Source organism: Aptenodytes patagonicus, chromosome 9, assembly GCF_965638725.1.
Source record: "Aptenodytes patagonicus chromosome 9, bAptPat1.pri.cur, whole genome shotgun sequence".
NCBI classification, from domain to species: Eukaryota; Metazoa; Chordata; class Aves; order Sphenisciformes; family Spheniscidae; genus Aptenodytes; species Aptenodytes patagonicus.
The window spans coordinates 24200858-24266398 of record NC_134957.1 but is presented as its reverse complement, the minus strand read 5'-3'; the positions used below and the strand labels follow the sequence as shown (position 1 = coordinate 24266398).

At 57.0% G+C, this 65541-nt stretch overlaps 3 protein-coding genes across 10 annotated transcripts; 1 reads left to right on the top strand and 2 right to left on the bottom strand.

Moving 5' to 3' along the window:
* Nucleotides 1-8097: 8097 nt before the first annotated feature.
* LOC143164654 (tumor necrosis factor ligand superfamily member 10-like) lies at nucleotides 8098-14939 on the bottom strand. The gene is made up of 5 exons (XM_076347530.1): nucleotides 14686-14939; nucleotides 11033-11179; nucleotides 10676-10712; nucleotides 10032-10139; nucleotides 8098-9760 (listed from the first exon to the last, which is right to left on the bottom strand). The coding sequence occupies exons 1-5, from the start codon at nucleotides 14920-14922 to the stop codon at nucleotides 9318-9320; spliced, it is 972 nt and encodes a 323-aa protein (XP_076203645.1). The 5' UTR covers nucleotides 14923-14939; the 3' UTR covers nucleotides 8098-9317.
* On the top strand, nucleotides 12928-39263 carry LOC143164655 (transmembrane and immunoglobulin domain-containing protein 1-like). 2 transcript variants are annotated; one of them, XM_076347532.1, is made up of 7 exons: nucleotides 12928-13181; nucleotides 16542-16690; nucleotides 34092-34421; nucleotides 34550-34819; nucleotides 35015-35074; nucleotides 36134-36185; nucleotides 37325-39263. In XM_076347532.1, exons 2-7 carry the CDS (start codon nucleotides 16576-16578, stop codon nucleotides 37326-37328), a joined length of 831 nt encoding a protein of 276 aa, XP_076203647.1. In that variant the 5' UTR covers nucleotides 12928-13181; nucleotides 16542-16575; the 3' UTR covers nucleotides 37329-39263. The 2 variants fall into 2 exon arrangements, with proteins under 2 accessions (XP_076203647.1, XP_076203648.1); XM_076347533.1 differs by lacking the exons at nucleotides 12928-13181; nucleotides 16542-16690 and adding an exon at nucleotides 33052-33196.
* A 6716-nt stretch (nucleotides 39264-45979) lies between these two features.
* On the bottom strand, nucleotides 45980-64705 carry LOC143164652 (uncharacterized). Of its 7 annotated transcripts, XM_076347524.1 has the most exons (12): nucleotides 64556-64567; nucleotides 63175-63389; nucleotides 57719-57850; nucleotides 56004-56345; nucleotides 52645-52914; nucleotides 52314-52430; nucleotides 51085-51186; nucleotides 50153-50275; nucleotides 49817-49912; nucleotides 49351-49443; nucleotides 48038-48114; nucleotides 45980-46960 (listed from the first exon to the last, which is right to left on the bottom strand). In XM_076347524.1, exons 3-12 carry the CDS (start codon nucleotides 57750-57752, stop codon nucleotides 46916-46918), a joined length of 1299 nt encoding a protein of 432 aa, XP_076203639.1. In that variant the 5' UTR covers nucleotides 57753-57850; nucleotides 63175-63389; nucleotides 64556-64567; the 3' UTR covers nucleotides 45980-46915. The 7 variants fall into 7 exon arrangements, with proteins under 7 accessions (XP_076203639.1, XP_076203640.1, XP_076203638.1 ...); XM_076347525.1 differs by lacking the exon at nucleotides 63175-63389 and having other exon boundaries at nucleotides 64556-64705; XM_076347523.1 differs by lacking the exon at nucleotides 64556-64567 and having other exon boundaries at nucleotides 63175-63559.
* Nucleotides 64706-65541: the final 836 nt, after the last annotated feature.

Below are 65541 nucleotides of genomic sequence, written 5' to 3'. Positions count from 1 at the left end.
GCTTGGTGGCGGGAGGTGATGGGTTGTCCGTGTGAGGCTGCTGCCGCTGCCCGTGATAAACCTGTTCTGTGGGGGAGTGGGGACTCCTGGCTAGAGCTGGCTGGAATTTTGGTCAGTCTTGAGCTCTCTCAAATATAAACAAATTCCTCATCTCTACTTGGAGCAGAAGCCAGCTTATTTATTTTTCCAAAGCCATCCAACAGCGAGTACCTGCTGCCACTGCTTTAACCTGGCAGTGAGGTGGTGATGTCTTGAGTTCTTGCATAGCTTAAAGCTGAATCAAACCAAGGTGTTACCAATGGATCAGATACCTTCTGCTTAGAAAAGAAATGCCTTGACTTTGCCTGTGGTGGTTTTGTACAGCAGGAGGTGGTTGCTGAGTTGAAACCAAGACCGCGGCGTGCCCGTGAGTCGCTCACAACTCGAAATGCTCAGCTTTGTGCCTTGGACGTGGCTGTCAGCAGGCTTTGTGTGCTGGCAGCAGAAGCTTTGCCTACAAATGCTTTTTTTGCCCTCTTTGGAGGGGCTTGTCCCCCTCTTGCCGGCTGGATGCTCTGTGAGTCTGGGTCTGAGTCCAGGGAAGAAGCCGCCTTCGTCCACTTCCCTGGGGGCTCCCTCCAGGGGATGTCTGCACTGGAAGAGGCCAGGATGCCCGTCCCGTACGTGCAGGCTTCTCTTCCCTGTGGCATGTTTGGGACACCAGAAAGGCACAGCTTTTTTCCACTTTTCTGCTTACCTTACAATACACAGGAGGGCTCTAGCTTGAAAAATACGGTCCCTGCTTCAATTAGATCTGCAATACACGAGAGCCCGTTGCTCTCCTTCTTGTGGGAAGGCTGCAGTAGCCCGGTGCCAAGGTAAGGGCAAGAGGTGCCGAAAGGGAAACCCGTGAGCATCGCAGCTGGCTGGTAGGTTATCCCAGATGCTCTGGGGGAAGCGGCAGGGCAGGGAGCACGCCGCCGGAGGGGGACCGCAGCCGCTCTGCCGTCTGGAGGTGGGAGCACTGGAAACACAGGGGAGCTCGGGGCAGGAAACACCTGCCCAGCCGCGCAGGGGCTACAGCAGCAGGCGTAGCCTGCTTGCTCCCAGCTCCGCGGCAGCCATCGGCGTGCCTATCACGTGGCTTTTTTTTTTTTTTTTTTGGCATGGGAGAGGTGTCCTCGGGAGGCTGGCCTGAGAAAATCCTGCACAGGAAGGTGAGAGTGTGGGACAACACAGCCCCTGGCTTTGCGGGAAAGCCTGGCAGAGCTGGGCTTTAGAGAGGCTCAGTCCTTGGTGCGGGTGGGATTTTGAGTCCTCGCGATGCCAAACGGAACATGGTGATGATGGGCAAGTAAAAGAGAAACGTTGCAATGGTACAAGACCTTTCTTTGCCTCTTGCTTGAGCAGATCTCTCCACTCTTGCTTCTTTTTAATGTGGAAACTGATCGCTTTCCTGCGAATGGAGATGCACGCTTTAACGGCTGGAGGTCTGGTACATGTGGGCAAGGTGGAAATAGGAGCTTGGAGCGTGACTTTGTAGCTGCTCTGCCTGTCTGCGAAAACCTGCTGATCCCATTAGCCAACATAAATGGTGTCTGTGTAAGGAAAATACTCGTTTCGGCTCCAGACCTGTTTCTAAGCTGTAGTTCTCTGTGTAGGGAAACTTCCAGCAAAATTACCTGATCGTTGTTATTGCATTAGCTACAGCAGTGACGCTCCGTGCCCAGAACGTGAGGCTCGTGAGGGGACTATGCTGGTATAGATGTATAGCTCTATACTGGGATTGGTGCCCTCCCTTTCCCAGTGAGATGTGGGTTATAGAAGCTCCTGGTTGTTCGCTGTCTGCTTTTATTGAATTCCTTTAATTCCTACAAAAATAAGTTCAACTCTTTCATCAAAAATTCTGTGCAGGGGAGAGACCGTACTCGGGTTTTTTAACTTGAGCATTTTCTCTGTTGGCCCTAATCAACGGCGCTGGCTGGGCAGGGGTTCCCCTGCCCAGGGCAGTTTGAGCTGCTGCTGCGGCGAAGTGTTTTGCCCCATCCAGTTCTTGCTTTTCCACTGCTTTACCTTTGGAGCGACTCCAGGAGGAGCCCTGGGGTTTCTCTTCAGCAAACAGCTGGTTATACAAGTCAGAGCTGGAGACAACCCATAGACTTGATAAATAACACCAAACCGGTGATCTCCTTAGCTAAGCAAGACACGTTGCTTGCAGCACTGGGTTGAACAACCAGAGAGAAGGCTGGGTTGATGCTCTTGTAAATGCCTTTTTCATCTGTTGCTAAAACCTCCTAACTCCAGGGGTGAGGCTCTGTGCGATGGCCGTAGGGCACCCTCCTCTTCACCCTCACCCAGAAAAGGAAGGGACTTGGCAGGGGGGTGTTAGGATATCACGTTTATGAAGTACATTACTAGGGACCCTTCTGGGGAGAGGTTTGGGTGCCTGCTCTAGCTGTCGGCCGCCTTAAGGGCAGGATGTGATTTGGGGTAGGTTTGCACTTCCCCCAGCCTAGTGCTGGGGTTTGAATGGGACGCAAAATGCACGAGGTAGTTTATTATGGAGGTACGGGGCCAGCGGGCTCTCACCTACGCTCTGCTGCTCGCCTCGTCTTCTCTGCCTGTCCATGGAGCAGCTCCTATCCTCTGAACTTAATGAAGTGCAGTGGATTAGGGAGCCCGATGCCGTCCCTTTCCACCCTGCCAGGTTCCCAGCTGGACTAAGGCAGCGGATACGGGGGTGTCCGTGAGGGGTGGGCTCCTGCGGGGGTCAGGACTTGCTTTAGCAGCTTTGTCCGGATGCCCAGGGACGGGCAGGAGACGAGCGAAGGGCCGGGCTCCTCCTGCCTGCCCCGTGCTGCAGGCAGTAGGTAAGTGGAATTATTTTTTCCTGGTATCTCCAGCTTGTCTCACTTGGGGAAATAACGGGGAAAACTGCGTGTCCTTCGTGCACAAGATCCGTAAGTCTGGATCAAGCTGGCTCAGCTGTTTTCTTGTGTACAGCTCACTCGTCCCAAGGGCAGAGCCGGGGAGTTGTCAGTGCTGGCAGGGGAGCCTGGGACCGTGCCAGGGAGCGGTGGTGATGTGTCTGCGAGTGAAAAAGGAGGAATGGCCGAGCTGCCGGCATTGGCTTCGCTGCTGCAGCAGCCCTGAGGTCTGTTGCTCAGAATCCAAGGTCTGAGCAGCAAAAGGCAATTCACTCTGGAAGGGGAGAGAAATCACATTCAAATCGCCTCCCTCTGGGGCCTCGGTGGGACCTCGGCACCAGTCCCCGTGGGGCTGCAACCGTTTGGGGAAGGCGTTGGGAGCAGCACGGCTCCGGGAGACCGGGCATGGACGGGATGGATGAAAACGGGCTCCTGCCTGCAGCAGCGCGGGGTTCCCTCTGCTCACTCACATTGTAAGAGCATTAACGTTTTCCTGTCTGTTTAACGAGCATCCTGCCTCCTTACAGCTATTTGAATCCTTGCTGAAGGAAAGAGATTTGCTGTTTTGTTTTCCTCTTTTTCAGGCTTGATTAATGCCTGGGGGAGAGCGGTGGCTGGGTGAGATGTCCCGAGGTGCCCCCAGGGCAGATGCGCATCGGGGCAGAGTGGTGGGTGCCAGTGGCATCCACGCACGCGTGGCAGTGGGGTCACAGCCCTGGGCTCGCTTTCTTTGTACGCTTTATTTACAATGTCCCAAGAAGTGATTTCCTGGGGTGTTGACGTGTTTTTCAGTGTGGATTTCCTCCTTCCCACTGCAAACTTGTTCTGGGCTTGGAACTTGAAAGTAAAACAAGATCTTGTTTGGAATGGAACAAAAGACTTGGAGGTAGCGATGAACTGGTTAACAACAACAGAAGGGGAAAAAAAAAAAGATATTTCGGCCCCAGAATTTATTTTGAGACAAAGGGCAGCACAGTTAGTGCTGTAAACGCCCTTGGCTGGCTGGCGCGTTCGTCTGCGCTGAATTGAAAGCAGAGCTTCGCGGCGGCGAAGATAAGACGGTCCTTTGGCAGCGACTACAAGGAAGCAGTATGTGTCCGGATCAAATCAACACGATGAAGCCATGAGAAATAAGGTCAACCTGAAAATGTTATTAGAGCTGCAGTCCCGTCGTCCCCCCCCCCCCCCCCCGCCACCCCCCAGTCTCTTTTAAAGCAGGAGGAAAGGGCAGGGGAGGTTTCTGAGCTGTCACCTGGCAGGGATGAGGCGCCCGAGGGGGCTGGAGGGCGGGAGCAGCTTTCAGTTTCGGGTGACTTTTATTTTTTTTTTCTTTTTTTCCTGTGTGGTTCTGAGCTTGACGGACATCGTGGTGGCAGAGGCCAGGAAAGGCACCCCTGAAGCGCGCGGGCTGATGTGCGCTGCCTTTGGCACAGGAAAGGCACACTGCTTTTTCGCTGCGGGAGTCGTTTTGTAACCGGCCTGCTGGCACCGAGGTTTAGCACCGATCCTGTTCCCTGAAACCACACGTTCCCGCGGGCAGGCAGGTAGGCAGCCCGGCACCCGCCTTCCCTGGCATCGCCCCCGCTCTGCCCTCGCGGCTGCAGGAAGAAATCACGGCAGGGCAAAGCAACCCTGCCACGGGCAGCCAGACGAGTAATGCAACAGGCGGTATTATTTTATACACCACTAGGTGCCAAATGTTCCGTGTGCGTTTATACACACACACACAGAGACTTTTTGGTGTAAAATCCATGATAGCGAGTGGCTCAAGGTCTTTGCCTGGCGGTGTCTGTGCCACCAGAAATCCCCCCTGAGACACGTGAGGCTGAGCCACGGGCTCCTCCAGTGTGCTCTTACCTGCGGGTCTTGGAGCCTTTTATAAAGACCGACATCCGTTGGCATCTCGTACAAGTGGGGAAACTGAGGCACAGAGGTTTCATGAGTGACCAGGTCTTGTGGTGAAGAAATTGAGTAGTGCCTGCCTGCACTCTCGGTTCTTGCCCAACTCACTCTGCTTTCTCCATCCCCGGCAACTGTAGAAAACGAAGGTGGTGAGGGCTAGCAGGTTATGGTTGTGACTTCAAACCCCCTTGATTAAAGATTCTCCCATCCTCTTCACACCTCTGGGCTGTTTTGCAGGTATTCCTGAAAAAAAATCTTTGCATAGTGTTGTGTCAATGAGCTCTCAGCTTGGAGATGGGCACGAGCTGGGTTCTTCTTCCAGTCACTCCCTAAAATGAAACGCTCGATTTCTGAGGACGTTGCACATGTGGCCATTGGGTTCATCTTGTCCAGTCTTCAGGACTTTCCATTAATGTCAAACTTAGAAAACCCAGGATCTGCTTTTGTACAAGCAAGCAGTGAGGCAGCCTTGCCTGGTGCTGGAAGCATCAGTGTGACTGGGAATGAAGCCAGAGAGTCTCTGCAGGGGCTGGGGTGGGATGTGCCAGAGCAGGAGGTTCTCCCGTGCCTATCTGCATGGGTGCAATAAGGTTTTGGCTCCAACGGCGCTTGCTGCTTGTTGTTAAATTTCAAACTAGTTTGGGAAACTGGAAACTGTCTTCTAGTTTGGCGCATGTCAAACGTACATTGAATTCCCGGGATTGTTCTGCTTTTCTCAGCCTCTCGGGTTTTTTGCGTTAAGTCCCCTCTAAGCTCACACCAGGGCTGGGAAGGGTGAGGTTGCTCTGAAAGCGGGGATGTCACAGCGGGGAGAGATGAAGAGTCAGGACCCGGTGACTCTCCTGGAGCAGCCTGTGCCTCTCAAACCTGCCCGCGTCCGGGATGCGCAGCCCGGGGCCAGGGGAGCCCCTCACCAGATGCTGGCATGCTGGGTTTGTTCCCTACGACAGCTCCACCTGGCACCGGCAAGCTTTTGCCTTCCCTTTCTGTTAGTGCCGTCCGCAGGAGCCTGCTCTCCCCCAAGGTGCCCACGGGCCGTTCACCCCGCGGCTCCAGGGGCGGCTTGGCAGCAGCTGCGGGGCTGGGGGATGCCTGCAAGCCCCTCTCCCCACTGCTGGCCACTGTGAAGAGCCCAGAGCGGGGGACCTGGAAAAGCTGCACGGCTGGGACCTCGAGAACACCCTCCCAGGACAGGGTCAGCCCACACCCCACCCTCCCAACTCTTCCCCCCACCCCAGTCTGTCCCGGTTCTCGTTGCCTAATGCCGCTCGGCTCTCGCAGACTTGGCGAGGCTGCCGTTTGGCCTGATGCTCGTGGAGCTCGTCTTCTCCAAAAACATCCGCCCACAAGTCTTCTCCCTTCCAGGAAAGCGGAGCAACCCATCGCCCTGTTGGCGCTGAGCCCGGCTCTCTCAGCTCACGCAAGGGGCTGCTTTACCTGCAGTGCCGCCGGCTCCTGCTTGCTGCATGGCAAACAGCAACCTCCTACCCGCTCCACCAGGCCGGGGGGCTGCTTTAAACTCTATTTCCGAGAAAAACTTTGAACCACCTGCTGCGTTTCCTGCAGCCCTGGGTTGCCTCATGCAACCCTGAGCTCCCACAGCTCCTGCCAAAGGCAGCTCAGGGGCCGGGGATGCGGCAGCTGGGATGAGCTCAGTGCTTCTGGGGGGGGAGGTTTCAGGCCAGTAAGGATTTTAAGAGCCCTGGGAGCCCGATTCCTGCTGTTGGTCACCAAGGTGGTTGAGAAAGCAGGAGGAGGAATGAGAGGTGGAAGAAAAAGGGACCATTTCAAAGGTGGTTTTGGAAAGGAGGTGTTTGCGGGGCTGGCGCGTGGCGGGGCCCGGCATGTTTGGGGGTCTTTGCTAAGCGGTATCACGGGGGACCCAGCTGTGCTGTGCGCTTTCGGGTTTTGTTTGCGTTGGGCAAGAGCACAATGCGCTGGTCAGGGCTGAGCGCGCTGCAGAGCCAAGGCTCGCCTCGCCTCCCCCCGTGGGGCTGGGGGACCTCGGCCAGGGAGGGGGTGGCTGGGGGGGGAGCAGGACCCTGCAGCCCTGCCTGGAGTGGGGAGCAGCCGCGTTACCCCTTTTGCAGACGGCAGGACAGTGCTCTCGGCGCTCTCTGGCTGGGAGGCTTTGGATGAGCTGGGAAAGCTGCCCGTGCATTTGGGGCTGGTCCAGGCGCTTGTGTGCAGGGTGACGGGGCCACACCGTACCCCTGGGGGGGCTTTTTGTATCGGCCTCGCTGGAGCAGGAGCCTGCAGGAGCTGGAGGCTGGTGAGTGGCAATGGCCAAAGTCTGTGGGTGGGGGGATGTGGGAGCCACCTGGCTCAGCCTGGCACCAGCTCCCAGCCCCAGCCAAGGACGCAAAGAGAGGGGGCTCAGGCCTGGAAAGCTGTGGGATGGATAGCGGGAGCAAGGAGCAGCCCCTGCCTGGCCACGGCGTGATGGGGAACAAGCCCATCTTGGCACCCCAGGGTTTGGCTGTGCCTTGGGCTGGGCTTGGCAATCCCAAAGTGGAGAGAGGAGGACCAGCACCGGGATCCCCCCAGGCAGCTGGGCAGCATGTAGCCCCCGAGAGCTGATGGGAGCAGGGGAGGAAGAGGAGCAGGGCTGGGCTCAGGTCCCGGGAGGGGCTCTGCCGGAGCTGGTGGTGGAGCTGCCCCTGGTCCCAGGGGAGATGACGGCACTGGACTCAGAAGTGGGAGCACATCTGCCTGGGAATGCCCCAGGTGTCCGTGGGGGAGAGGTGGTGGCAGAGCCCTTCGAGGTACTACAGATGCAAGATGAGGCAGGACCTGGTTATTGCCTGCAGCCTTTGCTGGGCTCTGTCTGCAGCTCTCAGGGCCAGAGCTCCTGGGAACCACGTGAGCCCGTTCCCCCAGGCTGCCTGGCACCCGGCAGCTCTGGCACTGCACTCGGGCTGCTCCGCTGCCGCCGGCGGCATCCCAGCATCACCGGGCTGGCACGGCAGGAACTCTGCTCAGGCAAGCGTGGAAGCACAGGGGGAAGCTGGAGGGAGGCTGAAGGCAGCCGGGGAGAAGCTGCCCCTCTGCTCTGCCCCGTTGCAGCCAGCCTCTGTGCTGGGCTGGGGCAGGGACAGGGAAAGAGGGGGGCAGATAAGGCTGAGCTGCAGCGAGTGAGGCTGCCCAGGACCCAGGGGTGCTGCAGTGTGTCAGCTGAGTGTGGGAACCGGCCCAGACCTCAAAATGTCTGGTTTGCACAGCACTGCAGCTGCTCAGAGGCCCAGGGCACGCTGCCTGCGGTGCCTGATGCAAAGAGGTGCAAGACCAGTGCTGGAGTACAGGCTTTATTTAAACCAGCACTGAGAGCCCCCCTGGCAGCCGTGCCGGCGGGGGGTGTGGTGTGTGCTTGCATCCTTCGTGGGAGCCTGTGCTGCCATCCTGTCCATACACACCAACAGTCTTAATATGATACAGAGGGTATACAGGTAATTACAAAAGGGGGCTGCATCCACCCCAGTGTCTGTGGGCCGAGCCACAGGGTCCTGTGCTGCTACCGCCAGGGCTCACCCATGAGTTGAAATCCTGCAGGTTAACGATTGCTGGGGCCAAAGATGTGAGCAAGCGGGTGGCTGCGCTGGCCCAACAGGGCTAGGAGGACCAAAAACCCCAAGGAAGGAGATGCTTGGTCAGAAGCGAAGGGGAGGTGTGATGGCAAGCTCCTGGGCCGGATGGTCCTGTGCAGCTCGGCTTGGGCAAAATGCACCTCCCTGCCACGTGCCCGGGTGCGGTTGCTTGGGCTGGTGATTACTCCAGCTTCATGGTCCTGCTCTTTGACCCGCCCTGAAACCGATTGCTGTAATCGCTCCAGTTTCTAATTAGCCTGAACTGAAACTCCTTCACTCCTTTCCAGAAGCTGATGCTGGACCCGCCTCATACTTGCAGGCTGTCCCCGGGGGTGCCAGCCCTGCGCCTGTGCTCGCCGTGCCGCTGCTCTCTGCTAACCCCGGCTTCTGTCCCAGTGCCTCCAGCTCGGGGTCCCCGAGCACCCACAGCCTGGCCGGGTCTGCCCCTGCCAGACGTGGGGTCAGACTTGCAGAGGGTCATCCTGCCATGGGGACGCTTTGTCTTGCGGTTGCAGATGTGACCCCGGTGCCTCTCCTGCAGCAGGGAGCCGTTTGGTGCCACCCGCTCCATTTGCTCAGACAGGAGGCAGGGAGGTGATGTGCCACCAGGGCTGGGACGTCCCCCCCTCGTGCATGTCTCCCGTGGGTCCTCAGAGACCCTTCCTTGCTTGTGGGCTTCCTCCTGGCTGGACGGTGGGGCCCCGTGTGGCACCGAGCACGGGGGGGTCCCTGCGGGCAGCCACCCCCTGTGCCCTCCTCCAGCTTGTCCCTCGCCACAAGGCACGCAGGGAAGGACCCTGCAGCAGGCCCCCCCCCCTGCCCCCGGCCATTTGGCTGTTGTCCTGTTCAAATAGCTGCTGCCCCGGGGCCATGCGGGAGAGTCGAGGGGCCGGAGCAGCGGGAAGGTGGGAGGCGGAGGCGGCTGTCACAGGTCGAGCCGGAAGGCCCCGAAGTAGCTGGCTGCTGCATCGTTGTAGTCGATGGCCAAGGAGGAGACGGAGACAAAGAGCTCATCGCCGGCCTTCAGCTCAAACAGTCCCCCCTGGTAGAGAGCATGGAGCCCGTAGTCCGCCTCGGGCGCCCAGCACTTGGTGCCGACCCCTTTGAGCAGGAGGATGGGCTGGCTGTAGGAGGTCTTCCAGTTGATGCACTGCACGAGCTGGGGGACGGAGACTCGGGCGCTGGCCCCGTCGCTGGGGTAGCGGAAGTAGATTTGGGAGTAGACGTAGTACTTGCCCCCCTGGTTGACCCGCAGCCGGCCATCCCGGTAGGTGATGTTCTGCAGGTGCGAGTGGATGGTGCTGTCTTCCCAGCGGGCGATGGCGTGGCGGCAGGACTGGGAGAGGTTCCCGAAGCGCTTGGAGTTTCCTGGGGAGAAGGAAGGGTTACCGAGGGGAGCGAGATGCTCTGGGGAGCGCCCGTCAGGGTCAGGAGAAAGGGAGGGGGTGGCTCCAACTCTCTCCCACAGTCATCCAGCTTGAAGGGGTGAAGGAGGTGGTCTTGGACTGGACAGGAGAATCATCTCCCCATCTGCCACCACATGCATCCTCCCATCCTGGTCCCCTGCCATTTGGGTGAGATCTTTCCCCCGTTCCCATCTCAGAAACCCCCCGGTGCCCAGCGGGGCTCCCGGACTCACCATCCTGGGCCAGGCTCTGTGGGCGGAGGGTGAGATGTGCCGAGGGCTTGCCGGCTGTTTTGGGAGGAACCTGCCCCTCCGAGCTGTTGAAGTAGCTCCGCCGGGCCTCTGTGAGAAGAGGGACACACGGCTGTAGAGGACAGAGAGCGTGGGGATGCCCAGCCCCGTGCCAACAGAGCAGGTCCTTACTGAGCAAGCAGAGCAAGCGGGTCAGGGAAATGTCCCACTGACCCGTCGAAGAGGGAGGTTATTTGGGGATGGAAATGTCTAGTCAATCATTATCTAACATTTTTGCGCTGTCCCCTGTGGCCCTGGTTCCCCGGACTCCAGACAGACATACATGGCTGTCCCTCCAACCCATTCCCCGGGGACGTATGCCCTTCACCTGCCCAGTGGGACAGTCCTTGCTCTCCCCTCTCCTGCCCCAGCTCGCAGCACCGTGCCCGGTGGAGTTTGCCCCGGGAGCAACTGAGCCCCCCCAGCCTGCTGGCATCCCCAGCCGCACGCCAAGCCGCGTGCACGCGGACCGTGGCTCCGTCTGTCCGGCTGCAACCCGGCCCCGGCAAACAGGTTGTCGCAGCTTTGCAATGCCGGCAAGCGGCACCCCGGCCGCTACCCCCGCTGCTGGGCCAGGAGGGACTCACCCTTCACCGCGCTCCTGCGGATAACGTTCTCCGCCACCTGGACCATCAGAGAAGAGAAACAGTCCCACGGTTAAAGGTGAACCGGGCGTTCCCCGCACCCCAGCTCCTCTTGTCTCTTCCAAGCCTTCGTGACCTTGTCTTTCACGCTATGGCTCCGGGCTCCACCAGCTCCTCGCTGCAGAGGGCCTGGCGTCCAGCCCCACTCCTCCGCCCCCCTCTTAAACCATCCTTGCAATTACCCTCTGCCAACCCTCCGGTGAGACGGATGGGGAAACTGAGGCAGGGAAGCAGACAGGAGCTCTCCCATCGGCTGTCCCATCCTCCCCCGGTGCCCAAAGCTGGCGGGTCCAGGCTCACCGTGGCCACATAGGCTTTGATGGTGTTGGCCAGCTTGAGGCAGGACTGGTTGCTGATCAGCTCCTCCAGGCTGGAGCCCTCCTGCTGCTGATTGATAACCTGCAGACACCGCAGCTCCTCCGCGCTCCCCGGCGCCTGGGCTTTGAGCTGGAACAGAAACACCCGGACATCCCTGCGTCAAAGCGGGCAGGCAGGGGCGGCGTGCGCGGTTCGGCTGGAGGGAGCAGCAGGGATGCCCAGCGGGGTGCGTGCACGGGGGCAGCCGCCTTCGGCCCGGCTCCTCCAGCGTCAGGGTGCTCACAGCCACACCACGGGGTGGAGAATAACCCTGAGCTGCCCTGATCCCAGAGCTGGTGGTGGGACAGGGTGGTACCGCCCGGATGCAAACACCGACTTGTGTCTCCTGTGCTGGGATGGAGTTAGGTGGCAGGAGGCTGGGTGAATCTCAAGTTCTGCCAAAAATGTTTTTGTGAATTGGACAGGTTAAACCTCATCCTGTCCTCCTATGACCACTGGCAGAAGCGAGTCTTGCTCATCCCAGCTCTTCGGGAAACATGACAGCCCCTTTCACTGAGTTCCAGCGCCGAGCATGAGGAGGAGGCGAGACTCAAGGACTCTCGCAAGCTGCAGAGCACCAGGTAAAGAAAAGGAACCCAAATTTCCCATTCTCCATCTCCTTCACCTCTTCCTCTCCTGCCCTGGGGGAACGAGGCTTCTCAAGCAGTAAAACCCAGCCTTAGCTTTGAACAAGATGTTCACAGCTTCTGGGGAAGTGGTTGCCCTGCGAGGCTTGGCTCCGTACGGCGCACAGAGGCAAGAGCTGCAGCTGCAGGCCAGACGTGCCCAGGCAGCCTGGTCCACGCTCTCCGTGCTTTCCCACTGCTGAGATAAACTGGGGTTGCAAAACAAGCTCTCACGCAGCTCTGCCCTTCCAGCTGCCGAGCTGTGCTGGTCAGAGATGGGACCCCAAGCACTTGCAGTGCTGCGTCAGCCCAGGCAGATCCCAGACACTTTCTAGCCTGTGCTGGCTTGTGGTTTGGGCTGGGAAGCCTTCCCTCCACGTGACGCAGGCGGCTGCATGGCAAGCTGCGCCTTCCCAGGCTGTCCTGGGGCTGACCCGGCTCAGCTCTGGCCGTGGCGTTGCAGTGGGGGACAGGCATGGCTGGCTATAGGGTCTCACCACACTGTGCTGCTGTCCAGGGCGTGGGGAAACCAAGGCACAGATGGGATGGCTGCCCTGAAATCAGTGTGCCAGGAGCTGGGAATGAACACTGGCACCTTGACCGTCCTTCCTTTATCACCTGGGTCATTCCCAGATCCCAGGACAGAACCCAGGAGTCCTCCGGCTTGGCCACATCGTCACCTGAGGCTTGGCCACCTTCAGCACCCTGCACTTCCCCCAAGTCCCTGCTTGCTCCAAGCCCCCACCAGACTCCTGCCTGCCCGCCCGCCTCCCTTGGCCGCAGTTTTGGGTACTCACTTTGCCTAGTACCAGGATGCGCTCACGTCTGGGATCAATACAGACTCTAGTATCAGCAGAAAGACTGTGTGAGGTCAGATAAAAAGGGTTGGGGTTTTTTTTTTGCACTATTGGGCCAACCGTCTGTCCTAGCACTGGCTGGCTGGACCTGCCAGGAGCACGGTGGCTGGCAGATGGGCTGCAGCGGTGAGCTGGGAGGGACCGACATGGTGGCTCGCAAGGCTGGATGGCTGGAGAAAGGCGAGCACAGCCCTAGTAGTGCTTTCCCCAGTCTGGGTTTAGCCAGCCAGGCTGCAGTCTTGCAAAGACCTGCCTGCCTGAGTGGGTGGATGCACGGTGCCCGCCGAGGCAGCAAATCCCTAAGTGCTGGGGCTGTTCACATGAAACTCCACAACACGAGTGCGTGCTTGGGCAGGGCCAGTGCGTGCAGCTCCTCCGCTGCCAGGAGCACTAATTACGGCGCGTGCCCGCATAGCTGGGGTCAGCCCTCCTCTGACCGGTCCCGGTAAGGTGGTGGCACACTCCCAGCAGTAGGATGGGGACTGCAGCCATGCGCCTCGTCTCTCCGGGTCCTAACAACCGCCTGGCACCAACTGACAGCGCTAATTGCCTTGATTAAAGCTTGCTGCGATAGGCTGCATTTACCACCAGCACCTCTCTCCTCGCAAGGTAACCTCTCCGCCTGCCTTCTCCGTTTCCCTTCCTGGGGACCTTGTGCTGGGTGGGGTGTTTATATTAAGGAAAAAGTGGGAAAGTTTTGTAAAACTGGAGGCACGGGAAGTACCCCACGTGAGGGGGTGAGGGCAGGCTGGCCGTGCCGAGTGATTCAGTGTCCCCGGAGGTGCTGAGCTCCGACTACCTACCCCCAGCACAGATCCCATGCAGGGATCCAGTGACTAGCCTCTGAAATTAGCCCAAAGAGGTCAATTTAAGTGGCTTTCTCCTCCCTTCAGCTCCCTTCCCCTGTGGCTCTGTCTGCATGCACGCCCCTCCCCTCGCCAGTGCCTTTCATGTAAATCCCTCACAGCCGGCGCCACATGGGATCCAGGGGTGGAAACAAAGCCCAAAGCAGGGCTGAAGTCTGCTCCAAAGGATGCTCCACTGGGCACGAGACAGGCCGTTCCCCCTGCATCCATGGGCTGGGCTTTTTCCCTTTTTTCCACGCCTCTGTTGTGGTTCTGTGCAATGCTCGGCACTGCGGGACCCTTTTCTCGATGGGCCCTCCATCATCGGGGATGATGGGTACCATCAGTGGAGCTGCCTGGCAGTCCTGAATTTCCCTCTCCCCATCGCAAAGATCTCTCCTGTTTGGTGTTTTCCCCTCCTTGACCTTCCCGCTGCTCTGGGATTGCTGTGGGCCTGAATCATCGGCTGGGGGGGGCCGGAGGGGGGGGTCTGTTAGCAGGATCAGGCCTGTCATGTCTGAGTTTGGGAATGGCATGAGAGACACTGCGGGTAGGTGGGAATGGCTGGATCCCAGCACGGTTATTTGGTGTGATTAAGCCGAAGCAAGCACGCAAGAGCTGCTGGTATGGGGGGGGGGGGTTCCCAGCCAGGCCACTTCCAGCATCTCACAAAGGGGGCGAGGAGGATTTGGCGGTCCCGGAGCGTGGGTGGGATGGGAATGGAGGGGACGGCGGGGGGGCGAATGGGTCCTGGAGCCCAGGGCAGCTCCCCCCTGTCCCCATCTGGAGCTGCAAACTCAGATGGGACGCCGGGGCAGGGACCCCCTCCCAGCGTGGACCCTCAGCTCCGGACGGAGCCCAGGACAAAGGCTCCTTCTCTCCGCATCTGGATCCGCGGCTCTGGGCGGAGCCGGGGGCAGTGTCCATCCCCCACCCCACATCTGGATCCGCGGTTCCCAGGGGAGCCGGGGGCAGCGTCCACCCCCCCCACCCCCTCCCCCCGCCTCCGCATCTGGATCCGCAGCTCCGGGCGGAGCTCGGGGCAGTGCCCCCCCCCCCCCAGCCTCCACATCTGGATCCGCGGCGGGGCAGCGCCGGTAGCTGCCGTCCCCGGCGAGCAGAGGCGCGGGGCGGGGAGCGGGCAGACCCCGTCGGGTCTCCCGGGGGCGCAGCACCCCCGCCGGTCCCGGCCCCCCCGGGGCCCCGCCCGCACCGGAGCGGCTCGGGGGGAGGGGGGCGCAGGACAAAGCCCCCGCCGGCGGGCTCACCTTGGAGATGGCCATGGTGAAGTAGACGAAGAGGCCGGTGGTGGAGGCGATCTGCAGGGCGAGGATGGCCATGACGGCCACGCTGCCCCACAGCGGCCCGCACGGCCGCCGCCGCCGCCCCCCCCGCGCCCCGCCGGGGCCGCCGCCGGGGCCGGGGCCCTCCGCCAGCATAGGGGCCTCCGAGCCGCCGCTGTCGGAGCGCAGGTACTGCCCGGCGCTCGGCTGGTGCGGGGCCATCGCCCGGCCCGCCCCGGCTGCCGCTGCCCCGCGCCCGCCGCGCTCCGACGGGGCCGCGGCGGCGGCGGCGGCGGGAGGGACCGGCCGAGGGGCGGGGTCGAGGGGCGGGGTCGAGGGGCGGGGCCTGCCCCGTAGCCCCCTGCCGGCGCGGGGTCCGGGGCTCGGGGACCGAGGGTGGCCCCGGGGACCGAGGGTGGCCGCGGGGCTGGGGGACGCAGCGTGGCCTCGGGGGCAGGGTGCGGCCGCAGGTGCCCCATCGGCAGCGGGGGACAGGCGGTGGGACCGCGGGGACCGCGGGGACCACGGGGACAGGGTTGCGTGTCCTCAGGGAGCCCCAGAGCGACGCTTCACGCCACCGTCCCAGGGCAGCGTGAGCGCTGGCGGGGTGGCCCCACGGGGCTGGGGACACCCGGCTCCAGGCAGCGAGAGACGCCCCCCCCCCCGTGCTGCCCGGGCTGAGAACAGAAGGTCTCAGGGGTGGGGGGACGTGATGTGACACGGGTTTAGGTGATGGGCCCTCACGTCCCTATGGGGCGCTGGGCCAGCAGGTCTGGCCAGGGCTCAGCTGCCCCCCCCCCCGAGAAGCTCAGGCAGGTAAAGGTTTGCAGAAACGGGGTCGATTGCTGCTGAGCATCTCCCAGAGGCCTTGCCCAGCGGGGGAGCGTGCCCACTCTGCCCACCGGTGAGAGCCCACCCCGGGCTGGGAGCTGCAGCGCTGGGCTGGGAGCAGGGCAGGCTCCGTGCACGCTGATACTTGGCCGCTGAGCCCCAGTGTTCTGTCCTGCGGGTGGGTAGAGTTCCCAGTCGCTCTCAGATAGAAATGTTGAGTTGTTTGGAAGGCAAACAGAAAGGCTGGAGAAATGGCTGTTACCCGACGACTGCAGTAGCTGCTCTGTGGTCAGGTGGGTCTGTGGCTTTTAGTGCTTTTACCTCTGAAACGAAAGTGAGATCTTGATAAAACACATGAGCACTTCAGTCCTCCCAGAACCGCTCCCTCTTCTCTAAGGATGGGGTGTGGGAAAGGTGGGCTGGCCTCGGCCCAAACCCACAGGCAGCTCTGGTAACCCCCAGCCTTGTGCTGGGGGTGATTTAGGATTGATGGCGAAATAGGGACCTGACTGTGAGCGGGAGAATTTGGACCCAGGCGAGACCCGTGATGGAGGTAGCTGCCCTGTGGGACTTCAGACCCTGCAGCCGTCCCTAGGCTGGCACACAGGCCAGTGCTGCAGCCACAGTTATTCATAGGGACGTGCCAAGAGACGTGGCCGTGAAGCCGGAACTGCTCTGAGTCCACCAGGGCTGACCTCCCTGTGTGCCACGGGGGTCCCCAGCTAGTGCTGCTCTCTCCCTCGGTGAGAGCTGTGAAGCAAAGCCCTGCCAGGCTGAGATTTGAACCTTGAGGGGCTTAAAACTGTCTGTGATACTTCAGTAATAACATCGGTTCAGGATTTGGCCCTTAAGCCTGGACTTTCTGGGCTGGGTCTTGCAGGGCGTGTGTCATCTAAGGACCCCCCCACCTGGGGAACAGGGAGAGCTGGTGGGAAGAGGCGGCTCGCCAGCGGCTCGCTTCTCCAGTGCTCTCACACAATGCTTTCTTTTTTTTTTTCCCTTTAAAAAAGGAACTTGTCCCGTTTCACATCCTGCCTGCCAGGAATGGCACTGTCTCTTCCACTGAATCCTCTTGCCTCCCCCTGGCTTCGTGCAGACCAGTTTCCTGCAGGGAGCCCCAGCGGACACAGGAGATGCAGGAGAAGGCAGCTGTGCACAGGTACCACCTAATTAAAGGGGAAAGAGCAGGTCCAGTTTCTCTTTTCAATGATTTGTGGGGCTGGGGGGAAGCAGCAACTCCCCTCTCAGGTCCCTAATTGCCTTGGGCTTGGGTGGGAGCACAGGAATTGTCCTTTCCTTTAGCTGCCAGGGCAGGAGCTTGAAGAAAAACCTCTCAAGCATCTTTCCAGTCCTACTTTTCTGCTTACGTGTTCTTGTCCCCCCTTACAGACGGTGTCGTGGTCCATGCAGCACTGCCAAACTCTTCCCCATGTTTGGAGAGTGAGTGCCCACCCTCCCGCAGGTCAGGAGGAGGATGGTGAGGCAGCATGAGGCTGTTTGGGGTTCCCTCACCAGGAGATGGAGGAGATGGCCCTTGTCGGAGGACATTCAGGGCTGAGAGCAGGCCCCCTGCCCATCCCCAAATGCAGCCACCACTTGGGGTGTGGGGAGGTGAGTGGGTGGCCCAGTTGTCCAAGCTGGTCATGCGTGGGGCAGAGCATGGCAAAGGCTCAAGCAGGTCCTGCCTTTTCTTCTGCCTGATTTAGAGCAATCCTGCCTGCGAAGCAGGGTCGTGGTCCCCATGCACTGGGAGTGACCCCTGGTCCCCCTTCTTTCTCCTTTCCCGATCACCCCTGGGCTCTATCTGGTCGTGGCAGCAGCCACTCTTGGAGGCCCATGGGTGTCCCTGGCCTGTGCTGGTGGCCATTCCTGGCAGTGAGTGTTGTCTCTGCAGAGGCTCGCACCCAACACGCAGGTGCTGCACCCTGGCACGGGGCTGCTGAGCACCCGGACAGGGGAGCTGGAGGTTGAAAGTGGCTTTTGCGTAGGAAAAGTTGTCCAGAAAGGGCCAGCAGTGCTGCAGCAGCGATGCGGGGGAGCCCCTTGCCCAGCCACTCGCCCTGCCCTCCCCACCCCACGTTTCGCCTAGAGCAGACGCTAGTTTCAGGAGTGATGGCTGCCTGTCCTCGCCCCCGGGCAGGGCTCCCTGCAGGGTCAGTATCGGCTCTCTCCTTGCTCCTCGGGCTGACGTTTGTGCACGTGTCCTTCCTCCCGACCCTTGCTCTCTGGACCCGTCACTGCAGCCTGGCTGGGTTGGCATCGCATGTACCCCAGGAGGAGTTTTGAGTGGGTCTCCTCCACAAGCCTCCCTCCACCTTGCTTTGCCACGAGGTGAGCGTGGGGACACTTCATCTCAGCACTTTGGTATCCCCAAGCCCAATTTTATCCTCAGGCAGGCACAAATGTGCAGTAGTCCCCGCAGCACTGGCCAGGCATGTCGGGCTCCTCCAGGCTGCTGCTCTGCCCAGCACGCAGAGGAGCCGCGTGACCAGCTATGACCTCCCAAACATGGGAAAGTGGGTGACTAGTCACCTTATCTGCTTTTATTGCTTTTGTGAAAGACTTCGCCAAGCCTTGAATAATGCAGGCTCCATACAAATGTCTTCAGGTCACTGATCTAATCACACTCGCTGCACGAGTGTCTCCAGTGGACTGTGATGTCCCAAGGGAGAGGATGGGGGGGATTGCATGTGGAGGAGGCTGGTGGTTTCCTTGGCATCTTCTGGGCAGCCAAAAGGTTTTTCCTCTTGCTCTTTTAGCTGAAAGGCAGCACTGATGCTGTTTGGGGGCTGCGGCTCCCCCTGTTCCCCACCTCCTGTTGACCTGCACCGGAGCCTGGTCAGAGCAAAGCTGCAGACAAGAGACGTGGAGGTGGATGCTGAAGGGCTGAGGACTGATTTATTACCAACCATCCCAGCCAAAGCCTTTCAGCTTGGGCTGCTCGTTGATCTTAGTGCCCATTCACATCTCCACCACCCTTTGCTGTCCTCCGCTCTTTCTGCGGGGAGGGGCTGCTGAGCTCCTGGTTGACTTGTCTTGCAGGGACCTGGGCGGGGAAAACGCTGCCCCTTCCACCTCCATGCTGTGTCAGTCAGGATGCTCCTGAGACAAGGGGATCTCCCAGCCAAAAGCATCTGCCAAGTCCATGAGCGGTTTTTCCCTGCTCTCTGCCAGCTCGGTGCATGACCCAGTGCCCAGAGCCCGTGAGAGGCAGGCGCTGCTCTGCTCAGCACTAGTGCAGGCATCATCCCTGCCCTGGCAAGTAGCTGTTGCCCCAGGTGAGATGCCTTCGTTGGAGCTGGGGAAGGGCACTGAGCTAGGAGAGAGATGACTATTCGTTTCTAAAAAATCCAATGGAAAAATGAACCCTCCTGCTTGTTGTTCTCATTAAAAAGGCTCAGGACTTTCAAAGCCGGGTGGAGGGGGAAGAGCTAGAACAGGCGCATCTGTGGCACAAACTACTTGCAAAACCTTGCCCTGGTCTCAGGCAGCAATTCCGCCTGCTTCTGGTGTTGAAGGGCTGCATGCACTGGGGGCTTGCAGGGACCCCCCGTGCAAGGGGCAGTGTTTGCCTGTCAGAGCAGCCAGCCAGGCAGGGTGGAGAGAGGGCAGAGATGGCCAAGCTCCTGCTTTTGGTGGAGGTGAGCTTGAAGAGCCAGATGCATTTACAATTTGGGGCGTGGATGTACGTGCAGAAGCAACCTGGGTACCGCTCATCCGTGTGCTGCGATCCTGGGCCATGCGCTGCTCCGTCGGATGGGGCAAGGGCACATGTGGGCTCTGCTGATGAGCAGAGGGAAGCCTGGAGCTACAAGAACTTGGTATCTTGGGGCTGCTCTCCGTGCCTTGGAGGTAGGAGGTCTGCAGAGCAGCCAAGCCTGTGAGCGAGGGCAGGACCAGAACTGGAACTGTGCAAAGAAAATTGGGTGGGAGCCAGATAAAAAAATGCCTCCTGATACTGGCTGAGGAGTTGTTTTTCACTTTTAATGTTTCCTGGTCTGTGCACTAGGAGAGCCGGGTCAGCTGAGCCTGGAAATTTGTTTTCCCAGCACTCAGTGGTGCAGAGCAAGTGCAGGAGAGCAGGAGAAGGTGTTTTGCTGGGGTCTCGCTGGTGTTGTCAGCGAGGTGCTGGGGTGGGGTAAACCAGACAGAGGGTACCTGCACGGAGATGCGAGTCGTGTGTCTGGGGTTTTCCAGTCTGTCCCTTGGATTCGCTTCGGCTTTGCTTCAGGCAGGATGGTTGAACGTCCAATTTAGTCATGTTATTTTCCCATGGTTTACGGGGTGATAGTGCGTGCGGGATGTGTTGGGTTAGCCTGGACTGGACCCCTCTTGAGCTGGGTTAGTGACAGGGCATTCCTCCCTGGTTTGCATCTTCTGGAGCAGAGCTTCAGTGCAAGGTCTCAGCTTCCTGAGGCTGTTCCTTTAAGGCAAACCACAGCCTGGCGTCGTTTGCTCGAGCAGCTGATGATTTCTAACATGTGTTGGCTACAAGATCTTCAGTGAGGAAACAGCAGCCCCCCGGGATGTGAAATCATTGCGTGCAGATCAGCAAGGCCTTTGCTAAGCTCCCTGGTATGCTCTCTCAAACATTTGTCTTTCGATTTGAACTGATCAATTCCTGTGCCGAGATTTTTTTTGGGGAAAAACCTCTTCCCCATCACACCGTATTTCCAAGGCTCAATGGGAAGGTCAGTGCTTCCAGCCGAGGCACTGGATCAGCTCACCTTCCTGACCAGGTCTGCCCCGACCACGTGGAGAACCCACTGGGACCTCTGTGCCGGGCTCAGTTCTGCCCTCGCCACAGGGAGCACCCTCTCCTGGGGTGGCAGGGACCAACCCTCCTCCTTTGGCCTCCTCTTCCGTGCCCAGCAAAGCCAGGGCTGTTCACCCCATCCATGGGACAGCGCAACATTGCACCTTGTAGCTGTGGCAGGAACCTGGGAAACAGGAGACTGCCGATGATGTGCCTTGGCCCCCTGCCCCTCTGTGCCTCAGTTTCCCCCCGTCCAGCATAGGCTCTCAGAGGACCTTGCTTCCTGCGTGGTTTTCCAAGTGCTTGAGATCACTGGCAGGAAGATGTCCAGCTCGGACAATGCCCTGGTGTTTGTTCATCCCAGAGAATGCCGCAAATGCTCTGCTGCAGCGAAGTGCCCTGAGTGAGTGTGTTTGGTCAGAGGGAGGAAAGGCTGGTTTGGAAGCAGATGAGAGATGCTATGAGAAAAGACTTAAATAGCAGGAGGGCTCCCAGAGCCCTTATTATGTAGAAAGGCGGGAGATGTGAGGGCCAGCTCACCCCCTCTCAGGGTGATACCACGTTCCCTGGGTGATGCTCTGACCCGTGGGTGGAGATCAGGGAGCTGATGCCTGCACACTGTGGATCTGGCCACTGACACGGGGCTGTGGGGTACGTTTGGCTGTGAATTGGGTCAAGCTTTACAGTGGATGTGTGCTGGGACCTCTCCTCACCCACCTGTATGGTGCTTTGGGGTATCCAGCTGCAGTGGCAGCACAGGGTCCCCATCACCATCAGCCAGCACCTCTGGGGGAGATGCCAACGCAGGGTCCTGGGGAAAAGAAGAGCCTTTGAAAAACTGAACTGGAGATGGATCTATGGGGGCCGGGATGGAGACATGGGAGGGAGCAGGGTGGGCAACCTTGTTGGCTGGGGCATCTCTACAAGGCCACCACAGAGGGGACACTCTGATGAGTGCATCTTGAGATGCGGTGCTCAAGTGGCTTGGTGCAGCATGGCTGAGTACTGACCTTGGTGCAGGTCTTACTAGGGTGGTTTTCCAGCTGGGGCCGTGCCAGGTCATCAGTGCTTCTCCCTGCCTGTGGAAACCAAAGTGTGGCACGGTTTGGAACCGAGAGGGGTGTTGGGAGGCCCAGAGTGCCAAGGAATGGATGCCAACAGCAAAATGCCCAGTGTTGGGACGCTGGTCCCAGCTCCTGCAGCCAGTTTTAAGCTTTTCAAGAGTCAGTGTTATCCCTTGCCACACATTTCCGAGCAGAAAGTCACCATCCCTGCATCAGGCATGGGCAGAAAACCCCTGGAGATGCCTGTGGCAGCCCTGCTGCTGCCCGGAGCAAAGAGGGATGATTAAAGCCAGGTCTTTTATGTCCTCCCCTGCCCCGAATACCAGTGATTTTACAGCACATTTAACTTGTGGTGAAATGTGGAGGGACGCGTCTGCCGCGGGGTGGTCCGCTGGGAGGTACACTTGGTCTTCCCAAGAGCCAGCAAGTAGCTGGGCTGCTGCTGAGGGTGGTGGGCTGGGAGAAGGGTCTGCTGGGTCTGAGGGGAGAGAGAGGTAGGAGGAGGACGCATTTGGGTTTGCCCTCTGGCGATGTGGCTGTTGCCTCATGACGGGCAGGCTGGGGAGACACAGCCCATGGGCAGGATGCGGGCGCCTGCGGTGCTGGAGGTCGGAGCGGGTCACGAGGGATGTTGCAGAGATGCCAGGCCGGGTGAGAGACCAACGTGGCGGCCACTTTCGGAGGAAATAAAGCCTCAATTCAGAATGGGAAGAACTGAAGTTATTTCAGCCCAGGGTTTGTGGTGCCCCTTTGCCCTCCCCGGGGGGGACCTCGAGGTGAGGAGTGTGGGACCACATGGTGCTGGTCGGTCCTGCGGTGGGGTCCCCCCCTGGCAGCCTGACTTGGGGGCAAGGATGTGCCAGCGGGACCAGGACGGGGCAACCCAAGCAGACGTGACTCAGCACCCAGACAGCATGACTCAGCGCCCCAGAAATGCTGTCTGACAACACCAAAGCGCTGGTGCCGCAGTAACTGATGCTGCAGTAACTGGGTGCCCAGTTTCTCCCTGGGATCGGCAGTTCCAACCTGCCTGAGATCACCATTGAATCAGCAGAAAATCCCCCCAAACAACCCCAAAAGTTTGCACGATGGGAGGGATTTGTCTTTGAGAGACACCCAGGAAAGTTCTTCTTTCTCAGCCGCATCCAAAATATCCCTCTGGAAAGGAAGCCCCAGTAACGGGACGAGCAGGACGATGCAAGCCTGGCTCAGGGGTGGTCCTGGAGGGTCTGCGGGCGTGAGCGCCCCACAGCTCCAGGGGTCCGGCTGGGTTTGGGTCAGGCCGTGCCGATGCTCTCAGTAAGACTTGTGGAAGGGTTGTTTTAGGCTTTATGACCAGTTTTACCTGTCTCACCCCGTCTGCCCTTCCTTCCACATGACCGAAGCACACGGTTTGGCCCAATTCCTTGCCTCAGTTTCCCCACGGCACTGTGCCATATACAGCATCCTTTGCTGCCATGCTGTAGTGCCATGTTGTAGTGTACAAACCACGGTCCCAGCAATCCATTTAAACGGAGACTTTGCTTTCCAGCCTTGTCCTTTCCCCTAAACTCACCTGGGTCAGCCTCAAACTGCCCAGTTTGGGCTGGTCCCTTGGCCAGACCCGTGCAGAGACCTTCAGCCTGACCTCCAAGAGGGTCCCAAGACCCTGCCCTCCCGCACAGGCAGACGCAGACACACTGATGGGGACAGCCGCAGCGTGCTCTCACTCTGCCAGGTGCAGAAACCCTCTGCTTTGTTCCCGGGAATTTGTAGAACCGTGCAAGCCATGCAGAGGCTGTGGGGGGGGACTGGTTTCAGCAAAACTGTGGTTGGAGCTGACTCAGAGCTTCCCACCGCAGGTTTCCTGCTGGCTCAGGGCTTTTTCATGCCTTCCTCCCTCCTCCTCCCCAGAACTATCCAGCTCCTTGTGAGGATGCTGAGATACATTTACTACCCGCAGAGCTGCGAGAGGCCCCTTCCCCTTATCGAGGCAGCTCACGGGGGAAGCGTGTGCTCACTGCCTGGTTCTTTCTTAGCAGAAACACTCTTTCTGGGTGAACCTTGCTCATTCTGGGTTGATGTACGCCCGGCTTTGGCTGCGCAGTGCTGAGGGGCAGCAGCTTTTGGCCCCTCTGCCTGCTCTCAGCCTGCAGTGGAGCTAAAGCAGCCTTTGGGCTGCCCCGCTGCGTGCTGGCTATGGGGCTGCAAGGGGAGGACATCAGCCACGAGGACCCAGCGTCTTCCCCCCCCCCCCGATACCCTCCCAGCACTTGGGCTGGGAGCAGCCCCCAGCCCTTGCTTGCCCATCAGGTCACTCCCTGCCTGTGGCTGGGGCCAGGGTTTGCTTGTCCCTGTTATCACGGGGGAGGGAGACCTTCCCTGCCTGGCTGCATCAGGCCGTCTCCAGAGCTGGGCCAGCTGCTCCAGCCCCACACATTGCCAGGCGTAGGGCTGAGGCTGGAGGGGTTGGCGGTCACCCCGAATGGGACAGGACAGGTTGGCTTGGATGGGCACAAGCTGGCCCTCGCTGATCAGAAGCTCCCACTCCCAGAAGCTGTGATGGAGAGCTGGTGTGTGTGGCCTCCCGAGAACCAGCAGGATCTGGGCTGGTTCTGCTCAGCTTCTCCTCTCACACAGCATGCCTCAGCCCCAGGATCCGTCACTGCACCCCAGAGGAAGATGTCTCCATCCGAGGGCTGCTCCTGCCACCCCTGGGCTGTTAAGCTGGGACATGATGCCTGGCTGCTCCTGGGCTGCAGAGGGTAAAAGGGAGCTCCGGGTTGTTTTGACTCATTGCTTGGGTTTTGCAACCTCCTGGCAAAGCAGAGCATCCAAAAAAAAAAAAAAAGGAAAAAAAAAAAGAAAAAAAAAGAGGAAAAAGGACAGCCAGAGCCCAGCCCAGCTGGGGTCTGGGTGTGTTAGCCGCCTGTGTGGGCCAGCCGTGCCTCCCGTCCCTGACCTCCGCAGCGCCGCTTTCCTAGTTCTCCTTCAAGGCAGCTGTTTCTGCTCTTGCTCTTACAGCAGGAACTGAGACCCGGGGACGGCCCGGCAGAAGGCATTCGGACAGCCCCTCCGTGTCCTGCCACCTTCCACTGCTGCCCATGGCATCCTACCGCACAGGATTACGCCTCTGTGCGAAAGGAAGGTGTCTCGTGGTGCAGGGAAGGATGGATATAAAGGCGCCTGTTTCGAGGCTCTGCGCCCATGGTGTTAGCCAAACGCGGTGGCAAGCCGTGTGCTAGGAGCGGGTACATGGGTGGTGACCAAAATGCCCTCAGTCCCTTTTCTTTCAGAGATACAGGCCTGGGAAAGGCTGTTTCTGTGATGCTCAGCGGGCAGCCTGGTTTCCGTGGAGTGGGAAAAGGAGAGAGAGATCCCGGCTGCTTTCACCCTCCTGCCGCCTTGGGGCTCTGGGCTGGGCCAGGCTACGCCAAACCTTTTTCTCAGGGACTGGCTCGTTTTTAGCTTCCAAGCTTCCAGACCCCCACAGCCAGACCTCCCAGAAGTTGTGCACTGAGCAGCTTTGTCCTCTCTGCCTGTTTGGAGCTGCAGGCTGGCTGGAGACGTGTGATGCCATGAACACCGGGAGGCCCCCGCAGCGGTGCCTGGTAGGGCTCCCTGGCAGGCGCAAGGCAGGTCCGTGATGCCGGCTTCCCTCCTGCCCGCCTTCCTTCGCTCCCTGCTGCTGCATTCGTGAGACGAATTGACTCCCCAAGGGGTGAAAAGCAAGTTACGTGGAAGATGCTGGGAGCATCTGGGTAGAGCTGCTTGACTCTCGAGGAAATGCCCGCCATCACCTTGGCCTGCAAGCCAGCTTTGTGCTGCTTTGCCCAGACAGCTTCTCCTCTGGCCCTCCAAGTCCCCTGTCCTGCTCTGCATCTTGGATGCTCCGCACCTCTTCCATCACCTCCCTGGGCTGGGAGCCTCCCGGCAGAGCTCAGGCTTAGCAGGGCAGTGCTGGCAGGCTGGTGCCAGCTTGGCGAGGGCTGGGGGAAAGGGTAGAGCTGCTTTCTACTGCAGCCTTTGCCCCTGATGCATGGAGTCCACTGCTGCTGCCCGTGTGAGCCCCCCATGCCCCGGGCCCTGGGACTGCTGCTGGGAAGCATCAGGGACTTCTTGATGGTCCTTAGCTGCCCAGGTATGGCTGGAGATGTCTCCTCCTGGCACAAGCACTGGGGCGAAGGATGTAGTGCTGGGAGAAAAGGGGTACCCCAGGGGTGCAGGGGAGGCAGGAGTGCCTGGACAGCCCCCACAGTGTGATGCCCCAGGGAGGCAAGCTATAGGGGAAGCTGTGCCAGGGCCTGGACAGGAGCGTGGCAGAGGGTCTCAGTTGCCTTGGTATTTCACAAAGTGCTGGGATGCCGCCTGCCTCCCCTTCCCTGTCCCGTGGAGATGGCCTGGCAGCAGCGCCAGGTCCCTGGGGGGCCCCAGGCTTGGGCTGGGGCTTTGAGCAGGGATGTGCGCCTGCGTTGGCTCTGCCCCGCTCGTTGCTGGCTCTGTTCCTCACCTGCATCTGTCTGGCCGAGAGCGCGCTGGCCGTCCTCACAGCCCTTCCTGACCTGCAGGCTGGTGGTGGGATCTGGAGGTAGCTGGGGGCGAGAGGCAAGGGGTAGCGAGAGAGGGAAAGGAGGAGCAGGGAGGCTCTGGGGGACTGTGGGAGCAGGGCTGCTCCCTGCTTTGCCGGTGGGAGTTTGTTAGCTTGGCAGCGGAGGGATGGAGGGAGGGAGGGGGGGAAGACTGGGGCCAACCCCATAAAGTCACAGACCGGCAAGCTTCCCCGGGAGGGATGTAGAGCCCTAACGCTGCCGACCCAGCAGCACCCTGTGTAGCGTCACAAGGTGGGACTGCTAGCTCCCGAGACATGCATGCCCTGGCCAGGAGCATCCCCAGGCTCCGCTGGGGGATGAAGGGCCAGTTTCTGCCTGCAGCTCCTTCTCTGTGCTGGGCTCCCTCATCCCAACTCTTCCGCTGGCCTCCTCTGACAACTGATCTTCTCGCTCCCTCTAGCGGGATGGTTTTGTGGCCTCCCTGCCTGCGCACACACGTGCCCGCGTTTCTCCTCTTGTGTCTTGAAGTCCTCCTGGAGATCTTCCTCTGGCCACGCTGGGTCCGGTCCCTGGTCTGGCCACCCCTCTCCTCCCTGCAGCCCTGCTCCCCTCACTGTTCCCAGTGTGCAGTCTGGTACCCATGGAGGGAGCAGAGCATCCTCCAAGAGACAACCCGAAAGCCTTGGTTTTATCGGAGGCTGGCTTACGGTGTGGTGGCTCAGTCCCTGCCCCGGGCCCTGCTCTCCCTGAGGTTTTGTGCACGCACAGCTGCCAAAAGGTGTGAATTCATGACCTGGGCTGATCTAAGTTTCTTGTTTCCAGCTGCAGCCACGCCAGGTGTGTGGCCCCTGCATGCTGGCACAGCTCTCCCGTGCCTCACCCGGCACTGCCGCAGCCCTGCCTCGCCTGCCCCGGGAGCACCTTAACGCGGCTGCTGTCATCCCAAGTCAGAGATCCTGGCACAGCATCTCCCCTTCCGAGGAGGTGCGGGCTGCAAAGCCACTCTCCTCCCGGGTGTAGGGACACTGGTTAACCCCTCGTGGGGCAAGCAGCTCAGAGAGCTGACTCTGATGGGGCACCATCCTGTTGATGGAGGTTTCTTCCTCCGTTCCCCGGGGCAGTGGTGTCCTGACAGCTTGGGAAGCGGCACCTGCACCTCAGCCCTGACCCCTGATCGGACCGTGATCCCTGATCACCCATGCGGTGATCTCTGCCCTTGACCCACCTCGCTGGCGAGGCAAACGTGGTGATGGCCACCCAAGCAGCCACGTTGCCCTCACAGCACCGTTGTGTTAGCTGCAGCAACCAACTCAGCGTGGGACTGAGGGGAGGCCAGAGCCAGAAACCCGGGCAGGTTTTGACTCCTATGAAAGCCAACACAAGGGGCTTTGGACTAAGCAGGTCTCCGTATCCCGCTGGAAAGGAGGGAAGAAAGCAGCCTGTTCCCTGCCTGCACCGTCGATTGGTGATATCCCCTGGGATGTCTCTTGGCAGCAGAAGCAAGCTGGTGAGATGTATCCTACCTCCACCCCTGAGGAAAAGAGAGGTGGAAAAGGTTCCAGTGTTCTTTCCACTGAGCTCATTTGGGTGGCACCGAGGAACATCGAGCTATGACAGGGTATGGCTCCTGGTTCTCTCCTCGCATCTCTGATAGCTCCCATCAGGACCTGTTCAACCCTGGGCACGGCCCTTCTGTTCTCAAACGTAAAAGATGCAAATCCCCAACCACAGCTTAAATTGGCCTCTGAACCTGAGTGCCAGGGGTTTCCTGAGAATATTTAATGCGTGCACAAACCTTGCAGAATGGCACCGGTAGATGTTGGATCAAGATCTGCAGCACAACGATGGGGCAGGGGATCTCCCGGCTTTCTCCAGACAACTGCTGGTGTTTTGCTGCTGCTTACTCAGCGGTTTAACGGCAGCTAACCATAAAGACCCCAAGCTAACAGAGGACATGAGCCAAGAAAGGCAGCTCCTCCAGCAGGGACCCAAAGTGACTTTACACCGCTGATGTCACTGGGAGCAGGATCAAGGCCAAATGCATTTGTACCATGTTGCGTGTGGTTTTGCAGCTGCTGGCAAGGGTTATCTGCTGTCCCGGAGGGGATGGCGAGCCCTCTCTTTGTCTACGGGAAGTATCTGAGGTCTTCCTTAACGCACATGCTTTCTGGACTTGACTGAAACTGTCTCTTGGCCCAGACCAAAGCCCTGTGAAATGAGGGGACTGACACAAAAAAGCATGCTTGCTTTTGTTGCATTTTTCCTCAAGATGCTTTTCCTGACCTCATCTACTCGGGATGAAATCACGTTTGTCAAGGTATTACCCATTCCTCTTACAGTACCAACTACTGTCATCACATCGTTGTCGGAGATTTCTGCTCTTTGGGGTTTATTTTTTAGGCAAACTCTAACTGTGGTCTACAAGGTTAAAGAAGCCAGAGGCCTGTGTGTTCTTCTACACACCTCTGACTGATACACACACACGCACACACACACACACACACACACAGAGAATTTTCCAGGTGAAGTTTGCAGCATTGCTATACTTAGAGGGACTAACAGTGCCTTTCTAGCCACTTTGGCTGTGGTCTCAGCACACACCCCGCTATCTTTCTTTGTTTCACCGACCACAGGTTCCCCAGGCTGGGCTTGTTCGCAGAATATATCCGCTTCTCCCCGGGGTGGTTGGTTGGGCACAGAGAGGTGTGGTGAGAAAGCACAGCTGGCAAGCAAAGCCGTCCAGACACTCTCCTGGGGGGGGCCTGACCTGCACCGGGGCTGCAGCTGCATCTCCCTCCTGCCCCAGCAAGCCCTGGGAAGGCGGATGCAGCCGCGCTGGCTGCAGCCTGGGCCCGCAGCAGTGCCAACCCCAGCACGGGTACTGCAAGGGGGGGGCTGCAAGCGGGGCCCCTGTGGCCTGGCACAGTGGGGACCCCCCAAAGGGCTGGGGTGAGCCTGGGCTGCAGAGCCTGGGGACGCACAGACACGCACGCACACACATGTTGCTGCAGTGGCCGGCTGTGCACACAGAAATGCACGTGCACACGTGCGCACAGGCGTGCGTGCACACACAGACTCCCGCTGCTGCAGGGGCAGCTCTGCGTGTGCACATCGCTCACGCCCCTCGCCGCCACAGCCGGCTGTGCTTGTGCACCCCCATCGCTGCTGCCGCTGCCTGTGTGCATGCACACCCACCCCACCTCACTGCCATGACCCCCCCTGTGCACACCCACCCCTCCTCACTGCCGCGACCCCCCTGTGCACACCCACCCCTCCTCACTGCCGCGACCCCCCTGTGCACACCCACCCCACCCCACCGCCGCGACCCCCCTGTGCACACCCCCCCGCACTGCCCTGCCTGCCTGTGGGCACACGTACACGCGGCCCAGCCACAGCCAGCTGTGTGCAGGGGTTGGGGAAATCTCGTTCCCCCACTCTTGCACCAATTAGTCTTTATCGTATGAAATCATATGAACTTTCTTAAGATCTAGATAGTGTACATTGCGTTCTGCACAGTCAGGGTTCAGCCAGCACGACCAGAGGACCCCAGCTCATTGCAAGGAGGAGAAGGACAGCCCCCACCCTGAAGTTAAGGACCTTTGTTTCTTGGAAGCTTAAAGCCATCCACGAAGAATAAAGGACACCCCCGGACTACCCTGATCACGCCAGCACCCCAGCCCCGCCAGCACCGCTGCCAACCCTCCCCTGGTCTGGCGTCGTGGGTCAGTAACTGCGGCAGGACCAGGGATGTCTGGATCAAGAAAGAAGCGGATGGATGATGGCGCCGTAGAGTTATAGCTGCTTTGCAAAACAGTTTTGTGCGCGTGACTGTCCCCAGGCTCTCGGCCAAGGTGCGAGAGCCCGGCCCTCAAGGGCCGTGACCCCCCCGGGTCTGCGGCTCAGGGGCTGGCTGTTCCAGGGGAGTGTTGGAGAGGGGCCGGAGGAAGCCCTCATCCCCCAGCCCGGAGCTCACCGTCACAGTGATACAGACTCAGCAAAACCAAAGGAAACATTACAAATTAAATACTAATTAAATAAATACTATGGAAGACGTTGGGAGGGGGAGGGCAAACAGAGAGGCGCAGTTCCATGGGGTCAGGCGGGGAGGGGCAGCGGCACCCACCACCCCTCGCTTCGGTGGAGCCGGAGCCGCCGCTGCCCCATGAGCTCCGGCTCACGCAGCCCCGTGGAGAGGGCTTCAGCGCCCGCCGTAGCTGGATGGGGCTGACGGCTGCAACCGCCGCTGCTCGCCGCCAAGGGACCCCGGGAAGTCCTTGGAGGCAAGGGCCCTCTCTCCCCAGCTGGAGGAGACCCTGAGGAGAGGAGGGCTGGCTGGCCAAAGACTCGGGTCCCTGCTGCTGGCGCTGAGAGGGCTGCTTCCCGTTGGTCCTTATTATTGCCTCGTGATGCAGGGAGCCATCTGTCCCCGTCAGCTGCTCCAGGCCTGGTACTCCACCGCCGAACCCAGCAGCTGCAGCAGCTCGGGCTCGTAGTGCACCAGCTCCACTGTCTCTGCAGCGCCCTGCGCCAGCTCGGGGCTCTCCTGCACCTCCTCCTGCGCCAGCACCTGGCTGAGAGAGACCTGGCGCTGGAACTCTGCCTTGGGCAGCGTGGCGATCTCCAAGTGCGGGAAGCGGGCCTGGAATATGCGGGAGGACAGCTTCAGCCGCTTGAGCACGTCGGAGAAGAGGAACCAGTTGCAGGGCCTGTGAGGATGGCAAGAGGATGGCGGGTTAGGGGCGGAGGGGTCCGCAGGCACGTCGCCCACCTCACCGCCTCCCAGCTGCCGGCACGCTGGCCCTCCCCTCGACGCAGCGCTGCCGGTGAGGTCCGGGCACTATTCTCCACGTGGTCCTCCTCCGCAGGGTCTGGACAGACCACGCGTACGGGACCTCGGCTCACAGACGCGCCTGGGTTTGACGATTGCTGCTTTGCAGGTCACATCTTTTTAAAGCACGCAAAGCAAGACAGGGACATTGGTGTGAAAGTTACGCCTTAAAAGGTGTCCCGGCAGCATCCCCACCCAGCGATAAGCCACACCAGAGGCTCCATTTCCCGCCCGGCCATTTCTCCTGGGCGCTGAACGTGTCCCTCTGGATGGGCAGAAATTGGCAGGCTCGGAAATTCGCTAAACAGAAAAGTAGCACTTTTGTTGCTGCCTCTTCCAAGTCGCCTTTCTCCCCCCGCTGCAGTCCGAGCAAACGCAATAGCCACGGTGTCACAGGAGGTGGAGAAGGGAGGACTGCTCCAGTGCTGTGACCCGATTTAGCCTTCCCCATGGTGGAGGGGAAACAATCTACTCAGACCCAGCAATGCAAGCTGCTGCTGACCATCGCTGGAGAAAAATGGGGCTAGGAGCAACAACAGAGGGAGAAGAGAGGGAGGCTTCCTGACAGGCACGGCACAGGGACACCGCACGGCAGCAGAACGCGTCTGGCCGTGCAGCGGGATTGCACGGGGAGACCCCTGACTACACCCTCCTGCTCACTGAGGACGGACGGGTCTGTCCCAAGCGGTGCAGCGGTGCTTCCCCTGCCGTCGCACAGCCAGAGCTCTGCAGGAACACGAGGAGCGGGACCCCGAGAGCCGCACATCTCCAGACACTGACTGTGTTCCTGCAAGGCCCTGCCTTCGACCCAGTATCTCTAATCCTGATTTGAAGGAAAATAATCACCTAAGATACACACAAGCTGCTCTTAACCTCAAGGAGCTGAAGTGACTGACATGCTGCCGTCTGTGACTGGGATGCCGGGGCTGTGACCACCCGTGGTACAGAACAGCAGGCACCGGACAGACAGCCGACACAAAAACAAATACCTTTTTGGCTTTACCTGTGCTGCTTCTCGGTTTTGTTTTAAAACAAAACCACCAGACCCCGGCCCCCCGCCCACAGGCATTGGGAGGGGACCGAGGGGACCCAGCCATGGCGGGTGTTGAGCTCATCACATTTCTGAAGTTGCCTGGGGCCGGGAATAGGTGCCGTAGTGGTGTCTGAACCTGCCTTCAACAGAAAGCTCTCCTGCACGGGGGGGTTCTCAAACCAGTTTGGCTTGGCTTGGCTTGTTTTTTATATCTATATATCTGTATATCTATACATCTGTATATCTATATATCTATCTTTCCAGGGTTGGTTTCCCCAGGCACCAGGCCACTGGGCCACGCAAAGCACCGTGTAGGGTTTTGCTGTGGCAAAACAGCTGTGTTCGTGCAAACACCCTTCACCGCCCTCCTCAGCTGCTATGGTGATGGAAACAACGTGGGGAAGGGGAAAAAACTCCCCACCCGCCTTGTACTTTACATGATAAACCTTCTGTGGGAGCAGCAGGAGTCTCTGCGGTCTCCCCTGCGCAGGCAGAGCTGTTTCTCAGCCACGGTCCTGTCCTCTTGCACAGCCCTGCCTTGAGCTGGAAGGCTGCTCCGGCAAATTATTAAAACCCATTGTTTGTCGCTGTCGTGGGCTCCTTCGCCAGCCCTCACAGTCCTGCAAAGGACCCACGGGACCAGGGAATACGTCGATGCCATTCCCCCAGTGTCCTTTTTCATCTGGCCTTTGGGTTTTTTGCACCGTGGCAAATTGAGCGGGTACACGAGGGGCAGCCGGAGGCATTGCCTTTGGTTTTTTTCCTGCGTGTTGAGTTTGGCCGCCCTAGGAAGGAGAGGGAGAGGGAGAGGAGGAGGAGGAAGAGGGAGAGGGAGAGGAGGAGGAAGTGGAAGAGGGAGAGGAGAGGAGAGGAGGAGGAGAAGGAAAGGAGAGGAGGAGGGGAAGAGGAGGAGAGGAAGAGGAGGAGAGGAAGAGGGGCTGGGCCGGGGTGGGGAGCCCGAAGCCAAACCCGCGGCCAAGCCTCCCCCGACCCTTCCTGTTACGAGGCGGAGCCGCCCCCCGGCCAAGGCCGGTTTTCCGAGGCTGTAGCGGGGCCGGTGGGGCTGCCGCAGCCCTGGGTGGGGGCCAGCCCCGCCCCGCCCCGCCGGATTCCCGAGCAGCCCGGGGCCGGCCGGCTGGGCAAGCGGGGCGGGCGGGGGGACGCCGCGCTCCAGTGCCAAGGTCACCCCGCTGAGCGACAGCGGCAAAAGCCGGGCGGGGAGGAGGTGCTGCAGGAGGAGCGGCTCCGGTTCGCACCCCCCCCCCCCCCCGCCACTTCCCGCCATCCCCGGGGCGGCTCCGCCCGCCCCGCCCCGGCCCGGCGGCGGGAGCGTCCCGGTTCCTCGTGGCGGAGCTGCCGCCGCTCCGGCCCCGCAGATGTTGCCCGTCCTCCTCCTCCTCCTCCTCCTCCTCCTCGCCTGCCCCGGCAGCTCGGCAGGCGGCCTGGGGATCACAGGCAAGTCTCTGCCGCCGGGGGGGGGGTAGGGGGCTATCCGCCCCCCCCCCCCCAGCGCCGGGGACGCCGCTGGGCCCTGCGCTGCCGGGACCGCATCCCGCGTGGGTGGTCGGTCAGGCTCCAGGGGCGCCCGCGGATCGAAGCAACCGCGCGTTTTGGGGTGTTTTGCGGTGTTTTGCTGACTTGCGAAGAGTTGGGAGTTGCAGCAGGGCGAGCCGGAGCTCGCCGGTGGGCGGGAGCGCCGGGAGGGGGGGGGGGCTGCGCCGCGCCGAGCTTCGCCCCGGGCTTTAGGGGTGCGGGGAATTTTTCCTGGCTCCTTTTGTAAGAAGCAAAGGCACGTCCCAGACTTGGGCACTCCTTAACCCCGTCTTTTCCCCGGCCAGCGGCTTTTCAAGGAAGATGGGGAAGGGGCTTGCGGGCTTTCCTGTCGCTAGCGCGGTGTCTTGGCAGTGATCCGCCGGGCAGGCGCCTGTGCGCGGTGAGGGCTCGTTTAGCTCGGTCACCCCTGGGTTTGTGCCCCTGGTAGAGTGGGAGGGAGGAAGAGGGCTCCCCGAGTGGGAGCTGGGAGCGGCCGGCTCTCACAGCCGTCCCCGGGAGCGGCAGCCATCGTCAGGTACGAGCCGCTGGGCCTGTGCAGATACACGAGCTGACCCTTAAGGCAAAACGGTCAGCAAACGCAAAACTGCGTTTCTCAGGTGAGAGATACAAAGGGAACTCGTACGCAACCGTCGGGACCTTCTGCTTTTCCATGTCGCTGCTTAAAGCCAGAAATAATTGAGTTCCCAGCGCTGCTGTTTGCAGAGCGGCTGAGGCAGGGCGGGTTTCTGCAGCCACCTCCTGGGTGGATGACGTTGAATCTCGGTAGCCGTAGAGTAACATCTGATTTCTTTTTCAGCCCGCACGCTTTCTCCATGCTACTCCGCTGACCTCAGACCGGCATCGGAGAGACTTGTCTCGGCCGTGGGCTGCACTGTGCTTTTGACGATACCACCGCTGAAGGCCAGCGAAGTTGTCTTCTGGGAATACAAAACCGGCCCGCAGGAAGGAGTCATCGTCAATTATGCTTTCGATAGGCCCGCCAACACGTCTCGCCCCTACGAGAATCGCACGAGGTTCAACGAAACGGACTTCTCGCTGCAGATCGTGCTGCAGCGGGGAGACGACCGGCTGTACCGGTTCAGGTCCGAGTCGGAGGCCACAGGCTGGTTCCAGCTGCGCGTTGTCGGTGAGTGATGAGATAGCAAACCCTCTGCTGCAGCCGGAGAGCTTGAATTGCCGCGGAGGAAGGTGCTCCGGGTCTGGCATGCGGGGAGCCACGGGTTTGAATGCTGACAGTCGCTCCGTCTCTCCCAGAACCGCTGTCTGAGCCAGAAATCGTGGGCAACTCGTCGGTGAAGGCAGGAGGCAACACCAAACTGGTTTGCAATGTCCTGGAAGGGAAGGCAGACTTGTACTGGTGGAAGAAAAACGGGGAGCTGCTGCTGGGAAGCGACCACATCCAGTTTGTTGACAACACCACCCTGTGCATTGTTAAAGCGTCGATGAACGACAGCGGCTACTACGCTTGCGTGGTCCGCAATGAAGTCAGCCAGAATGAAACCTCCTTCCTGCTCCACGTCCAGAGTAAGTGGGGATTTCTTCCTCATGCCCAGGAAAAGAAACAGGGGAAATAGCCCCAAAAAAATGTATCCTCTCGCCCGGTGCCTCCATGTCCCTGTGCCAAGCGTAACTGCCCGGCAGCAGGTTTTTGCTTGGAGGGTGTGGGTAGGGGGTTAAATTCCTTCTGGCTACAGAGACTGTGGATCCTCTCCTTTGCAGACGCTGCGAACGTGGTGTTGCCCGTGATCCTGGCGTGCGTTATCATCGGCTTGCTTGCAGGTGAGTGCTGGGCCTGACTCTTTACCCTGGCTTTTTGGCCGGCTGCTGCATCGCTGGTGGGCGCTACGGCAGGTGCTGCATGCGAGGAGGGATGGGGTGAGAGGCTCTGTGCTGGCTGATGTGGCGCGTCCTTGCTGGGACCTGGGTGTCCCACCCAGGCATCCCGTGGGCAGGGGCTGGGGCTTTGTCACTGCTGTCGTTTCAAGCAGGGCGTTCCCAATCTGAGAAGGTAATTTTGTCCTCCGTTGCCTTCTCTTGCCTCCCTGCTCCCAGACGTGGGAGGGAAGGTTGTCATGAAAATGCCTCCTGCGTGTCCAGAACAGGCATGAGATTACACTTTACTTTCCTTATCTGGGTCAGTGCCCCCAAAGTCCCATGGGCACCGGGGGATGTTGCACATCCCTTCTAGGGTGAGAGCACTGAGCCCTCCCCTACCGCGCTCTGCTGCGCTTTTCTGCCCGCAGAAGGGAAATGTGCTTCCTTACTCAGTGGTCTTGCTTTTCCTCCTTTTTTGGAGCTGGAGAGCGTTTTTTCCGGCCCATCTCCAGTCCTTGGCAAAGTGGGGATTTTAATTCTCACACTGCCAACTGCAAACTTGGAGGGGGAAAAAAAAAAAAAGACGTGCCCAAGTCTGGACCTGAGAAGAGGATCTGGCAGTTTAAAAGAGAAGTAGGAGGTTCTTGCTAGGTGATTTGTATGTTTTGCTATTGCACAAAGTTTTCAGGTTTTTCCTGTGAAAAGCCTCCAGGCGCTGGGTAGGTGCTGGAAAAGCTCATCGGTGTGCTCCTGCTCTCGTCATCCCCGTGACACTCCCCTTGTACCTGCTTACATGTGGCCAGCTCTGCTCCCTGGACATCGGTCGGGCTGGGGCGATCGGTACCTGTGGGGCAGCATGGAGAAGGGCAGGGGTGGTTTCCTCCAGACCCCAAACACCAACCCTGCGTCAGGGAGCGCTGACGGGCGCTCCCAGCTCGAGGTTTCCCGGCCGAGCGTTGCCACGCGTCATCTGAGGACCATCTCTAGGGCATTTAATGGAGACGATGACTGGTTTGTCCCCAGGTGTCTTCGTCTGGTGCAGGAGAAGGGACCGCCAGTGTCACAACGGCTGTAGGTAAGATGCTTTCAGCCCCTCTCTTGGGGGTGGCCCTGCTTCTCCAGCCATAGCTACAAGCCAGAATTTATCGTTGGCTGGAACTGAGTAAGCTGGGAGGGCTCGGGGTCCTTTGCCAGCCTCTCCTTGCAGATGTAAGAGGCAGCCGAGGGGTTGCTCTCCCCACTCCCGGGGGCTCAAAGGATTTGCTGTACCCCCCTGTTTAGTCCCCACTGGGATTTGCTCTGGAAATATCCTTGATTCCTCCACCCACAGCCTGATACTGCTGGTTATCTCTGGCAAAGCAGGCGCCGGGCACCCCCGGGCAGCGGGGAGTGCAGGCTCACCAGCAGCGGGGAACCTCGGCGTTCCTCCTGGTCCGTCACCCATTTGCTCCATCACCTGCTCTCCCTCTACGCTGGCTTTTTAATTCCCTTACACATTTTCTGAAGCCAGGTGTACTGGGGTAATAAGTAGTGGTCCTGTCCCAATTCCTCCTGTTGCAAAAGCAGTCAAAAACTCATGCTGTGTTTTTTGGGAGAGCAGAATCTTTCCCAGAGGGGGAGCGCTCAGCTTCTCCAAAGCACGTCTGTGGCTCAGATGGGGCCAAACTCTGGTTTCCAGTAATGCTTTCCAGATTGGCGTAAACCAAGCTGCAGCAGCCTCCAGGGTGGAGCAGAAGCAGAGGATGTGCAGACCCACACTTGAAACATGCTCCTTAATGGGTGGGTTTTTTTGAATTCTCCAAAGGGCTCCAGAGGTTTCTGGGAAGTGAGTGATTCTTGAAATCTTCTCGGAGCTTGCTCACTCTATGTGACCACAAAAAACTCGGGCTGTTAACTGCTTCCTGGAGGGTGAGGACAAGGATGTCATCCCCTAAGGGTGGAAAATCCCATCCCACGTTGCGGCCAGTCGAAAATAAGAGAGCTCTCGGTTGTCTTGTGCAGCCGGGTCCCAGATAACTCCTCCCAGAGATAAGCTGGCCGAAGTAGCTCCTGAAATTTGGAGTAGAGCACAAGTCCGGACCTTCTCAGCACTGCCACCGCCAGCACATGACACCCTGCAGCTGCCTGAGGCCTCGGAGGGGGTCTAAGTGAGTATCAGATGGAGGATCCACACCCAGGAGATGGCTTAGATTGAGACCTCTCTTCTCCTTGCAGGTAAAGAGCTTGAGCGGCTGCGCTCTTGCTGCCTTCCCCTGATGGTGGTGGTGGTGGATGCTGCCTGGGGAGTGCCAGACGTCTGATGCTGTCCCAACCTCTTCTGGACTCATCTCTGAATCGCTCGAGCTGCTGAACCCCACGAATATTTGTTTGTAAAATTGGCTTGGACTATTTCTGTGTCGTCCTGCCCTTCCCCAGGACCCCTTGCACATCCCTGGGGGAGATGAGGGCATGTCCATGCTTGGAGACCCGGCTGCTGCTGTGCTCCAGACCTCCTTACCTCTCCTGGCTTCCTCCACAGGCCGTGTGGGGTAAGTGCTTGCGGATGGGCTGGAAAGAGCCACCATCCCCGCTGGACAAACACACAGTCCTGGGGCTGCTGGGGAGTGCCGTGGTGCCAGCCCCTGCCTCCACAGGGCTTGAGCCCCTCACCGTGGACTCCCGGTATGCTGCCATGCCTGGGACTGCCAGGGTGGCTCAGGGGCTGAGACCGTGGGCATACTACTCAGTTTGGCCCTCAGAGGGAGGAAAAAAAGCAGGATTTTGCTGTCATGTGCACTGGGGAGTCCAGGAGATGAGCGGAGCCAGTGGAAGGCGGCAGGGGATGGAGGAGCAGCGAAGTAGTTTTGTTTCAGAAAGCAAACCCCAAAGAAATCCCCGTGGCCTGCTGTGTTAGAGCGGCAATGCAGCCTGGCACGGGAGAGGTAGGGATGCTCCCGAGCCCATCTCCTCTCTCCTCCAGCCTTGGGCTCCGGTGGGATCTGGGGACGTCCCCTCCTCTTCCAAGCACTAGCCACCTGGGTCGTACGTGTGCCGATGCAAGCTTGTCCTTCCCTTTTGCCGCTCCTGCGGGGCTCCTGCGGGTGATGATAGACTTGGTCTGGTTTGATATGGCCAGGGCAGCCCTGCTTCCAGCCCCTACTCCTGTTGCCTCCCTTCCCCATGCTGCTTCTGCAAAGCTCTTCTGGGCTTTTCTTGGGAAGGGGTCGTTATTCGTTCTTAGAGTTGAAATTACTTAGCCTGGAGGCACAACTGGCATCTTCACCCTGGAGAAAACTGGATGCTCTCCCAGGAGTGCTGGACCTCACAAAGTGCCTTGCTGATCGTCAGGCTGGGGCGTTTGCACCCAGCTTTCATTCTGATGGGGACAACCCCAGGTCCAGCACCCTGTCTGAGCCGGTCCCCAGCACCTCTGTGGGGGCAGGCGTTTTCGGTGCTCTGGTCTAGCTACTGGATGGTCACTTCTCTCCCAGAGCAGGTGGTGGCTTGGGGACCTCTCCTTGCTCCGAGCCACAGTCAGCAAGTGGAGAGCGGTACGGGTGCATGTTTCTGTTGCTTGGGTCTTGCCTGTAGACCTGCTTCTGCAGCAAAGGGCTTTCCTGGCCAGGGGAGCGGTGGGTTTCCCTCTCCTCGGAGTTATCCCTTCTCTGTGGAGAATAGAAGTGCACCCAGGAGAGGCTCAAACCATATCCCATGGCGTGAGCAGTCGCTAAGCTGTCCTACACCTCTTTCTGGGTCAAATAGGAAAATCGTGGGAGAGCGAACTGGCTCATGGCTTGACCGTCTTGGACGCTGCCTGCTCTGCCACTGCTCTGGCAGATGGTGCAGCGTAACTCTGTCCTAGGGACATAACCGAGATATAAAGGGGCTGGGGGCAAAGGGCCATCTCTCAGCCTGGGATTTCATGTCACAATTAAAGCATTAAAGGAAACAGAGCAGTTTGGGTGGAGTAAACTAGATTTCAACCTCAGTTTTCAGCTGCAATGCAGGGTGTCAAGTTCCCCGTTGCACTTGCAGGTGTAAAACAAATGCAGCCACATGTATTACAAAAAATACTTTTCTAAACTTTTTGGAGAGTTGTCTGTAAATCGTTTTGGAGATGTTGTGGTTTTTTTTAATGTCTGTTGCTACTAATAAAAGCGCGTGTGTTATCCCAGTTGACACTGTCGTGATCTTCAAGGGGTCACTCGGGGTTATCTAAAGCCTGCGGTAGCGGAGGGATGTGCTCCCCGCTGCCAGACCCCGCACGGGCTTCAGGCTTCAGTGGTGGGTTGCAGCTGGTGGCAGACCTTAGAGATGCTGGATTTACCCCTGATGTCCAGCTCTGCGGGAAGAGCCACTGCACTCGGGGAGGTCATTTGCTATCGCTGTGGGGCTCCTGCATCCCTGTCCCCTCCCTCGCCCGGGCAGCCCAGCTCCTCCTGTGGCGGTCGGAGCTTGGGGGGACTGAGCTGGGGTTAAAACCAACCCGACAGCCTTGCTCTGAAGCCGGGTGAGGGTATTTTTAACCTCAGTTCCCTGAGTCACCGGGACCTGGCAAGCAGCCACCCTGGCACGGCCCGTAGTCCCAGGGGTAGCTGGACTTGTGAGAAGATGCCGCCCAAGTGAGACAGGGTCGGACATGCCTCTGGGGTTCATCCTGTGGATGCTTTTCAGAGGAGGTTTTAGCTCGGAGGTTTATCTGGTGGCCTTTGTATGCAGGTTTATGCATAGTTGCTGTATTTGTAATCAGAAAAGCCTCCTCTAGGCTGTAGGAAATACCTTTGTGCATTATAACAGCTAAATCTGGTGGGGAAAAATAGCCTTTGGGAAAGAGAGAAAGTATATGCAGAGTTTAAATGTGCCCTGAGTAAATAGGTCTCTGCATTTTTATACTGCAGCATGTCAGATGTGCTGGGATGTACCTGTGGAAGAGATGTTGCCAGCACCCATCTCCTCTGCACCTTCATGCGTGTGCCTTCGTGTCCTTTCTCCCTCGTGTGCCTCTTCCCCCTCCCTGGGAAGCCTTGGCAGCTTAATGCGCCGTACACCTGATTAGCAAAGCTGTTAGCAAAAGACTGTGAAATTCAATCATTTTGCTCTGGCAGTGTAGATAAAATCTGACCAAGCACCTGTCCTAAGCAGCAGAAGCATTCTGGCGTGCTCAAGTTTGCCAAGCAAACAAATTACCACTGGTAAAGCAAGTATGTATTTCAAGTTACTACAAAATTATTCCCAGAAAAGCAAGTATATGTATATATTTCAAACTACTACCAAAATCACTACTACTAAAGCAGCAAGTATCTACATATCTACGTATCAATATTCGAAGTATGTATATCTATGATTAATTTCTTGTATGAATACCTATATATATGTATTATTTGAACTGTTACCAGCATAGTGCTCATCGAACCGCTCCCAGGAGTGAGGCCAATTGATGATGGACAAAGTCTTCCCGCATGGATGATCCACGTCAGGGAATCAGGAGTCAGGCAGGCATCCCCCGGCGGGTGTCCCAGCTCATGTAGAGAAATTCTTGCAGGGAGAAGCTCCATTTTGGGTAGAAAGTGAGTAATTTTTATACCATAGCGACATGAGGGGGCGTAGGACACCACTATTTGGAGCAGATGTTTCTGTTTCACCTGGAACAGCCCACAGATGATGATGTTTTCTATTTTTCCCCTGACCAATTTTTGCTTTTCCGGGCTGTTTCTTTATTCCAGCTGAAGCAGCCAATACCTGTCACCGATTCCTACTTTCCCAGACTGTTTATCTCCTTTTTTGACTAATTTTCCCCTTTCCAGATGATGTTTGTTGTTGTTGTTTCTTGTTTTTGTGGTTATCGAGGGTATCTCGGGCTGTTTCAGGTTCTCGGGTACCCAGCTGCGCTTCACAGATGCCAGCTGTGCTCCTCAAGGATGCTCCCGGTCCCCAGGCTGGCAGTGCCCAGGCTTGCAGACATCTTCTGCTGTCAGCGTTTCAGCAGACATTTTCTGTCAGTATTTTTCCCATTATAACCTTTGGCTGCTCCCATCAGTTGCTCACACCAGTCCCCACCCATCACTGGCACCGAGTCCTTACGGCACATCCCGCACGGGATGGAGAGTGAGATGACACAGATAGTTAAGAAAGGATTTAATAAGAAGCTGGGGCAGACTGCAGTGATCAGGGCTCAGTCAGACAAGCGCTGCTTACACACAACCAGCCCCTTTTACCCTCCTCCTCTCTACCCCTTCCCCCACCCATTCCTTAATAAGTTTTGCACAGTGCCACATCCCCCCTCAAATATCCCAAATCCTCATCTTCCTCCTGCTTCCCCCCTCTTACCAGTTGCAAACTCCAGGTTTGTCCTCTCCAAAGCTCTGCCTGTCAGTTCTTGGTGGCCCATCAATCGGTGACCGGGGATTTTTGGTCTTGGGCATCCTCTCCCTTCGCCCCTGTCAACCTGGGCTGTGTCTCCGTGTGCTTTTGTTTATCCCTTCCCCCTTTAGCACAGGAAAGGTCCTTGATCAGATAACCTGAAACGAGCTGGGACAGGATGGATGCAGCTCTGGCCCGATACCCCGGGGGCCTGGAGCTCTCTGAGGGCCGTTTCACGGGGTTTGTAGCTCGGTGTAGTAAATTTGTTATATTCTGGCTAGTGGCTGGAGCTCCCCGGCTTTGCTGCGACCCTTGTCCTGGTCCCCGCCACGGGGATGCAGTGACACGCAGGCTCCCAGCCCAGCACTGTCTGGCTGGAAGGATGTTTTCCTCCTTGCTATGGGGCGGCAGTCCCTGCTGCCAGCGTTTCCCTGGGCCACAGCCCTTCCCTGGCCCCCGAGCAAGCCAAGACCCCGATGGATCCCCCCGGGGGCGCAATCTGCCTGCCCAGCCATCGCTGCCCCGTGCCTGGCCCTGCCATCACTCCTTCTCCCCATCCTCCTCCTCCGTGTGGTCTGGGCTCGGCAGGGGCAAAAAATGGGGAAGTCTCAGGTCTGTACCCCAGGTTTGATCCACAGCATCCCAAACTGCTTCCTGTTTGCTGCCTGCAGCTGCACTCGAACAGGCAAGCATTACTGGATACGCGTCCCTGCCCCGGGCTTTCCGTCCCTGTCCGAGCCGCACCGGAGGAGCGCCCGTCCCCGGCTCAGCCACAGCCCTGCCCGGGCTGCACTGCTGGTGGGAAGTGGTCCCCTGCACCCCAAGCCCAGCCAGGGAAAGGGCTGTTCCTCCCCCAGGGAGGAGGGACACCCTGAATCCAGCCTGTTGTGTGTATGTAGGGACGAGGGATGTCCCAACACAGCCAACAGGATAAGTGACCATGGGAAGAGAACCCGCTGCTACCCACAGCATCCCTGCCAGCACGGCTTGGTGGGGATTCGGCAGGGCCATGGGCGCTCAGCCAGCTGGAGCTCAGGCAGGGGTAGCAGGGCTTGAAGTGAGGGGGTTGAGGGAGGTGGTGATGGGTGGGGAAGCCCCCCCTAGCCAGGGTGCGGTACCCTCCTGTGGCTTAACAGCCCGGACGATTCCTGGCTGCACCAGGGGAGACCTTGAGCCGCATCCCGTCCTCGCAGTGCTCAGCGGCCAGGAAAAAGCAGGTCCAACACAGAGTGAGAAGCTGCCGCCTTCCCGAAACAGCATTCCCCGTTCATCGATGTAAACCAGTGCCCGGCTGGGGAGCCAAGGGCAGAGGCAGCTGCGGAAACGGCAGCAAAGCCCTAGACTCACACCTGGGCAGTGAAGCCTGGTCCAGCACTCGCCAGGGCAGGAACCAGCCCATGAGTGGGGTCAGGAATAGGATGGAATCGTCTTCTGCTTGAGGAAGCAAGATGGGGATACACACGGAAGTATCCACGTGAAATACATTTATTAGAGCAGCTATAACAAAGAGAAGAAAAAAGCAACATAAGGTATTTTTTTTCTTTGCTTTTTTTACGGATGAACACATCTTAGAGCTGACAACCTCCCCAAGGGGGACAAAAAAAAGGACCTTGGCAGCACTTACTCCAACTTCACCTAAAATGCTACAACCTGCAAAGGAAACTGCTGAAGGCCACGGCATGAATGCAAGGTCGGTTAGGAGTCCCGTGGAAGGGAAATCAGCTCAGGCCAATCTAGTTCAGGGATGCTTTAAAATACAGTAAAAAAATCCCACCCCGAAGGCACACAGGGATGCTGATGGAGCTGCCTTTCCTGGTCATCCTTCCCAAAGGCAAAGCATCCTTTCCAAGGTTGGGAGCAGGCTGGGAGCACACACAAAGGTGTGCCCGGAGGAGCTGGCAGCAGCAAGGACAGGAGCGGGCGTAGGACAGATGGACAAGGGCTTGGGCTGACTTTTCCGAGGAAGGTGATGCGACACGGGGACATTTGCCTTGCAAAATTGAGGGAAGGCAAGCTAGAGATGTGGGAGATGTGGTGGTCGGAGGCCATCTTGGGCTTAGCGACCATGAAATGGTAGAATTCTCGATTCTTGGTGAAGTAAGGAGGGGGGCCAGCAAAACCGCAACCATGGACTTCTGGAGGGTGGACTTTGGCCTGTTCAGGACACTGGTTGAGAGAGTCCCTTGGGAGACGGTCCTGAAGGGCAAAGGGGTCCAGGAAGGCTGGACGATCTTCAAGAAGGAAGTCTTAAAGGCGCAGGAGCAGGCTGTCCCCATACACCGTAAGAAGAACGGGCGGGGAAGACGACCGGCCTGGCTGAACGGGGAGCTCTTGCTGGGACTCAGGAAAAAAAGGAGAGTTTACCGCCTGTGGAAGAAGGGGCAGGCGACTCAAGAAGAGTACAGGGATCTCGTTAGGTCGTGCAGAGACGAAATGAGAAAGGCAAAAGCCCAGCTAGAACGCAATCTGGCTGCTGTCGTTAAAGACAACAAAAAAAGCTTTTACAAATATATTAATGACAAGAAGAGAGCCAAGGAGAATCTCCATCCCTTACTGGATGCGGGGGGGAACATTGTCACCGAGGATGAGGAAAAGGCTGAGGTCCTCAATGCCTTCTTTGCCTCAGTCTTTAACAGGCAAACCAGTTATCCTCAGGGTATTCAGCCCCCTGAGCTGGAAGACAGGGACGGCGAGCAGGATGAACCCCCCCATAATCCAAGAGGAAGCAGTTAATGACCTGCTACGCCACCTGGATGCTCACAAGTCTATGGGGGCGGATGGGATCCACCCGAGAGTGCTGAGGGAGCTGGCGGAGGAGCTTGCCAAGCCACTCTCCATCATTTATCAGCGGTCCTGGTTAACGGGGGAGGTCCCGGACGACTGGAGGCTTGCCAATGTGACGCCCATCCACAAGAAGGGCCGGAAGGAGGGTCCGGGGAACTACAGGCCTGTCAGCCTGACCTCGGTGCCGGGGAAGATTATGGAGCGGCTCATCTTGAGGGCGCTCACAAGGCATGAGCGGGACAACCAGGGGATCAGGCCCAGCCAGCACGGGTTCATGAGAGGCAGGTCCTGCTTGACCAACCTGATCTCCTTCTATGACCAGGTGACCCGCCTAGTGGATGAGGGAAAGGCTGTGGATGTGGTCTACCTGGACTTCAGTAAGGCCTTTGACACTGTCTCCCACAGCATTCTCCTCGAGAAGCTGGCGGCTCATGGCTTAGACAGGTGGACTCTGCGCTGGGTAAAAAACTGGCTGGACGGCCGGGCCCAGAGAGTTGTGGTGAATGGAGTGCAATCCAGTTGGCAGCCGGTCATGAGCGGTGTTCCCCAGGGCTCAGTTTTGGGCTGGTCTTGATCAATATCTTTATCAATGATCTGGATGAGGGGATCAAGTGCTCCCTCAGTAAGTGTGCAGACGACACCGAGTTGGGTGGGAGTGTTCATAGAATCATAGAATCATTGAAGTTGGAAAAGACCTCTAAGATCATCGAGTCCAACCGTCGACCCAACACCACCATGCCCACTAAACCATGTCCCTAAGCGCCACATCTACACGTCTTTTAAATACTTCCAGGGATGGGGACTCCACCACTTCCCTGGGCAGCCTGTTCCAATGTTTAACCACTCTTTCAGTAAAGAAATTTTTCCTCATGTCCAATCTAAACCTCCCCTGGCACAACTTGAGGCCATTAAAGCAGATTGTTGATCTGCTCGAGGGTAGAAAGGCTCTGCAGAGGGACCTGGACAGGCTGGATCGATGGGCCGAGGCCAATTGTATGAGATTCAACAAGGCCAAGTGCCGGGTCCTGCACTTTGGCCACAACAACCCCATGCAACGCTACAGGCTTGGGGAAGAGTGGCTGGAAAGCTGCCCGGCGGAAAAGGACCTGGGGGTGTTGGTCGACAGCCGGCTGAACATGAGCCGGCGGCGTGCCCAGGCGGCCAAGAAGGCCAATGGCCTCCTGGCCTGTATCAGCAATAGTGTGGCCAGCAGGAGTAGGGAAGTGATTGCCCCCCCTGTACTCGGCACTGGTGAGGCCGCACCTCGAGTACTGTGTTCAGTTTTGGGCCCCTCACTACAAGAAGGACGTTGAGGTGCTGGAGCGTGTCCAGAGAAGGGCAACGAGGCTGGTGAGGGGCCTGGAGAACAAGTCTGATGAGGAGCGGCTGAGGGAACTGGGGTTGTTCAGCCTGGAGAAAAGGAGGCTGAGGGGAGACCTCATCGCTCTCTACAACTACCTGAAAGGAGGTTGTAGCGAGGGGGGTGTGGGTCTCTTCTCCCAAGTAACAAGCAATAGGACAAGAGGAACCGGCCTCAAGTTGCACCATGGGAGGTTTAGATTGGATATTGAGAAAAATGTCTTCACCGAAAGGCTTGTCAAGCATTAGAACAGGCTGCCCGGGGATGTGGTGGAGTCACCATCCCTGGAGGTATTTAAAAGACGTGTAGATGAGGCGCTTAGGGATATGGTTTAGTGGGCATTGTGGTGTTGGGTTGACGGTTGGACTCAATGGTCTTAGAGGTCTTTTCCAACCTTAATGATGCTGTGATCCTAGAGGGGAAGGTGTGATTGCAGAGCTGAGCAGAGCTGCCACCCCCGAGAACCACCAGCCCGACTCACTGCACCTTAAAAAGGGACTTATAAAGGCAGGAGGAAGAAGCAGCGCAGAAAGCAGCACCACACACGGGTGGTGACACTGAAATCCTCACGTGGGCAGAGTCCAGCAGAACTCCGCTGAAAGCAAACCAGGGTCAGCTTAAAGCTTCAGAAGCAGAAGCACAGGCAGGGCAGCTCTGGCAGCAGCACATCTCGGCTGTGCTTGCGCAGCATGGCACGCACATCTTTTATACTGGAGCCACACTGACCAGGCCAGCGGCTAAAGCTGGGAGTTAATCTGCTCTTCTGCAGCTGTCTACACTAATTAATAGCAGCAATACGTTCCGGTTGAGACAACTGGATCAAATTCCTGGAAGCACTCCAGAGCATCAGCTTTTTCCCTTGATTGACATTTACATGTCTTTTGGGGGCTTTTTTTGTTGACTCATTAACATATTCAAAAAGAAGGCATGTGGTGTGACAGCGTCAGTGAGGATGGTTAACCTCCAGCTTGGAGTCTGATACAATTTCTGGCTCATGGAAAAGCTGCCCCTGCTTGGGTGATGACCAGCATTAGCAGGAGCAATGGCTTGTATTTTCTCTTAGCCTGCGTTTTATCAACAGAGGGCAGGGAAAGTGGGGTGGGGGGAGTATGGTTTGTTACCTGGACCTATTGCTTGGAGACCTGGGTGGCAACATTTAGGCAAGATTTTTGCCAAAAGCCTTGCCTTGCTAGTGCTAGGGTAGAGGCACGGCTTATGGACGCCTTGCTTCGGCCGACGGCAGCTTCCCAGCTCTTCGGGGCTCTTCCCCGGCTGCCCACGGTGTGTGAGTGCAGCTCCACGGCTGGCGGAGGGACGACCCTTTACTCACCTTCCTGCTTCTGTCCTCGGGTTTCTTCCATCACCTGCTGAAAACACAGGGACCGTGTCCTTTGGTGGCACGAAAGGGACCGGGAGCTCTTTGGCCACATCGTGAAGCATCCCATAGCAAGCCGCACTGCGGGGGGGGGGGGGGGGCAGGTTGCCCCAGCCCTGGGACGAGCACCCCCGCCCCGGCACATGGTGCCATTGCACTCCTCTTAAACATCCCAATCCCTCAAATCACCCCCAGAGACTGGCCTGGGGGGGAGGCAGTAAATCCCCCCCCCCCCCCCGCACCGCACCGTGACCCCCTCCAGAGGTGGGGGAAGGCTGCAGCTGCACATGCGCCAGCACCCCCGAAATGCAGGGGTGCAGCATCAGCCCCCGTGCCGACATCAAGCCTAAGGCTCAGCTGCAGGGGAAGTAAGGGGGGGCTCCCCGACCCTCAAATCCTTCTGGCATTTCTGAAATAAGGAGGCAGGAGAGGAAGGTGGGGCTGGGGCAAGTCTGCCCCGGCCGCGGCGAGGCTGCGCTGGCAGTGCCGGCATGGGAGGGAGGGAGGTTTCTCCGAGACAGGGCGGGGTGGAAAAGGGAGAGAGTGAAGCGAATACAGGAGGCGTGCGTATTCAGTGTTGATGTTGTGAGTAAAGGACTTGTGGTTTTCCTCTGTGTCTTACTTGTAGCTGTTTTGGGTTAGGTGTAGTAGAAGAGTATGTTTTTACCCAAATCAAACTGCAGCAGCCCTGAGAACTGGCATACTTGGGACACCAAGATGTTTCTCCGGGCAGCCGAGCACGTCCCTGCAGTGCTGGCACAGGCGGGTGAAACTGCAGTACTCGGGGCATCGTCCACCACACCTCCAAACCCAGGAAAGCTCCCCGGGACGTGGCAGTGACCCCACGGGTCCCATAGGACCAAGCTGAACTACGGCACCAGCCACCAGCAGGCTCGCTGTGTCCCCCCCAGGGTGAGGACAAAGCCCATAGCATTCTGCAGGAAGGCAGGCAGAGGCTTCCTTGTTATTATGAATTAAATATTCATAAATATTCATTATGAATTAAATACTCATAATTAAATAATAAGGATTTGCAATAGCAGGGAACCAGCTAATGGCAGTGAGTTACCAAGGTGGCCATGACTTGTGTGCTCTGGATGGCGTGCTGGTTTTCCATCATCTTTTCCTTCTGCTTGTTTCTGCAATCTGGAAATAAAGGAAAGGCCAAGTAACTCCTGGGTTCCCAACAACGCCCCGGCAATTTGGGCCGCAGTCCAGAATTAAGGAAGTTAATTCTGTCCCTGCTGAAACCAGGACAATATCTCATGGGACAGGTGAAGAAAATCTTGCTGCAGGGAGCAATGAAGATGGGAGCCTTTCATTGGGCAGAGCCCCTCTGTTTCCAAAACCAGGAGAACCCTGTTTGGGGGGGGGGGGCGGGGGGGGGGGGGGGCAGAAAGCAAGAAGGCAGCCTGGAGAGTGGACTTCTGCCTATGACACCCTCCTTGCCTGCAAGCCCCGCAGCTCTAACCTGCCTCCCTTGGGCTGTATGGACTCGGTGCAATATTTCCTATATTTCAGACTTGGAAATGCTCTGGGAAAGCATGAGAGTCCCCTTTCAATCCTTTCCCCGAGGGCATCCTCTCCTCAACAGGCTACTGACCCTCCTTCTTACCAGTTCCCCGAGATGCTACATGTGATTCCCGAAGGCTGAGCCAGCGCTTTCGGGAAGCCCACTAGGATGGCCAGCTGGCCCTCGAGACCAGGCCACCGCAGAGCCTGTGCAGGGGGAGGCCAGATACAATTGCTAATCATGGCAATGAGGGGATTCACATGGTGAGACCACAGAAACCAGGAACTTTAAAAGGAGAAGCTGGAAAAAACCACAGTAGACACGTGGAAATCACGTCCCTGATCTCTTCCCTCCCATCCCAGAGCTGGAGGGATGGAAAATGAACTACTTGACCTCACTCTGCAAGCCCCACTTCACTGGGATGACTGGTCAGCTGCTCTCCTGGGTCATAAGATGTTCCCAGACCTATTTCTGCCTCTTTATCAGACAGTTTTCTCCTCCCAAAGTTTGCCATAGCTGAGGTTTTTTTGCCCAGGGTATGGCTATCGCTAGGGAAGACCACGGTAGGAGGTTCTGGAGGAGAAACTCGCTTCCCTTGAGCACCCGTGGACAAAGCAGAGGTGCTGGCAAGGACCGCAGGCAGGGACCAGTGCCTACTGTGGCTTTCCTAAAAGGATGGACACCAGAGTTGGGTCCTCAGCTGATTTGGACAGTCCCGCTCTTTAAAAGAAAAGTCTGGCTTTTATCTAACTGAAAGCTTCTTTCCTCATGCCCGCTGCCAGGGGAGGGTGTGAGAGCTGGGCCTGGGGGGGTCTCAGTGGCCGAGCCGCTCGTTACAGTTCCTGGAAGGAAACTGCAGGGCTACTTACACCATAGGAGGAGGAGCAGCAGCGTTATGAGGACCGCTACAGCAGCAAGGACACAGCTGGTCGTCAGATCAACGGCCTCCGAGCAGCCTCGCTCTGCCAAAGAGAAAGGGAGAACTTGTCAGGAGTTGCTCCTCTGGCCAACACCCCCCTTTGAACACTTACGCACCATGAATTTAATCCAGGGACTTCTTATGTGACAGAAAGGGGGGGATCCCTGTGTTTCAAATCATGGAGCCACCGTGATGAACCTTGCTTTGCTAAGTAAGAGCTACGACCTCCCCTCTCAGTGCGAAGCTGCCACGACTACGTCAACTACAACAAGGTTTCTTGCAGGACCAGCCATGCAAAACCACCTAAGGGCTCTCTCTGCCCTGTGTGAAGCCAACCCCCCCCCCAGATATCCCACCGCTCCCCAGAAGAAAGGCAAGCAAGGGCACGGGCGGTGCAAACCCGGGCCACCCCTTACCATGGAGCTGCTGGATATTGTGGAGCAAGAGGGTGGTGAACAACAAGTTGACGATCAGTGTTGTGGGGGCTGTAGAGTTCCGGATGACACGGTGCCCTGGGAGAGGGAAAAATTGCTGACGGATGAGAGAAAAATGCGTAAGGATTGCAGGCTGGCCCATGGAGGAGCCGGGCTTCGGCGGGAGGGTGAGCAAGGTGTGGACAATGTCTCTGGACGTGTGCCACAGCAGCATGCCGAGCCTCCGCTCCCTCCTGGGAGTGAAAACCTAAGGACTTTACTCCTGGGCTCTTGTCAGGCCTTTTCCACCAGAAGTTTAGATCATAAACAGCAACTTACACGCTTTGATTTTGAAGCGGCTAAAAGCTGCTGGTCTCCACACCACTGCTGCTGCCGCCTGGGCAGTTGCTATCACCGCAGCAAAGAAGAACAGCCCAAGCAAGACGAAGGCAGCGGAAAGACCTGCGGGAGCAGAAGTAAACCAGAAGGTGAGATGGAAACCGGTGGAGGCAGTGGTCTGAGAACAAGGCGAGGAAAGTTGGCTTGTGGCGACCCTGCACCCAACTGCTCCATCTGGGAGAGCAGGACCTGTCACCCTGTGTAACAGAGCTGTGCAGCAGGAGCAGGACTGCAGAACGCAGCCAGGAAGGGTCCCCATGGCCTGGGGATGGGTCTGGAAGCGGGACTGGCTCGGTGCTGTTGGCCAGGGGACCATATCCTACAGCTGAGGACAGTTTTTATCCTGGAAGTTGGTAGCAAGCAATATTTATTATAAACGTACACATAGGCAGCACCCTTCTTTCAACTGAGAATGGGGAGAAGACCCGCATGTTTGGGGGGGGGGGGGGGGGGGGCGTGGGCGTGGGGGGGGCGTTTTCTTTGGACTCTTTTGCCTTAATGTCCTCTTGCAGCTCAGCATGTTGCAAATGAGCACCCATGGCATGACCAATAGGTAGAACAGCCAAGCTTTGTGTTCATCGCCCATGGTCCCTTAAGGTCTGGTGGAAGTGGTTTCTGAACCGCTTTTTAATTTTTGAGAAGTCCTGGAGAAGGGGTGGTGGTACCTGGAGAGTACAAAGGGACAAATGTAGCCCTTTGGTTTCAAAAGAGCAGAGAAAGAGGAGCCTGCAGGCTACAGAGCAGTGAAATCTAACTTCCATTTCTCCAAATCAAATACCGCTACATCAAAGATGCTATTGTAAAGACCTGGAGGAAAAAGAAAGATGAGACACTGAAGCAATCGAGAACAAATCAGGTTAAATGAATCCTACCTTCTTCCTGCATCCAGATGATGGAGGTGGCAAGCAGGAGGAGAGAGGAGATACACAGCAGTCCGTGGGTGGACAGAATTATATGTTTCCATGCTTCCTCTCCTGGGAAAAAAAGGCAAACGTACTCAGTACCACACAAACAGGATGGGTGCAGCCTGCAAAGGGAAGATAAACAACAAGCACAGGCTTTCTTTGTAACGGATTGAATCCCTGAGGTTTAGAAACCCTGAAAAGAAAACCTGGTGAACTTTCAAGGGCTTGCTTTGACTTCAGGAGGAACCAGGAGAAACCAGCCAGATTTGGGGTTGTTCCACTCTGAACCGGACACCAATTCCACGTAGTGAGACACTTTACAACACTTCTGTCTGAGTTTTTGCCTCCTATAACGACCTGACAAGTGCTGGATTTCCTCCGGAGACCCATTTCATGGGGGAAAGCCCACATGGCACAAGCTCTTGCCACAAGCACCAGGCACAGAGAACTCCTCAGGGGAGATTACCCGCAAAGGCAAGACCTAACGCCACAACCTGCACATGTCCCCAGTGTTAATGGTGAGAGACAAATACACACGGGAGAACTTTCCTGCCAGCTGTAGGGCTTCACCTCTGCTCTCCCAGTGGTCTCCGTTATTCTGGGGATTATTCCTGGTGGGTAGAAAAAAGCACTAGCAGATTACAAAGACTGTGTGGGAGGACTTGCTGTCGGCTATGTCTTTAGGTTTGTTTTCTGTTAATCAATATATATGTTGCTACCCAAGAACCCACGTTAACCTGTACGGTCCTTGGGTACGGATCCAACGTCATGACCCAAACACCAGTGCGCTCGGTCACCAAAACCCATGAGACATGATCTTTGGCCAGCTCCAGGCAGGAAGGCTCTTCCCATGCAGCCTGCGTGTCCTGCAAGTTTTATTTCTTCCCAGGATGCCCGAGGAATGGGAGAGGAATGACTCAGATGCTTATGTGTGATATTTATGCTGTGTGATATTTTTGGCTCCATCTCTCACAAAGCCATTTGGGATAAGCTGCTTCTGGGGAGTTTTATTTTCTGTGCCAGCTACAGAGGCGTAAGAAGAAATGCATGAGCTGAGCACATTTCCTCCCACCACCAAAATGAATTAGGACGACAGGGGAGAAGGAGCTTGGCTGAGGCTTTCTGCCATCTGCCCTGTCCACGGTGGGGAGAGAAGGGTTTAGTTTGGGGGGCTGGGGTGCAGCCCTGGCACTCACCGAACCTGCGCTCCCTCAGCTGACAGAGAAGGATAATGAAGCCGGTGGCGGAAACGGTGACGAACATCAGCGCGACGATGACCAGCCTCTGCATGTGGTGTAGAGGAGGCGTGAGACCTGCAAGGCAGGGCAGGAGGGAAACCCTACACTGGGCACAACCCCGAAACACAGAGAGGCGATCCCAGGAAACTGGAAAATGGTGGAAAACCCAAGGGACGAGTCCTGGATCTTCCTTGCTCAGGAAAGCCCGTGAGAGACAGTTGCACCCTGCGGGGTGGACCTGTGACAACATGACCAACCGCCGGACCCACCGAGGCAGGGCAAGGCTAACCTGTCACTGTCAGGTTCAGGGCTGCCTCCTTCCAGCTTATCACGTTGCTGACGTTGCAGGAGTAGGAGCCGCAGTCCGACTTCTCTCCGTTCCTTATCTGCAGCATGGTGACGTTTCCGGAGAGCAGACAGCGCTTTTCGGGGGGAAGGGGACGTCCCTCCTTCTTCCAGGAGATGGAAGCCACCGTTCCCTCTGGCACCACGCAGACCAGCTTGATGGGCGAACCTGCCAGGTTCGAACTGCTCTGGAGCTCAGGCTGGGGCACGGGCTCTGGAAAGCAGAGAGCAGCACGGTAGCACTCCCAGGAGCGTGAGTACTGCCTTGCTTTGGACCTGAAAACTGGCCGACATGCAAGAATACTGAGCCCCTTGGGGAGGGAGCAGGTCCTTCCCTTCTGATTTACACCCCAGGTCGGTTTGGAGAGAGAGAAGATACTGCAGGAGCAGGGCAACATCCACCAAGTTCAAAGCAGAAAGCAGATGTCCCCATCCCTGCCACCGTGCCACCCCTAGGACGGACACTGCCAACCCCTGGAGATCAGGCACGGCACCCCAGGCTCAGGGATACCGACCCAAAAAAGCTGCGAGTTGGGATTATGCTGGGCAGTGATGACAGGGACTTTCCGGACACTGTCTGCCATGGGGTGTCCCAAGAGGAGAGGGCTTTGCCCACACAGCAGTGGTGTGGGGAAGTACGGGAGGGGTCAAAGAAGTCATGAAGTTCAGCCAAAGAGCAGCAACGTGGGACTCCGCTGCTGCCTGCGTTTAAACTGGTCCAACTCCACATGGGCCAAAGCACAGAGAAGCAAGCCTTGCATGCTGGAGACCCCTGCCACGTGCAAAAGGAGGGCTGACTCCATCCCTCAGCTAATGCCTAGGTACCTGCACTGGTCAGGGCTGCTCCTAACTACATCTGGACTTCCACTTGATAGCAACCACATGCTCCCGAGTTCCTTCATCCCTGGATGTCCTACATGCAGTAAGCTCATGTAGTGATGCTGAGCTCTAGGAAAGGGAAGTTCAAAACAGGGTGAACTCTCATTTCTGTTTATTTTTCAGGGAAATTCAGAGACAGAGAAAGGCAATGCTGGTGTGAAGGAAGACAGTCTGCAAGGCCTGGAGCTACGCAGGGGGAGCTCCTGCAAGGAGCCACAGGAGATCAGCCACATCTGCCTGGCAGACCCACCCTCTGGTGAAAAGCATCCATAAACCCAGCTGATCTCAGGATCTGACCCTGAAGGGGTTAGCAGGGCAATTGGTGAGGCAGCAGCTTATCCTGGGATTGCTACCAAGGAGCTTCTGGCCCCCGCTCCAAGGGACTGGCCACAACCTGCAGCTCCTGAGTTCCTCAAATTATTACCGTGGCGTTTGTTTTGCTCATCAAATGTGAGCAGAAATCCCTTCTCTTGAGGGAATTTTATGCCATACACTTCCTGTGAGCAGCTGCTCATGACAAAACAACTAGATAAAAGCTAAGGCAGGTGGTGTTCCCTGTTTCTATCACTCCAGGACGAAGGCACCATGCAGCCTGATGTCCCAGCCAGGAACTCAACCCACAGCCAGACTCAGTTGCAAAAAACCCTCTGGCATTTCCTAGCAACTCTTTTAGGGTCTCCAGTCTGTGTCTTTCAAGGCAGTGATGAAACCAGAAATCCTCCTCTAGTTCGAGACTTGCTGCTCCAGCTGGATGCACATAAGCCCGATGGGGTTCATCCCAGGGTACTGAAAGAGCTGCCTGACATCATCGTGGGACCTCTCTCCATTATTTTTCAATGGTCTTGGGAACCTCGAGAGGTCCCAGTCAACTGGAAGCTGGCAAATGTTGTCCCAGTTTTCAAGAAGGGGAAGAAGGAAGACCCTGGTAATTACAGGCCTGTCAGTGTCACTTCAGTGCCTGGTAAAATTACGGAGAAGGTTATTCTGGGAGTTATTGAAAAACACTTGAGAGACACTGCAGTCATTGGTCATAGCCAACATGGGTTCACGAGGGGAAAGTCCTGCTTAACTAACTTAATTTCCTTTTATGACAAGGTCGCCCATCCAGTTAACCAAGGGAAGCCAGTAAATGTGGGTTTTTTGGATTTTAGCAAAGCTTTTGATACTGTCTCTCACAGCATCCTTCTGTGATGGATGTCACAGCACACAGCTAGACGAGTCCATAATACGTTGGGTGAGCAACTGGCTGACGGCTCGGGCTCAAAGAGTTATAGTAAATGGGGTGACATCAGGCTGGTGGCCAGTCACCAGTGGGGTTCCCCAGGGCTCAATTTTAGGGCCAGTGCTCTTCAATGTTTTTATAAATTATCTGGATGCAGGAGTCGAATGTACATTAAGTAAGTTTGCTGATGATACTAAACTAGGAGGAGCTGTGGACTCCCTCGAGGGTAGAGAGGCCTTACAGAGAGATCTGGGCAGACTAGAGAGCTGGGCAATCACCAACTGTATGAAATTCAACAAGAGCAAGTGCCGGATTCTCCACCTGGGATGGGGTAATCCTGGTTACACATACAAACTGGGGGACGAGAGGCTGGAGAGCAGCCCCACGGAAAGAGATCTGGGGGTTTGGGTTGATGGCAAGTCGAACGTGAGTCAACAGTGTGCCCTGGCAGCCAAAGGGGCCAACCGTGTCCTGGGGTGCATCAAGCACAGCATTGCTAGCCGGTCGAGGGAGGTGATTGTCCCACTCTGCACTGCCCTGGTGTGGCCCCACCTCGAGTGCTGTGTGCAGTTTTGGGCGCCTCAATATAAGAAGGACATCAAACTATTAGAGTGTGCCCAGAGGAGGGCGACCAAGGTGGTGAAAGGCCTCGAGGGCAAGACCTATGAGGAGCAGCTGAGGTCACTTGGTTTGTTCAGCTTGGAGAAGAGAAGGCTGAGGGGTGACCTCATTGCTGAGGGGTGACCTCATCGCTGAGGGGTGACCTCATCGCACTCTACACCTTCCTCAAGGGGGGCAGCGGAGGGGGAGGTGCTGATCCCCTCTCTCTGATGACCAGCGACAGGACACGAGGAAATGGAATGAAGCCGTGTCAGGGGAAGTTCAGGTTGGACATTAGGAAAAGGGTCTTCACTGAGAGGGTGGTCGGTCCCTGGAACAGGCTCCCCAGGGAAGTGGTCACGGCACCAAGCCTGTCAGGGTTCAAGGAGGGTCTGGACGACGCTCTTAGTCATATGGTTTAGTGTTAGGTTGTCCTGCGAGGAGCATGGAGTTGGACTCGATGATCCTTATGGGTCCCTTCCAACTTGAGATATTCTATGATTCTATGACTCTATTTTGGTTGCCATCTTGTGGACCTGTCTGCTGCACTGACTGGTGAATCTTTGTCTGAGAAAACCATCCTCTCAACACATTTGACTTACTGATAACTTCAAGGAGGGTTGTCCTAGCTTTATCCTGCATCAGATCAACTGTTGCTTTATAGATGCCGCTGTCCGTCTCTTGTAACCTCTGCAGGAGAATCGAGCCATTCTTCGGATAGAAAATCACTCTGCCTTGGTAAGCCGAGTAAATGGTTGGAGACTGGGTATCTGCATAGTACTGCAGGATGAATTCAGGGGTGGTGTTTCTTATGTATTCCCACTCGGTGAAGTTTATGTTCTTGATATCCGGCGCATGCATCAGTATGGAGGACCCTTCAGCTGCAACTCTTCTTTCTGTGATTTCCACCACTGTGGAGGACCCCTGCAAAACCAGCAGCAGGTCTGGAAATAGGAGAGAAGCCAGAGCAGGGTGGGTTAGTTTTAAAGCAAAAGCCAAGGAACAATTTAATCTGCTTGTACATCCTATTTTTAATTTTTTTTTGGCACAAGTTACCAACTGACTTCCTGAAGCATGTTATGCCACATGTCTGATTTCCTTCCGCTGTTGTCAAGATAAAAACCGTAATGTTTTTGTTGGTGTGTTACATAAATGCTTCTGAGCTGGTTAAGACAAATCCTTGCCCCTTGGAATGAAAATGATGGCAATCTGGACTTTTGGGGGTTTTCTGCACATCAGGAGTTGCTAACAGGGACCATAACCAGTGTGGCTTCACCCCTGGATCTTGAGCTGCTCCCTTGGCACCTGAAAGGAAGAGCATTGCTTGGAAAACAAGCTCTGAAATGCACTTTGTCGGGACTACGTAGTCCTGGCTGCTAAATAATTGGTGTCTGAGAGCTGACCTTTCTGAACGCTGTTAAAACCTATAGGCGTATTCAGCCTCGGCCTCACCATCCTCTCAAGAGGAGGTTAAGCCCTGCAAAACTAATGCTCCCACTTAGCTAAGCGCCCAGTGACCTTATGCATTTGGAAGGTGCTAATTCATCACGTAGTCACATTTCGTGGCACCTCTGAGTAATGCAATGGCTCTCTGGTGCAACTGCCGTGTAGAGGAGCTGCTTTTAGCATGAAAAGGAATCTAAACAGGCCTTTACATAAAAGCCTTTGTCTTGAAAATGTTTTATGGTTTCTCCAGGGGAGAATGAAGCTAATGTGGGGGGGTCAGCCTGCAAGCGGGACCCTGAAACGTACGCTTGGCTGTACAAAACCCAGATGTGAGCATCCCGTCATAGCACTGCTGGCATAAAAGGACTTAGCAAGTGGAAAGTCACGTCCGATATCTCCAGCCCCCAAATCTGCCAGAACCGTCATCCTGGAGCTGCTTTTAGAACGTTTAAAAAGTTATGCTGGTTGCTGAAGAGGGGACAAGCTACAGGAACAGGTACCAAAAGGAAAGCCCGTCTAAGCAAAGAGGAAAGATGATGGAGGGGAGGCTCAGAGGCTCAGGGAAGGGTACTGGAGGGCACACCATGGTTGGAGAGCGGAGAAGAGGCTCACAGGGAAGCAATGCTTAGGCATGCAGTGGAGGAGAGCTGCTTGTAAGAGGTGGTGGTGGTGGTACCCAGGTACGGTGATGCTGCAGCACTGGGAGGAAGGAGGCGTCTGCCAGGATGGCTCCCCAGAGTGCACGCCTTTACCAACACCGCCGCAGCCCGGAGCAGGGATGCAAGGAGAGCACAGAAATGCTGCAAGCATACGCTCTGCAAGGAGGTGCACGGCCAATGCAAGCCCCACACAAGTCCCTTTTCATACTCACAGCCTGCGATGGCCGCCTGCAGCCAGGTTGACATGATAAAGCCCTGCAGGCTCTTTCAAACCAGCAGGAGGGATGAGCTCTTTCTGCAGCGACGTGCTCTTGGGATGGCCGTTCTAGGCATGGTGGATGGGCCTGTGAAGGACATTGTGAAAAGCACCATCGGCATCTGCCGTGCAGGGGTTGGGAAAGGCGAAGGGTGCTCAGTGTAGCGATGGGGGAACCCCATGTGTCCCCATAGCACTGGCATCTCCGCGGGCTGCACAGGCTGAAGCAGGGGGTTGCTGTACAGCAGCCCGAGCCCACGCTGCTCGTAACAGCGCAGCTCAGGGAAACCTTCACGGCCATATCTGTGTTCAGCACCAATTCACCACAGTGATTAAAAAAAGAAAGATCTTCTAGACACAAAAACCACTGATATCCAACAGCATCAAGACCAGCACAGGCGCAGCAGTTATTGGGGGGGACAAGAGCGCCTGGCTGCTTTCTGCAGCCTTTCCTGTGTCCTGCAGCTTTACAACGCTAGCAGGTACAGCCCTGCCTCATCCCTTTAGTGTTTATTTCTGCATCTGCCGGCCAAGAAATTGCCCATTTGTATTTAGCAACCACCTCCACAGCCTCCCAGGGTAGCAGGAGCCACATGCTCACACCCTGATGCCTACACAAGTACTTTCTCTTCTCAGGCTTAACCCACTTTGTCACTTCCTCGAGCAGCCCTGACTCTTGTCCTGTGGCATGGAGTGAATATGGGCTCCGCATGTGCCTTATGCATCACCTTCATGGCTTCAAAAACCTCCATCCCATCCCCTTTCCCACCCCCTCCTCTCCAACCTGAAGGCTCCCAGACTTTTCAGTCTCTCCTTGCAAGCTCTTGATCATTTTGACTGCTGTCCTCTGGGTCTTCTCCAACTTTTTTTAGAGACCTTTTGCCTTAGTTTCTTCACTACGGAGACTGCAACACGCACCGCAACAATTGGTGGGCATGAGAGAGCTCGAGAACAACCTGCCTGTCTCCAACACACTTTGCGATGGGGCGTTACTTGAATGGCAACAGTGCTCAGAGCTGGTTTGCAGAGCCAGGCTGAAAGCTTTGGCGTTTGGACAACAGGGACTGCATTCACTTTCGGGTTTTGCAAGGCTCTGGAGCAAGGGTGATGGCGGAGGACAGCAGGAAAGTGGACAGTGGGACAATTTTTTGGCAAAGGGTTTTCACTGCCCTGTGATCAGAGTCTCAGCCGGGACCAGAAGAGGTCAAGATGGTCTGTTTTAGAGACTTAGTTTACTTTAGAAACAGCCTGAGGTTGGCGGTGGCTAAGGAACTGACTTTTGACGCAGAGGTGAGGAGGTGTGTTTAAGGCTGAGCTCCCTTCGGAGAGACATTACCTCCTGGCAGCATCCAGCTTTCCTCCGGGGAATCCAGCAAACGGCAGAGTAGCATCTGAACGGGAAGCCATTTCCACCGTGGAGCTGCCCACGTGCGCAGCATGCCCAGCATGCTCTCCTGGACCTGGCCAAGCAGCCTCCCAGCCCAGACCCGCGACCCCAAGAAGGGGAAAAAAAACCAAAAACAAAACCCGAAAACCCAAGGGAAGAGAAAACAGCCAGGGTATGTCGTGTTCACCCCTGCAACGGAGACCTCCAGCCCAGGACGTGCCCACCACCAGAGGAGCCAACTGCACGTCCCCGGTTTCTTCCTTACTAAAAGGACTTCAGGAAATAAGGTTCTGGGGAAAATCACCCAAGTTAAAGGTGATTTAGCTTCTGTGCAGCTAAAAACCTATGACAGAGTGGCTGCTGCAGGCTGCAAAGCCACATTAACGTGTAAAAAGCTGGTTATTTGAATACCTTCATGTCTTACGTGAACTCCTTGTTGTGCTCTTCCTAGGTTAGTGGGTACATGGAGACCATGAAAAATCCTGTGATTTCTGTTGTAGGATTTCCTCAAACTGGTATTTTATTCGCCCGTTAACCAACAGGTCTAATTAGAAGTGGAGAAGCAGCAGGAGACTATGTCGTCTTTCCCTTTACAAAATGCCTGAGATGCCCTTGAGATGGGGGGGTTTGAGATGGGAGGGTTGTGGTGCTAAATTTAGCCTCTTTTTTGGCCATTTTGTCTGGTATCCTCTTGCTCTCTGAGCTTTGGGCAAGAACTGGCTGTGGCTTTTCACAGGGAAATGAGAACCATGTTTTGTTTTACAGCTTACAGGGCTGTTTTAAGGATATAAAAACAATAGCTGTGGAAAAAGCACGTATGTTCTTTAGAGGCAGAGGATTTCCTCTACCCAAGCAAATCCAAATAGGTGTGGAAATGACCTTCTTCCCACCCAGTGCAGCTGGGTACGACAGTCTCTCCCTGTGCCTATGGAGAGGGGGATGAGGCTTATCCCAGGAGACGGAGAATAAGGCGTATTTGGAAGGAGGCCACCTCCTGCTCAAAGTGCTGCTGCTCTTTTGAAAAATTAATCCCTCCTCCTCCTCCCTTCTCCCCTCCACCAGCAGACCAGGACTCCTCAGATACGTGGCTGGGGAAATGGGTAAGAGCCTTTGGGTAAAGAGATGCCCACGCAAGGCGGAGGGTGGGTTAGATCTGCCTGCAGTCGCGCAGACTGTTTTATCTCTTGAAGAGAACCTCTCGTCTCACGCAAGGCATTAGCACAGTCGAGTATTTGCAGTCTGAGAGACGGTTGTAAATGTGACCCAACACTTTTGGTAAGGGGCAGATATTTTCAGAAGTTTTCATGGAATCTTACATGAACAGGGAGAGGAATCGGACTCATGAAAATGCACGTACTTAAGGCTATCATGTTTCCCCTTGGCCTCTAGCATCGTTACTATGCTGTGTTATCTTTCATTTTTACAAAATCCACATGGAAAAGCTGAAACGGAAGCACACTGCAGCCTGCTGGAGTTTTACAAAGAGGTCTTTTTAAGGAATATCTTAGGATCTTCATCACAAAGCATGTCTGTAGCACTTGGGAAACACATCCAAGGCACTTCAGCCTCTCATCCAGCCTTTTATAGGAATGGGATGTGCGTCAGCTGTTTTTCAGCTGCAAAAAAAGAGCTCATTATGTGAGCTGGAGCTACGATATCTCCAAGGCACCACATATCTGAACAAAAAATGTCTATGTTGGGGGAAGGGAAGCTCCCCAGCACTACGAAGCCCTGCCAGGCTTTGAAGCCTGCTGAGGACATTAATCAGGGTTCTGCAAGCAAGGCAGAGAGTCCTCCCTGCTGCTGGAGAGGGGTGAGAGGCTCCCTTAGGGATAGGGGAGCCAAAGAAATGCTCTGCCCGTATTGCAGCTGCTTCCTCCTCCTCCTCCTGCGGTTTGCGTGTAGCATGGACGTTGGCAGCTGAAGCAAGACAAAGGGGCTTGGTGTTGTCTGGCAAAACAAGCTGCAGCTGTGTGCCGGGTGAAGCTGAACGCAATCAGCACGGGCGCAGGCGCTGCGCCTTGCTGTTGGCTCTGGCATTATCATTTCGCCAGCACCCATGCGGCCGCGCTAGGAAAGTAAAGATGACGTGTAAAGAGGAGACGGTCTTTATCAGCCCCTGGCAAAAGGAAGGTGGGGGGGGTCTCGGGCTAGGCGTTATCGGAGCGTGGGCTGCAGGGGCTGGCTGGCCCCCGCACGGGATGGGGCTGCTCAAACACCACGTTTACCTGGAGGCATGTCTCCCGAACCAGCGAGGCAATGCCGGTTCCTGCAGAAGGGTGCTGTGATCTCCTGCATAACACATGCATGATTTTACATTAGCAGCCGTTAAAAGCATGTACCTCCCCTGACCTAGGCTAATGGATGACAGACATTGCAGGGACAGACGTCGTGATAGGAAGAAACAAAAGGGATGTGTGATTGGCAAGGACAAAAGTGAGTTCCCACACCAGGGAGCACAGGCACCTGTGGTACTGGCTGGTACCATCAGGCCCTTTGATAAGGATGTACGAGAAACGTTAGAAACACTGTGTGCTCTTTCTGCTCTTATGTAAAGCCCTTACTGTAAAATTATAAGGAATGATCTTAGGTCTTCCCTGACATATTAAAAAAGAGAGATGCAAATCATCCTATTATAAGTCATCTCACAGCTTTGAAAGATTAAATGTCACATTAGCAAATATGAAACCCTACTGAGCAATGTCTAGCTCTGCTCTCTTGGTTTTACGTCTGCTGAGGCACGGCAAAAAGAATGGCAACAGGGGAACTGCTACAACCGATGACAAGTAGAGAAACTGTAAAACGCTACTCGGCAGTAATGGTTTGCATGGAAGGAAAAACCACCTTCAGCTAAAATCCCAAGTCCCCTGCAAACAGCAGGACTATCGTGAAGGTTCTTCACGGCTGATACAAACTGTGACAACCTAAAAAGTCCACAGATTCATTTGTGCTCAAACCAGAAGCAAGAGTAACCAAGAAAGAAGCAGGTGTAACACTCACCTAGAAAAGAGGAGCTGTATGCCTAAGTGCAGCTCTAAATAAACCAAGAAACACCCCTCCTCATAAACAAATCATGAGTTACTTCAGAGACTTTTGTAGCTTTACCCTGCCCTTGTCTAATGCTCTTTGCATCCTGCGGTCAAGACAGACAAATTAAGCTCAGCAAAGAGTCCTGGGACGAAGTAGCCCAAATCACACGTGCAAAAGGCCACCACACCAAACCACAAGCGCCACAATGAGTTCCCCCCACCTGCGAGGGGGGCTTCAGACAGCCCCCGGTCCGCTGCCAGCAGAGCGGCCAGCTCCAGCGGTGCCGGTGGCGTGGGTGAATGGGGGTCAGCGGGCGGCTGGACAAAGCGAGCAGACGCACCATCGCAGTGGCGAGGCTGCAGGCGCTGGAGCAGAGCTCCCTGGATGTGCGCAAATAACCGGGGAGGGGATGGGGGGGGGAGAGGCAGGTTGTCTAGGAGCTATATAAACAGCGCTGTGAGGACTTAACGACGAATCTGCCCGCCTGTAAGTATTTATTTAGTATTTCTGGGGCTGAGTAGGAAGGGAGAGCTGAGCCAGCTGAGCCTGGGGAGCAGAGTCCAGTTCCTGGGGGGGGGGAGCGCTTGCACCCCGCAGGGAAGCACGGGGTCGAGGGGGGGGATCCCCCCGGCCCTGCCTCATCCCTCCATCCCCATTGCTCCAGTAGCCATCCCTATCACTCCAGTACACATCCCCACCGCTCCAGTCTCCCTGCCCCCCCGCTCCAGTCCCCCGGCCCCAGTCCCCAGTCCCCTCGTCCTGTCCCAATCCCCATCGCTCCAGTCCCTGGCCCCCCGGCCCCAGTCCCCGGTCCCCTCGTCCCGTCCCAATCCCCATCGCGCCAGGTCCCTGCTCTCATCGCTCCAGTCCCCATCCCCACCGCTCGTGTCCCCATGCCCCATCTCCCCGGCCCCACAGGGTGGCCCCGGAGGCTGCAGCCCGGAACCCGCCCCCGTCCCCGCGATGGGACACCGGGCCGTCCCCGCGACACTCACCGCGGCGCCGGGGCGGCTGCTCTGCTCGGGAAGCTGGGGCGGGCGGCGGCCGGGGGGCGGTTCGCGGCCGGGGAGGGCTGCCCCCCCCCCCGATGTTTAAAGGGTGCGGGCAGGGTGTGGCGTGTGGGTTGCTCCCCGTGGGAGGCTGTCTGAGTGTCTCTAGACCAGCGTCAGACGAAGCCGCCTCCGTCCGCTTGCCGTGGAACAGGAGACCACTGGAAGCAGCGGTGACCCGGTTTCTGCTCAGCCCCTGGCCACCCCACGCCCGTGGCTCACCCGCGTCCTAAGCAATGGGACCACCACGCACCGAGATGCTCCCTCTGCCCCATGCACCCGCCTCCGCAGGGACCTGGACCTTCAGCTTTCCACTCCGCGAGAGACGTGTCTGCTCTAGGAAGTATCTCCAGCCCACCCTTGTCCCCAGGGACCTCTGGCTCCTCCCTAAGTGCCGCCTTCTACCCACTACCATTGCACTTGGCAAGCTGGTCTTTTGACACCGTCTCTCACAGCATCCTCATAAACAAGGTGACCAAGTCTGGGTCAGATAAGTGGGCAGTGGGGTGGGTTGAAAACTGGCTGAACAGCCAGGCCCGGAGGGCTGTCGCTAACGGTGCGTCCCAGGGGTTGGGAGTGGGGCCAGTCCAGTTTAACATCTTCATTAATGACCTGGACGATGGGACGGAGCACACCCTCAGCCAGTTTGCCAGTGCTACAAAGCTGGGAGGAACGGCGGGTACACCCAAGGGTCGTGCTGCCATCCAGAGGGACCTCAACAGGCTGCAGAAACGGGCTGAGAGGGACCTCGTGCAGTTCAACAAGGGGACGTGCAAAGTCCTGCCCCTGGGGAGGAACAACCCCCGGCACCAGGACACGCAGGGGCTGGCCGGATGGGAAGCAGCTCTGCAGAGCCTGGGGGTCCTGGTGGACACCACCTCGACCACAAACCAGCAACGTGCTCGTGCAGCAAAGGTGGCCAGCGGTGTCCTGGGCTGCATTAGGAGGAGCATCACCGCAGGTTGAGGGAGGTGACCCTTCTCCTCTGCTCAGCACTGGCGAGTCCCCATCTGGAGCGCTGGGTCCAGCCCCGAGCTCCCAGTACAGGAAGGATATGGGCTTACTGGAGAGAGTCCAGCAAAGGGCCACAAAGATGATTCAGGTACTGAAGGCATCTCTCATCCGAGGAGAGGCTGGGAGAGCTGGGGCTGTTCAGCCTGGAGGAGAGGAGGCTCAGGGGGGTCTCATCAAGGGGATTAAATAACTAAAGGGGGGGTGTAACGAAGAGGGAGTCAGACTCTTCAGTGGTGCCCACTGCCAGGCCAAGAGGCAATGGGCACACATTAAAAAGGAAATTCAATCCGAATACAAGAAAACACTGTCTTACTGTGAGGGTGACCAAGTGCTGGCGCAGGTTGCCCAGAGAGGTTGTGGAGTCTCCATCCTTGTCAGCATTCAGAAGCTATCTGACCACGGTCCTGAGCAGCCATGCACCCTCAGCATGTCTAGTTTAGTCTGCTAGATTAAATCAGCCACTTCTTTTTTTAACCTTAATGGTATTACAGAAAAGCCAGAGACTCTGCTGATGAGGGCTAAGCAAACACAAAGTCAATAAATAATTCGTATTTACTGTTACCAGGACAACAGGAAAGCAGGACATAAGGCTTGGAGATATATAAACATGGCCCATGCCCCCCAGTGAAGCTCCTTTCCATCAGTTATTAACTAGAGGTTCTCATGACATTGCGCTTGTAAGAGGGAGAAAATTCCCTTTACAAATGGCAGTGACTGTCAGTCTGTTTGTGTTTGCTTCCCCTGGGGCTGGCCGTGAGGTTTCCCACACGCAGAACTGCAGGGCTCAGTCACATTTGCAGGAATATGTGGGGTGGGGGGGCATGTGGAACTGAAAAGAGACTTTAAAAAGCCGTGGAAATGGGTGAATTCCTACTTCCTACCTCTAATACAGCTGCGATCTCTGGTAGAGCAGAGCAGGCTGCTGTCAGGTACCAGCAAGAAGCTGAATATCACATTGGCATCCTGATGGGATGAGGGCCTTTTGCCTGAGATACTCGCTAGGTCCGTGAATTACTTTGCCGCTGACTACTCTCCGCTGCCTGATTTGCTTCGTGCAATTAGCTGATGCCAAAGGCCATAACGACCTCTGTGGCCTCTTGCAGTTCGATGTCCCTTAAACTTGCCAGGCTGAACACTCAACCTGAGATTAAGCTGCAAGTCGCAGTTTCCCTGTATCCCGGTGACTAAAACCAGCCATGCGTCACTGCTTACCTGGGGGTTAAAACCACAGAGCGCTCAGAGTCTAACCCCCCCCTTTTGATTTTAATGTACATTTTTCTTATATCTCCATCTTACTTA

Bases quoted from the DNA above. Each gene is read 5' to 3' on its own strand.
- LOC143164654 (XM_076347530.1), bottom strand. From the start codon at position 14,922: ATGGCCCCGCACCAGCCGAGCGCCGGGCAGTACCTGCGCTCCGACAGC. The intron at 10,713-11,032 runs GTGAGCCTGGAC...CTGATGGTCCAG, and splicing joins TCAAAGCCTATGTGGCCACG to GTGGCGGAGAACGTTATCCG. The intron at 10,140-10,675 runs GTGAGTCCCTCC...CTCTTCTCACAG, and splicing joins CCGCAGGAGCGCGGTGAAGG to AGGCCCGGCGGAGCTACTTC.
- LOC143164652 (XM_076347525.1), bottom strand. From the start codon at position 57,752: ATGTCAACCTGGCTGCAGGCGGCCATCGCAGGCT. The intron at 52,915-56,003 runs GTAAGTCAAATG...TCTGCTTTCCAG, and splicing joins AACCCTCCTTGAAGTTATCA to AGCCCGTGCCCCAGCCTGAG. The intron at 51,187-52,313 runs GTGAGTGCCAGG...TTTTTTTCCCAG, and splicing joins GCTGAGGGAGCGCAGGTTCG to GAGAGGAAGCATGGAAACAT.
- LOC143164655 (XM_076347532.1), top strand. From the start codon at position 16,576: ATGGCACTGTCTCTTCCACTGAATCCTCTTGCCTCCCCCTGGCTTCGT. The intron at 16,691-34,091 runs GTACCACCTAAT...TTTCTTTTTCAG, and splicing joins GAGAAGGCAGCTGTGCACAG to CCCGCACGCTTTCTCCATGC. The intron at 34,422-34,549 runs GTGAGTGATGAG...CGTCTCTCCCAG, and splicing joins GTTCCAGCTGCGCGTTGTCG to AACCGCTGTCTGAGCCAGAA.